General features: G+C 36.5%; 1 protein-coding gene and 2 pseudogenes across 1 annotated transcript; all 3 read right to left on the bottom strand.

Annotated features, from left to right (window-relative positions):
- Positions 1-24,502: 24,502 nt before the first annotated feature.
- Znf300 (zinc finger protein 300) lies at positions 24,503-34,549 on the bottom strand. The gene is made up of 6 exons (XM_027949347.2): positions 34,425-34,549; positions 33,678-33,803; positions 33,074-33,232; positions 28,340-28,466; positions 27,975-28,101; positions 24,503-26,821 (listed from the first exon to the last, which is right to left on the bottom strand). The coding sequence occupies exons 3-6, from the start codon at positions 33,083-33,085 to the stop codon at positions 25,276-25,278; spliced, it is 1,812 nt and encodes a 603-aa protein (XP_027805148.2). The 5' UTR covers positions 33,086-33,232; positions 33,678-33,803; positions 34,425-34,549; the 3' UTR covers positions 24,503-25,275.
- A 9,701-nt stretch (positions 34,550-44,250) lies between these two features.
- Positions 44,251-46,763, bottom strand: LOC139705906 (zinc finger protein 300-like; annotated as a pseudogene).
- Positions 46,764-49,432: 2,669 nt separating this feature from the next.
- Positions 49,433-58,798, bottom strand: LOC139705763 (zinc finger protein 300-like; annotated as a pseudogene).
- Between the last annotated feature and the right edge of the window lie 13,291 nt (positions 58,799-72,089).

The raw sequence follows: 72,089 nt of genomic DNA, 5'->3' as shown, positions 1-72,089 counted from the left end.
TCAAGAAGAGGTGGGGGGAGTTTGTGTGTTTTTCTCTTGCCTCTTTCTTTCTCTGGTCCCAACTCCCTTCCCCTACCCTGGTCCAGGTTAAGGGTTGGGTGACTCTGTGCTTATTTTCTACTCTGATAATCAATCTTCAAGTCTCTTCAGGTCTCAGACTTTGTAATATTGGTTCTTAGAGCATTTATTTTGTCATCCACCTCTCAGATCATTTGTTCTTTTGTTACCTCCTTTCTGTGTTGTGGGTAAATCAGGAATCACTGCCCAGCTCTGTTCCACCATCTTCCTAGTCTCCTCTGTTGCTTTCTGAAGATAAACATGTGTCTTGAAGTAGTAAGTATTCCTCAAGGATCTCCTAATTAGCAGTTGGGAAAACTGTTCTTAAAAGAGAGTATTTCAGAAAGTCTGAATTAGTTAATTGAATTTCCTTCCTTTTCAAAATGCTTCTCTTGCTTTTGCCTTCTAATTGTCTTATTCCATGTTTTTTAAAATTTTTATTTATTCTTTTAGTTATACATAACAGTAGAATCCATTTTATATATTTATACAAGCACGCAAATTCTAATTAACATCCCAGTCCTGTGGACATTCACGATGGTGAGATCTACTATGATGTATGCATGTATGTACTGCCACAGCCCGGCTGGCTGGGCAAAATAGCTGGGGGGTGACGAATAACTTGTGTACGTTGATACAGCAGGAGTGGAAGCCATTTATTGTAGGATAAGAGCAGTATTTATACATTCCACACAGCTTATCTAATTAACATAAACTCGATACAGCACTGAACCAATAAGAAATCTCCACACTTAATGGCTCGCTGGCGTTACTTCACAAACCACTCCTTCTGGCATTTTGCCAGGCGCCATTCAGACTTGTTTATAGACTCTAACATTTTCCAGGCGCCATCCTGACTTGTTTACAGACTCTAACAATGTACATAGGAAACAAATTGCACATTAATTCCACTATTTTTTCCTATTCCTATCCCTTTTCCCTTTCCTTCATTCCCCTTTGTTTAATCCACTGAACATCTATTCTTCCCAGCCTCCCCTTATTGTGAGTAAGCATCCATATATCAGAGAAAATATCAACATTTGGTTTTTTGGGATTGGTTTATTTTACTTAGCATGATAATCTCTAAATGTGCAGTTGTGGAGTTTCATCGGTCATGTATTCCTATGGGAACATAGGAAACTTATGTCTTATTCATTCTACTGTCTTTCCCATTTCTATCCTTCTCCCTTCTCTTCATTGCCCTTTGTCCAATCCACTGAACTTTTATCCTTTCCCTCTTCCTCTTGTGTGTTAGCATCTGCATATCAAAGAAAATATCTGACTTTTGTTTTTTTGGTATCAGCTTATTTTGCTTAGCATGATACCCTCCATTTCCATCCATTCACTGGCAAATGACATCATACCATTCTTCTTTAAGGCTGAGTAACATTTTATTGTGTATATATGCCACATTTTCTTTATCCATTCATCTGTTGAAGGACACCTATGTTGGTTCCATAGTTTAAGCTATTGTGAATTGAGCTGTTTAAACATTGATGTGGCTATGTCACTATAGTATGCTGATTTTAAATCCTTTGGGTATATACCATGGAGTAGGATAATTGAGTCAAATGGTGGTTCCATGCCAAACCTCCTGAGGAATCTCCATACTAATATCCAGAGTGGTTCACCAATTTGCAGTCTCACCAACAATGTGTGAGTGTACCTTTCCCCCTTACCAACATTTATTATTGCTTGTGTTCTTGATAATTGCTGTTCTGACTGGAGTGAGAGAAAATCTTAGAGTAGTTTTGATATGCATTTCTCAAATTGCTAGAGATGGTGAACATTTTTTTCATATACTTGTTGAACTATCATATTTCTTCCTTTGTGAATTGTTGAGTTCCTTAGCCATTTATTGATTGAGTTATTTGTTTTTTTAGTGGTAAATTTTTTTTAAGTTTTTTATATATCCTGGAGATTAATGCTTTATCTAAGGTGCATGTGGGAAAGTGTTGGGAGTTGCCACAGAGGAACTGAGCACCCCCTAGCTTTGAGCGATGAAAATGTGGAGACGGGCTTCCCTGAAGGGAAAGCAGGTGGATCCCCATCTCCAATCAGCAGAGGAGAAACACTTTGGGAGTGGGTGTTAACCAATGGGAGTGGGCTACCCCTTGTAATATTACTCCTCTGCCTTATATGGATAGAATGTTCTTTGGAACACCCTCCTTCAATAAAACCAGGATTTGAGGCATGCTCTTTCTCTTTCCAACAGATCCCTAAGGTGGAGAGCCATAACAGAACCCAAAGAAAAAGGTATTTTCTGTTTGTGTGTAATTATTTTGTGCCAACCCAAATTCACTTGGAGTGACCCTGATTGATTTAGTTGTGTGTTGTGGCAGGAAAGATTTTCTCCCATTCTGTAGACTCTCTCTTTATGCTCTTGATTGTTCCTTTGCTTAGAAAACAGTTATTAGTTTGAATTCATCCCTTTTATTAATTTTTGATTTTATTTCTTGCCCTTTAGGAGTCTTGTTAAGGAAGTCAGTTCCTAAGCCAACATAGTGAAGATCTGGGACTACTTTTCTTCTATTAGGCACAGAGTCTCTGTTCTAGTGTTTAAGTCTTTGAGTTAAGTTAAAATTTAAGTTGAAATTCAACTTCACTTTGAGTTGAATTTCATGCAGGGTGAGAGATAGGGGTTTAACTTTATTTTGTTACATATAGATTTCCAGTTTTCCTAGCACTATTTGTTGAAGAGGCTATATTTTCTCTAATGTATGTTTTTGGTGCCTTTTTCTAGCTTCAGTTAATTGTATTTGTGTGGGTTTTTCTCTGTGTCTTCTATTCTGTACCATTGTTCTCCGTTTCTGTTTTGGTGCCAATACCATGCCATTTTTGTTAAGGTGGCTCTGTAATATAGCTTAAGGCCTGGTATTATGATGCCTCCTGCTTCATTCTTCTTGCTAAGGATTGCTTTGATTATATGGGTGTCTTATTTTTCCAAGTGAATTTTATGATTGCCTTTTCTAGTTCTATGAATAATGTCATTGGGATCTTAATAGAATTGCATTAAGTCTGCATAGTGCTTTTGGAGGTATGGCCATTTTGACAATATTAATACTGCCTAGCCAAGAACATGGGACATCTTTCCATCTTCTAAGATCTTCTTCAATTTCTTTTTGTAGTGTTCTGTAGTTTTATTGTAGAGGTCTTTTTTGAGATCTCTTTTGTTAGATTGATTTCCAAGTATTTTATTTTTTGAGGCAATTGTGAGTGGGGTAGTTTTTCTAATTTCTCTTTTAGTGGATTCATCACTAATGTATAGAAACATGCTTGATTTATGGATGTTGATTTTATATCTTGCTACTTTAATGAATTCATTTATAAGTTCTAGAAGTTTTCTGGTGGAATTTTTTTGAATATTCTAAATATAAAATCATGTAATCAGCAAATAGTGATGGTTTGAGTTCTTTTCCTATTTGTATCCCTTTAATTTCTTTCATTTATCTAATTGTTCTGGCTGAAGTTTCAAGAGTGACGTTGAATAGAAGTGGTGAAAGGGGGCATCCTTGTCTTTTTCCAGGTTTTAGAGGGAATGCTTTCAATTTTTCTCCACTTAAAATGATGTTGGCCTTGGGTTTAGCATACATAGCTTTTACAATTTGAGGTATGTTCCTCTATTCCTAGTTTTTCTAGTGTTTTGAACTTGAAGAAGTGCTATCTTTTGTCAAATGCTTTTTCTGCATCTATTGAGATGATCATGGTATTTTTTCTATTATTGTGATAAATTATGTTTATTGATTTCTGCATATTGAACCAATTCTGTGTCCCTGGGATAAGCACCACTTGATTGTCATACACTATCTTTTTAATATGTTTTTGTATGTGATTTGCCAGAATTTTTTAAAACTAACTTATTTATTTATTTATTGTGTTGAGGATCAAACCCAGTGCCTCACACATGCTAGGCAAGAGTTCTACCACTTAGCCACAACCCCATCCCTGTGAACGTCTAGAGCGTTTGGGTCCCTGGGTAAGGGTCACGAAATAACTGGGACACAGGGGATGCAGAGCCAAGGCAGCAATCGCAACTGCATGCTGAAGTTTATTTGCAAGTTTCTTTTATACACTTCTTCTAACAAAGCAAGCAATTCTTCAATAACACTTTACCCACATTGTCCAAATATCATGCCTCAGCGGATACATAGAGCTAGATTCAAATTGTTCCTGTTTGTTTGATAAGTACCCTCCTAAAGTTCTTTGTAGACATTATCTACTCCTCTGAGGATACATTTGTTTCTTCAGAATGTACTGTTCCCAGGATAAGTATGCAGGAAGCTTCTTCCTCTTGGCCAAACCATGCAGAACTTGTGACTTGCGATAAGGGGAAGAGAACTTTTCCTCCTCCTAGCTGAGGTTTGCCTCAGCTGACCTAAATCACAGCCACAGCTCTTGCAAAAAGTCAGGCCTGAGGGAGCTAAACTCTGCACACTTAAACCCCAACACATCCCAATTTGCCAGAATTTTAATAAGAATTTTTGCATATATGCTCATCAGGGATATTGGCCTGAAGTTTTCTTTCCTTGATGTGTCTTTGTCTGGTATTGGTCTCAGAGTTACTAGCCTTAAAATGAGTTTGCAAGGCTTTCCTCTTTTCCATTTCATGCAATAATTTAAAGAATATTGATGTTAATTGTACTTTGAAGGTCTTGTAGAATTTGGTTGAGAATTCATCTGGTCCTTGGCTTTTTTTTTTATTGGTAGGCTTTTGATGCCATATTCTATTTCATTGCTTGAAATTGGTCTGTTTAAATTGTGTATGTCTTCCTGATTCAGTTTGGGTAGGTCATATATCTCTAGAAATTTGTCAATATATTCAAGATTTCTCTTTTATTAGAGTATAAATTTTCAAAATAGTTTGATTATCTTCTGTATTTCAGTAGTGTCCATTATGATATTTCTTTTTTCATCATGTATTTGAGTAATTTGAGTTTTCCTTCTGTTTCTCATAATTAGCATGGCTAAGAATTTATCAATTTTATTTATTTATTAAAAAACACAACTTTTTGTTTTGTCATTTTCTTGGAATTGTTTCTTTTGTTTCAATTTCATTGATTTTAGGTCTGATTTTAATTATTTCTGTCTTCTACTGCATTTGGTGTTGATTTGGTCTTCTTTTTTTAGTGTTTGAGCTGTAATGTTAGTTACTTTTTGACTTTCTATTTTTTAGTGAATGAGCTCAATGCAATAAACTTTCTTCTTCACACTACCTTCATAGTGTTCCAGAGATTTTGATATATTGTATTGGTGTTTTCATTTACCACTAAGAAGTTTATTATTTTATCCTTGATTTCTTTTGCTATCCATTCATTATTCAATACTGTATTATATAGTCTCCAGGTGTTAGAGTACCATCTATTTTTCCTTTGATTTCTAATTTCATTCCATTATGATTTGGTAGAATGCGGGGTATTTTATCTCTATTTTTTTTTTTTTTTTGTATTTGTGAAGAGTTGCTTTTTGGCAGAAGATATGGATTATTTTAGGTAACAATCTGTGTGCTTCTGTAAAGAAAGTGTATTTGCTCATTGATGGATGAAATATTCTATATATGTCTGTTAAGTCTAAATTATTGATTGTATTATTTAGTTCTATAGTTTTTTTTGTTTGTTTAGTTTTTGTTTGAAAGACCTATTCAGTTGTGAGAGGTGTGTTAGAGTCAACCAGTATTATTGTACTGTGGTCTATTTGATTCTTAAAATTGAGAAGGGTTTGTTTAATGTACACAGATGCTCCATTGTTTGAAGCACATATATATTTAAAATTGTTATGTCTTTCTGATGTATAATTTTCTTAAGCAGAATGAAATGACTTTATTTATCCCTTCTGATTAGCTTTTGCTTGAAGTCTACTTTATCTGATATGAGGATGGAAACACCTGCTTGTTTTTGTGATCCATGTAAGTGATATGTTTTTTTCCATTCTTTCAAATTTAGTCTGCAGATTTCTTTGCCTATGAGGTGAGTCTCTTGGAGATAGCATATTATTGGTCTTATTACTGGTCTTATTTTTAAATTTTCCAGTCTATGTCTTTTGATTGCCATTAGCATTCAAGCTTATTATTGAGATGTGATTTGTATTTTGATAATTTTGGTTTATTTCTGGCTTTTAATTTGATTTAGTTTCTCCTTTGATTTACTATTCCCTTAGTGTAGTTACTCCCTTTGCTGATTTTCATTTTTTGTTTAGAATGTTCTTTAATACAGGCTTTCTACTTGTGATTTCTTTTAACTTTTGTTTATTGTTTAAGGTTTTTATTTCATCTTCAAATCTGAAGCTTAATTTTGCTGGATATAAAATTCTCAGTTGACATGCATTTTATTTCAGAGCTTGGTAGATGTTATTCCAGGACCTCCTAGTTTTGAGTGACTGGGTTGAGAAATCAGCTGAGAACTAAACTGGTTTTCTTTAAATATAATCTGATATTTTTCTCTTATAGTCTTTAAAATTCTATGCTTATTCTATCTGTTAGGCATTTTATTATAATGTGCCTTGGTGTGTGTTTGTTGTAATTTTGTACCTCTGGAGTTTTATAAGCCTTTTTTATTTGATTTTTAATTTCATTCTTTAGGCTTGGGAAATTTTCTGATATTATTTAATGGAAAAGATTGTGTATTCCTTTGGTTTGTATCTCTGGGCCTTCATCTGTCCCAATAAACCTAAATTTTGTCTTTTCATGTTCTGTTCATGGTCTTACCATCTTCTCTGTGTGTTCAACTTTATTTTCAAGATTATATATTTTGTCTTCTTTGCCTGAGGTTCTGTCTTCCAAGTGGTTTAATATATTAGTGATACTTTCCATTGAATTTTTAATTTGGTTTATTGATTCCCTTATTTTGAGGGTTTCTTTTTGATCTCTTTTCTGAATCTCTCTTTGTTGAAGTGATCTTTTAGCTCCTGAAATTTATCTCTGATTTTACTTCTTACATCATTCTTTACATCTAAATGTCTTCTCTGACATTTCTTTTACTGTGTTTTCAATGGATTCTATTATTGGAGTATCTTAGTTTGTTTGGGGTGTTTTGTTCCCTTTTTTTCCATGTTGTTTGTGTGCCTTCTCATCTAGCAATGTACATATAAAGTGTACAGTTTCTATCTCATAGACTTATTGTGTCCCTGAATGTTTCCAGTACCTCACCTTTAAGATGGAGACCAATATTAAAAGCACCCAATGCAAACAATATGTAGCCTTCAACCAAATAGCTCCTTCTAAAATGTCTACAGATTTGTTGCAATAAATAGAAATTATGAGTTTATTCATTGTCTATGATATAAATAGTAGGTTTGCAAAAGGGTTCAGTATTTGAAATGGTGGACAAAGAGAGAACAGAAAACAGAATGTGATATTTTTAAGGAAGGAGGAGAAAAGATAGAAGTAAAAAATTATAGGAAGAGGAAAAGAAGAATTAATAGAGGTTGGCTGTCAGTAGGAGAAAAGAGAGAGAGAATCCCAGGAAAAGATAAGTGAGAAAAAAATTTATATATAGCAAAAATTAAAAAGAAAAAGAAAAAGTCAAAATAAAAGAATATACAAAAAACTGTAATGTATTAACAGACATCCTAATCCTTAATAAACTTATGCATAAAAATACTTGGTTTCAAAAATTGTAGAGAAGTGAGAGAGAGAAAAAAAAAACAAGGAAAAAAAAAAGAGGAGCTCAATGAAAAATCAAACAATTGTTTTCATTGGCATTCAAAAGTTTCTCAGCTTCCCTTCTCATCTGGGGTTGTCTGGAGTTTGATGGTAGCTCCACCCTCAGGTCAGTAAGTGGAAGTGTTAGTCTTGGAGAACTCCTGGAGGTGGGGCATAGTCAGGTGGGGCAGTTTCTTCACTGTGTGCCAATTCTCTGGAGATTTTCTGTCTGTGCACTTCTAAGGCCCCATAATTGCAAGTCCACATTGAAAGACTGTACCCCAGGAATCTCCTTTGGGTTCCACTCTTGTGATAGAGGAGCCTGTTTTTAGCCTTTTACTTTGCCTGAGGACCCCGCAATTCCTGGTCTCTAATTAGTCTCTAAACTCAAATCTCTCCTGCCCCAGCCCTTTAAAATTCCTGCTCACACACTTCTCTCCCAGGCAGTCCTGAGGGCCGAGCACCAGGACCTGTGCTGCTGGTCATGAGAGCTGTTCTGTATCTGGCACATCAAGACCAAGTGCTAAGACCTGAGGGCCAGCTGCATAGCTGCAAGTTAGGGGCTGAGTTGGGAGCTATGGAGGGGTTGGGAGACTGGGGACTGGAAAGCCAGAGGGCCCCATTGGGTGCTGGGTTGATGCTGGACCTGGTGGGATGAGGGGATCGGTGGATGCCAGATGGGGGAGGGAGTTGGGGACCAGGCTGGTGCTGGGTCCCAGGTAGTGCTGGGTGGAGTGGGCCCCTGGAACCCAGAGGGTGCTAGACTGAGCTGAGAGCAAGATACCATCACTCCCTCTTTCAAACTTCTGATTCATTGTAGCCAGCCCAGTCAGTACCCACTTCTGACTTTCCATAGGATTGTTAGGCTCAGACTGGCCTACAGAGTCCTAGCTGCAAACTGATAGATCTGGGTTTCAGTTACCCTACAGTAGCTCTGCCATACTCCAATCCCAAGATCCTGCTGCCTTAATCTTGAACCATGGAGCCACCAGGAATACAGCTTTCTCTTACTTGGCCATCTATTTATCTCTCTCTTCTTATAAAGCTATTGGGATTCAATGATGATGAATCCACCCTATTGACCTTATGTAATTCTGATCACCTCCCCAAAGCTTCATCTCTAAATACCATAGTCAGATTAGTAGCACATGATAGAGATGAAATCTCAATACATGAACTCTTTGGAGACATTCAAATCATATCCAAATCATAGCACCTTGACATGCTTTTTTGAAATGTTTGTGTTATTGAAATAATCTATTGATAAAATTTACTGAGTCATTCCTCATAATACCTGTCCTGGGTTCATGCTAGACAACTAATATTTATGCAGACACATAGGAATAAGGTCCAATATGGACAGGAAAGTGAGTCTACCATCCAGGTCCCTGGAAGCTTTCTTTGCTCCTCAGGATTGTGGCCACAGTTGCCACCAATGTTGCTTCTGCTTCTGCTGTGGGTCTCCCCCAACCTCAGTGCCCCTGCATACAGACACGTGTCACTAGGCCATTTGCTTAGGGTCTGTGCTACTTGTCTTGCTCACTGGTGTGTTTAATGTTATTTAACCTAGTTCTTTTTCCTTGCATCTCCTGTTAACTAATTGTGAGATCCGGAGAACTGATTTTCTTTTATATATATATATATATATATTTTAGTTGTTGATGGATCTTTATTATTTATTTATTTATATGTGTTGCTGAGGATTGAACCCAGTGCCTCACACATGCTAGGCAAGCGCTCTACCACTGAGCCACAACCCCAGCCCAGAGAACTGATTTTCTAAAGAGAATATTACATATGTTATATTCTTTAAATTTTATTATATTATGAGCAAACAAACATCTTGTAAGGATTTTAATTTTGGTCAGTGGTTGGTATCAGTCACCCATAATTTGTGGCTTCAGTCAGCCACAACCCTTTATCATAAATCTGTGGGTTACCTGACTTCACTGGAATCATTCTATATATGGTATGAAGCAGTTATTTGAAGACTTAACTGATTTGGAATGTCTAGGATGACTCACTGGAGGTTCAACTGATTTGGAATGTCCAAGACGTGAGAGTTAGTCCTTGCTATGGGCAGGGATTTTGTGTAGGGCTGTTATTTGGAGCACTTTGGTTCTCCTCTGTGTGTCATTTCCAAGGGTATGATTCAGCCTTCCTAAAAGTACTGAAGCTTCAGGATAATCATAGTTCTTCTGTGGTGGCTGCATCCTAGAAGTGCAAAATTAGAAGCTGTCAGGCCCTTTAATACTTGGGGCAGGAACTAGCACAAAATTTCTTCTACAGCTTTCCACTGTTTAACTAAGCCACAGAGCCAGCTCGGATTCAGGAGGAGGAAACAGATAAGGGGCACAACAAAAATTGTTCATCAGTGTCATTGTTGTAAGAGATAACCATAGACTCCCATTCTTTTTCCAAACAGGTAAGTTCATAGTAGTTATCCTATTTCTGTTCCTTCACTGAATGTTGGGTGTGCAGGCAGATAACTTGTAATTTTTTAATTCACAGGTTTCTAGATTAAGAAAAAGTACATTTAAAACTTATGTAGAAACTAGTCTGAGGTCCTGGACTCCAATCATTATACCAAGATAATAGAAATTTTGGCTCTTACAGAGTGGGTGAGAATATTTTATATGCTAAAGGAAGGGGATGGGGAGATTATTTGTGAACCTCCAGAAATGTGGATTGTGTAGATTAAATTATTTTCCAAAAATAGTTTCTATACTTTCATACCATGACCCTCGAATATGTGTGAATTAATTATTGCTGTATAGCAAATAACCACAAACTATGGATAAGAAGTTCAAGTATAAGTCATCTAATTCCTTTGTTTGGATGATTCTCAAAGGCTATAATGAAGGTGACACCTGGGGTTAGGGTCTAATTTGAATGTTCAACTGGAAAAGGATCTGCTTCCTAAGCCTTTTGAGATTATTGACAGAATTAATTTTCTTGAATATTTTTCCCATTTGTCAGCTGAAGCCATGCTCAGTTCCCAGAGATGTGGCACCCTTTCCATGGTGCAGATCTTCAGTGCTGTAGAATGCTTCATCAGAATCAGCAAGGAAGAGGATCTAAAAGTAAGAGAAGATATAGTCTTATATAATAAAGTTACAGAAGTTGCCATAGGACATTGGTCAGAAATAGATCTATCCATGCTCAAGGGAACTGCGTAAGTGGGGACTATCAAGAGGTGGGATAATTGAGAACTGTCATAAAGTCTGCCACAATAGGCTCCTCACTAAGGGACCTTGTACCCTATACATTTCAAACCTGACCATAAGATTTATTTGAGCCAATGGAATGTGGTAGAAAGTGATATGAATTGCTTTTAAGGATCTTTTAAGAATTGTCACCTGTAAAAGCCAGGCAGGTGGTGGGTACTTGTAGTCCCAACACTTGGGAGCCTGGGGCAATGGGATCACAAGTCAACACTGGCCTGAGCAATGCAGTGAGATCCTGTCTCTTATAAAAAAAATTAGGGTGTTGGGGGTGTATCTCAGTGCCAGAGTGTATGCCTGAGGCTCTGGGTTTGATTCCTGGCACATCTGTTTGCCCTCTGCCTAGCTTATCTCTTTAATTCTCTTTTTAACCTTCCATAGCATCTATGTGGATCATGAGAATTCTCCTGTAACCTGCATGAGTGCAGTCAAGAACCCAGAGTCCCTCAAGGAGTCTGAAAGGCAAAGTTGCATCTGAACATCAGGATAGAAATACTGACCAATTAGAATGCTGTACAAGTTAAGCATGAACTGCATGCAGAATGTTGAGCCATACCAGCTGAAAATAAGGAAATGTTACTTATATAAACTTCTGGCTTCAGTTTTCTCCTAACCTTTGTGAAATGGAGAAGAAAATAATGCTCTGTTATTTTCTATCTGTTATGCGGTCAAATTCTACTCTAGACAGTTGTGACTAATGGGCAGGTCTCTCCTCTCAGAAACTCAAGCCTTCCTTCCTGCTGTGCACTGAACCCCAAGCAACAGGATAACAATTGAAAGGGCATGTTCAAAACATGCAAATTGCTAAGTAAGTGCTTGCTCTTCAACACATCCAAATATGTAGATTTGGACTGTTAATCCAGCCTGCCATGATATTTTTACACAGCACAGTTTGGTATTTAAAGAATATAACTCTGGATTTAGAACTTCTGGGTTGAATCCCAATTGTTTACTGGCAGCATGACCTTGCTAAATAACATGAATCCTATGTCCCCTGTTTTCCTCATATGTAATATTGGGATAATACTTACAGGATTGTTGTGAAGATTAAATGAATTAATACAAAAGGCATAGAAGTATGCCTAGAAAAATTAAAATCCCTCAAAATATTGTTAGAATCTTCCAAAATGGTTATCTTGGAGCACAACAGGAGAGGTGATCAAAGGGAATGACTGGAAGCTCACTTCTTCTAGGGAAGATTCTATGTCCTGGGGAAAAAAATCTGATTTTTTGCATCTTACAAATTTTAGAGTCTATTATTGTATGAAAATTAGTCATGATATATCCTAAACATATTTTCAATTTCTATAATTTCTATGTCTGAATAATAATTCTTAAGAACAATTTTAAAACACAGTGCCTAGGAATTACTGAAAATTCCTGGGACATCTTTAGATCTTTAGATCTCCAAAAGGCTCTGGGCATGGCAGGGTCAAAGCTTATACCTCCAAGGAGGAAATAATGATAAATTTGCATGCATATATGTATGTGCATGTATATATGATGCGCTAAAAAGTTGTAAGTAGAAAATGGAAAAATTCGAGAAAGAGGGATCTAAGGGACTTAAAGGGTGGTAGGATCTGCTGGGGTGATGAGGGTCAGGGCTTTAGTTTTAATTTCCTCTTTTTGTCCCTTCCTCCTATACTCAAGAAGTCTGTTTCTTAGCTATGTGGTGTGGGTCTGGAACTCTAGAACGGAGTGGGTATTCTCTGTGCAAATCTGCCTGAAGCAGCAGTAAGCTTCAGATAATGGAGACCTTTGGCTGATTGCTTCTGCATTTCAGTGAGCCCTGGGACATTGATTCCACCTTTTATCTTTTGTGTGGAATTGGAGTCATCTTTCTGTCTTGTTACTGCATTCACTGGTGAACGTATTTCTCAGTAGCTGGAAAAAAAAGAGAAACATTGATCAGGTAAGGGAACCCTCAGTTCAGTTTTTTTTATTCCCTTTATTCTAAAGTAATTATTAGAATAGAGAGATAGCAGGAAGGAGAATTCCTCAGGAGAGATCAGGACACCCTCTAGGAGAATGAGTTGTTAGGGAAAAAGATAGGGCGGGGACAAAGGTTTTTATTCAAAGTTCACAGATCATCTGCTTAGTTGTGGTAAGAAGATCCAGAGTAAAATCTCAGAGAACTCAGAAAACCTAAGGAGAGTTTGCCTTCAATGCTCAGCAGCTGCCTTACCATCATAGATGTCTCTGGGACAAGCCTCTCCTTATTAGGTTTAACCTGGAGAGCAATGCTGAGCCTCTGAAAGCCCATTCCTGGTATAGAATTAAACAGAGTGGAACATACATATTCCTGATGATATGGGATTCTAGGTCCTTTACAGTAGAGGGACTACCATTTGAATAACAGTTGAGGACTGTAAACAGTAAACCGTTCTTTGAGTATACAAAGAATTGGTAGGAAATATATCAACTTTAAAAGTGAATAATGGAAGAAATATAACCCAAATCAACATAGAATGTCACATTATTAATACTGGATGTCTGCTGCTTGCTTAGATTGGAGAGAGTGAGAAATGGGTTCCACCTCTCATTTTTTTTTCCTTTCAGTGGCAGGAAGAGAAACAAAGCGAGAGCTTTCAAAGATTTCACTATTCAATCCAGGGCTCTCCCAGAGATAATCATATGTTTCTCTTTATAAGGTCTCAGTTACAGAATTGCTGAGGGTATCAGTTCCTAAAGTTAATCCTCAAAAAACCCGGCCCTTTGAGGGGAGGCCTTCAGGAAGTAAACCAGAAATGGGGACACTTCTCATTCTCAAGGGAATTCTTCAATCCTGATGGAGATGGGCAGTGGCTCTTGCCAGTGAGGTGGTGGTGTGAGATTTAGTAGAAGCATAGGTTATCGTGGAGGCAAATTGTGGGTCTTGACTTTGTACAAGTTAACTTCCCTAATTTTCAGACTCATCCTTTGAAAGAGCATCATCTGGCTTGCTACCCTCTGTTGTGATAATCTACTGTGCATGGAATCCTTTTCTAATGAAACAGCCTTATACATATGTTAGCCTTACTATTGTCATTAACTTTCTGATAGTAAGTGCTAATTCCTGGGAGGTTCTCAGGGACAAATTACGAAATGGTCTTTTCCTAGTTGAACATTCTACAGAGACTCCTGAAAGATCCCTGTTACTTTCTTCAACCCATTCGTTATTTCCCTAATAAGAGCTTTCCTGAAAAGCATCAAAATGGCCCTAGACCAACTTTCTCTTCAGAAATGATGATTTAATCTCTACAAATTCCCCTCATATCACACTTCCAGGCTTGCTCCTTGGAATTCCAGGATCTCATAGCAGCCTAGGGGATGGCATGAAAAGGAGACCCACAGGGGGGAGTGAATTATGAAAGGAAGCCTGGAGTGGAGGGATAATTGGAGTATCATGAAGTCAGGAAGGTGTAGAAATGTACATTGTCAGACCTCAAGGCAAAACCATCCCCACTCTCTCCTGGATGCCCTTTTTACCTTGTCTTTTATAGGCACCTACACAAGCTCTCTTGAGGGTAGCTTTCCAGAGCAGTTAGAACAAGATCCATTTCCAAGGATCTTATGTGGTGCTGAGGATCGAACCCGGGCCGCATGCATGCCAGGCGAGCGCGCTACCGCTTGAGCCACATCCCCAGCCTCTCCAAGGATCTTGAGCAAAACTATGGAAGCAGACATTCTGTTGTAGGAGGATCTGGGGAAAATGCTGTTCTCATTCTCATCTTTGGGTTTCACTGAGTTGTGATTCACTCTGGTCTCCAATCACCTACTAGAATGAACCATCTTACTTTTCTTGTTTTCACTGTCCATTCTGGGTGCCTTTCTTCCATCAGAACTGCATTCAACATTGTTCGTGTGCCCTGTCACACTACCTCCTGATTTTTCCTCCTATACCCCTAAAGACTACTCAATTACTGTATCTTATTCCTCAACTAGTCCTCTTTTCTCTTTGGGCTTTAACTCCTCACTTGGTCCTACATATTCACAGTACACTTTTCCTCTTTGGGTATGCATATTGCAAAGGCAGACTTCATGGATGGGGCCTCATATCTCCTTGAAGAAAACCCTTAAGGGAGGATATCAGAAGAAAAATTCAGTATCTGGCCTGCGTAGCTCACTTCCCGAATCCTTTTCTCTGTGTTAAGAAGGATGGATGGACATAGTCATTGTCCTAAATTTCTTCTCATACCTCATGGTCTCAGGATAAAGAGGAGAGTAAACAGGATAAGAATCTATCGCCAATTTAAGAGAGAAAGGACCATAAAACCTCAGGTGACCTGAGCTAAAGTATGTCAGATAGGGAATGCAAGATTGGAGATCTTCTACCTAAAAAAGATTCTTCTTCTTAGGGGAGACTGTCAGAAGAGAACCCTGTAAATAAGTCACCCTAGTTCCTACTATAGGACCTGCCAAAGAGCACTTAAGAAATAGAAGTGTTTGTTGCAGTGCCTTCATCCATTATAAAGAGTGAAGAGGCAAAAAGATCATGGCACGAAACCAAGACTGCTGCTGTGCAGAGCTCAGATCCCCTAGAAATCAGACTTGCCTCATTGGACAAAGGGGACATTGAAACTCAGAAGAACAAGCCCAGTCATTGGCCAGATCTTCCAGGAGAAAACCAGTTTAGGTATGAAATCAATGTAAAGAAAGCAAGTCCACCTGAGGAGAAGCTTAAGACTAAGACAAATTTCAACAATACATTTTCCCGTGATTACCAGGTTTGCTACATTCTTGAGGAAATGAAAGGGCTGCAGATGACATCTTGACACCTTCAAGTATACTCTTAAGCTTCTGAACAGTCTAAACAGTACTAGACAAGTAACAGAATAATTAAACCTATGAAAAATAAAGGTTCCAGGATGAGATACTATGACTGAAGCAACCCAACTTCATTTTCTTCAGGGAGGTTTCTTCTGGGTACAGTCCTCCTTCACTCCGGCAAACCCAGCAAAATTCTCACATTAACATTCTTCTGAAGAAGATGGGTTTGGTTTCAAATAATAAGCAGTTTTGTTCTTCTCAAATATATTTTCTCCACTAAAAGGAGAATGATGTCTTTGTTGTATTTGGGGGGAAGTTTAGAGTACCCCAAGCACTGGGGCTTAGAGGGAAAAAGGTAAGTTTGTTTCTAGAGCTGGCTTTGACTTCTTGTGGATGAGGATTAAGGAAAGCAAGTTTGCTCCACTTTCTGAGGAAATCCTATTTAAATTGGTCATTAGAATGCTGTTCTTATAGAAACAAAACCCCCATAAATTTAAAACTGATTAAAGAATATACCCCTGGAACTGGATTCTTAGTCTTTCCCCTGTTTCATCATAGTTTTGAAGTGTACACCACCCTAGGCTTGAATAGCTGGAGTAGAGTTACACAGGCATCATAGGGACAAAATTTCCCACTGAGACAAGAAACTTCACATATCTCAACAATTGATAATGGAGTTTGAACATCTTGGGGTCTTTAGTACAGAAAAGTAAAGAGCAATTCTCGATGACCACAAATTTTGGTAGAGAATAACTTCCATCTCTTCCCACGATCCCCTGACATTTTTTATGGTAGCTGGAAGAATGAGCACTGCTACTGAATTTGTAGCTTTTCCTTAAAGAAAATGTAAAAGTCAGTCACAACTGTTCCTTCCTCTATGACAAGCTCTGGATTAGGAGGAGACAAAGAACCCTTGGCTGTGTTTTAGTGGGTAGGGGACAACAGGCTGACAGAAGGGTTAGGGTCTTAGAAAACCTGAGTTGAACATATTTTTATTAGGCTAGAAAAGAATTTTCCATGTATCTTTTAATTTGCTCTCAGTTCTCCCTCCAGCCAGTTCAGAGCTGAGGCATAAAAGTTGATCCATATTGGGTTACCTTTTCCCATCCAGCAAAAGATAACATCCCTCTGAAAGCACCTGGGAATAAGAGTGTTTTCCAAAAAGCTGTGGATATGAGTGTTAGAAAAAGTGGCTTCTGTCCATTGGACATAGAGCTGGATGACCTTCAAGGTGGCAGATGTTTGGGAGCTATACTGAGGTAGACCATCAAATGGATGTGGCAAGACTAAAATATGTAAGCACGAGTTAAGGAGCTACTGTGTCTATGGGGTTCAATGATCTTGAAATAAAATTTGAACTCAATTCTCCTTGATGAGTGTGTACTATGGGAAAGGGAACCCCTCTCTCACTGTGCCTGATTTAATGACATTTTTTCAGGGCAAAGGGATTGCACCATTTTTCATGATGTGATGGTTCAAGTACAGCCACTTAGCATCTACAGGAAAATGAGGTCAAGAGTTGGGAAAGGATGGGGACTGAGAGGGAAAGGAGGAAAGTCAGTGAGAAAGGGAAAGAGTAACCCAGCTAGTGGGAAGGAAGGAAAGAGAATGTTTCCATTATCTGTAAACATGGTACTCTCTACCTGCCCCACCCAAACTAACTTGTTTCAGACTCTACAGGGTGTGCCTCAGAATACACAGTTTCTATATTATAGAAGGTCACACACAGCAGCCCTCCCTGAGTGTTCTGCTTTCACAGAGATGGTATGTCCACACAAAGGGAGCTGTGGCACAGTATTTTCAGTTTTTGATGTACTGATTCCAACTCTGCAGAGATATGTGACATGGTCAGAGAAAACTTTATGCTGCCTAGTATAGATGCCTTCTCTGAATTTCAGTAGGACTGAAGCCCATGGTCCACATGAATTTCTCTTGGATTTTCGTACTGTGAAACCATTCCACAGGTCAATAATAGACCTGATACTTGTACAAAGTTGGGCACTCAAAGGCTCCTGAGTTGAAAGCCCTCAAGGAATCTGTGGTAATGGATTTGGAACATGTTCTTACTGGGGCTGGCTGAGTCCCCCTCACTGTGTTGGCTCTGTTGGTCTGGACTCCTCACCACCAGAGTTCCTTTCTTGCCATTCCAGGAATGCCAGAGTAGGTGACCTACTCTTATCAAGCTTCCATTAGCTTTCAGAATGGTCATCACTGGCATCCCAGTGACTACATCTGGACCAGGATGTCTTTCCTTCCCATGGTGGCCTTTGTGAATTGTGCCTGGGGAAGCCATGTTCACCTCTGCTCAATTCTCATTTGTGTCAAACTCCTTCCCAGATTCCCCTTCCTTAAAGATGTTGAGGACAGAAGCACTATTCTTAGATGACAATGGTCACAAATGGCTCCTGGAATAAAACCACTGTTGAGAGGAGGGCTAGAGGTGTGTTCTCCTGGTCCTCCTCACTGAGGTCTTCCATCCTGAAAAGACACTTCTGTCCACTGGCTATGAGTTTCTGGCTTGAGGGCAGGACAGTGGAATGAGTTGGTCTAGCCAACTCAGGTTCTTTTTTATAGGTCCTATGGCCATTGAGGACATTGTCCACAGGTTGAGCAGAAGATTGAGGGACAGTCTAAAAGGCCAAATGAGTGACCTCAGGTGATCCTCAAGGTCCTGGAGAGCATCAATTTTTGATGGCCATGATGAACACATGAAAGAAAGAAAACCCATGTAACCATAACCAGACTTTATAAGAACATGAATATATTTGAAACTGGGACAAAATTCACAGAAGAACAGAAAGGAGGATAGGGAGGAGAAGAGACAGGGAGGAAATAGGGGCCTTGCAAACCTATTCTAATATCAGCAAGGACTCCAGAATAACAACACATGGTTCAGTCTGTGGCTTATTGGCCAAATGAAAAATGTTAGGGGAAAAAAAGGAAAAATACAACTACCACTTCTATAGAAAAAGTTTTATACTATAAGAAAAAATGTTTTTAAAAAGCACACAGGAGTTATCACCAAAGTAAAACTTGACTACATGTGTTTGGTTTTTGCTACCCATATTCTTTTGGAATTTCTAGTTCTCCCAATTACATGAGGTGTAAGAGTATGGTATTTTCCAAAATAAATGAAAACAGTGAAATTTAAATACAAAAACAATGGAATGAAGTCAAGGTATACTGTCACACAAATCCCTTCTTCCTAAATTAAAAAGCACACTTATTGAGTTAAAGACAAGCATATTTTTTGAATACCCATGTGAGAATTCCGATAAATTCATTATTCGCAACATTCACCATATTTAAACTTTATATTTCTCAAGCTGGAGTCAACAGAAAGCTTAATAGCCAAAGAAGACAACTTTTGAAAATAAAATCCTCAATAGTTTGTTTTAAATAAACATCTTGAAATTCTCAACTGTCTTCTGGGGACAGTGGATGACAAGGGTTTTTGAAAAGACTTTCACACTGGAAATTTTTATTTTCACACAACTTTGTTACCCTAGAAACCAAATCAAATATATAGCTAAACAAAACAAGGCAAAACAAAAAACTCCTAGGCATTTACAAGATATTTTCTCTCCATCCCAGAGCCTTATCCTTCTCTCAAGGATAGAGTGGGCAAACATGTTATAGTTATTGCTTGGGACTCTAAGAAAGTGAGTGCATAATTTTTTCTTTGGAAATCAAGTGTCTTTGGACAAGTCTTCTGGTCTCCACTGACACAAGCTTTCCATGATGCTAGTGGTCCTGAAAACCTGCACACAATGAAACTATTTCCAAAGAATTGTATGAGCAGCCACTCACAGGGGAAGCCCTGCATGGCAAAGAGGGAAGCTCAGGCAGCTGCTCAGTGTGAGGACAAGGAGGGGCACAGATCTGACAAATGTTCTTCTCTGCCCTCAACACTCCCAACTAAAACAATCTCATACCTCATCCCCAGAAACAAGATCCATACTATGGTATCGCAGCTGTGGTATCAGCTTCATACTCCTGGGCCAATGACTCTTATGTGTGTAAATCACATCATTAAATAGTTCATGCTTATTGGGACTTACACTGTGATGGACCAAATAAGTGCTCATTATAGTCACAACACTGTGATAAATGACTTATCATAATGAAAGAGTAAAAAGATTGCTCACAATTACAGGTGTCACATCAACATTATGGTTTACACTGACCATTTACTGGAAGCCAGACATTGTGGTGAGAGCTATGCAGGTATTAATTTGGTCTTACAACAATTCCACAAGTAGGTGGTATTACTATCCCCTTTCCAGAGATGAAATGACTTCACAGAGAGGGGGAGGAGCCTGTCCAAGGTCATATAGGCTTGAAGTCAGTAGCATCTGATGAGAGGTTAAAAAACCTGTAGGGCTGTGGCTTCACTCTGCCACCTATGAAGTGCTTTGAATGATTACCTCATTATTTTTAGAATTTCAGGAGTGATGTGAATAATCATTGAGTGGGGATTCTCTCTTTCACTTTGCACTTTTGCATAGTTCTAGCTTTTGAGTCTTTAAATTTCATTTGCTCTTACTTTTTTGTTGATTTGAAATAGCAAACATTTTTTAACAACCTTTCCTTATTATAAGAGGCAAGAGAGTAAAAAGAGTAAGTCACTGCCTCTATGATTCAGCTTCCTGATCTGTAAAATGACAGTAATAATACGTTGTGGGGAGACATATGTAAAGAACTTGAAAAGGGTTCTCTGTGTTTGTTATTGTTATGAATTTTTCACCACCATTATCATCTTCAGTAGTGAATGATCCTCCCTTTCTTCCCCTTTCCTTCTGTTCCTTTTCCATTTTCTTCTTTCTTCCCCATTATTCTTCCATCTTTTAATTAAAATTTTTTTACCATAGTTTGGATCTAATGTGTCCCCCCAAAAACCCCTGTGTTAAAGGCTTGTTTCCCAGCCCATAGTCCTCCTGGGAGGTAATAGTCAAGTTAACTTGGCTATGCTTGGGGGTAAACATGACCACATAGAGCTGCAATAAGAAAACAAATATGATGCCTAAAATATGAAAGCTTCAAATTAGGAATCAACACAGGGAAATAAGCCAAAGATTCACTTGCAAAGATGACTTAAAGACAGGATATTGGGGTTGGAAAGAAGAGGAAGTTGAGCTTTCACAGAACATCTGATCTATATGCTACACTTCTTTGAACTTACATATTTGTGTTTGAGCTTGTTAATGTTATCATTTTCAACTTGGTTGAATTTCTATAGTCATTCAACATATGATTTAATTTTTTAAATTTGTTTTTGTTTACTGTTACCCTAATATTGACAATCTGAGTTTGGTTAGGTATAAGATAAAATAACTATATATTTGCTAATGTGAGTGGGAATCATTTTGTGTGATACCAAAGTGATACTTGCAAAGAATCAAAGATTTTTTTAAAATTATGAATAGGAGAGATCAAAATAACCTCATAATTTATGATATATGGTCAGAGTCCTCAACCTGTCCTTTGAAGGTGGCCTATATGCAATGATATCCCTTCAGTTGTGAACACCCAAATACCTTTCAAATACCTTTGCCCACCAAGAGTAGCAGTGTTCCATGGAGAAATGATTGATTCTGTGTCTGATAGAAAGGCTATGAAGGACAAATCCAGAGTATTTCAACTTCATAACAGTTTATTTTGAAAAGCAGACATAATCATAATGAACCAATTTTCAATGCTTTGTGGCTTTTGGTCTTGTGTGAAAAGACAAAGCCACCGTTTTCTTCTGGATCTTTGTAGTTTATAGCTTCATATTTATGTCCATGATCTATTTCAAATTGCATACCGCATGAGTGAAGGGTTAAACTTAAAAATAATTTATTTTGGTATATGGAAACTCTCACATAGTTGTTTTTACATTTTTCTAGAATTATTTGTTGAACAGACTACCTCTTGCCAATTAGATTGTTAAAAATCAGTTGCCATATACGTATAGCTTGTCTCTTCTTATGCCAAAAGTAGTCTTGGTTATTGTCGCTTTATAAGCTACAGGTAATATGAATCTTTCAATTTTGATCTTTGTTTTTAAAAGTTGTTCTCTCTATTCGAGGTATTTTGTATTTACATATGAATTTTTAAAACAGCTTGTCGACCTTCACAAAAATGCTTTTTTTGTGTGTGTGTGTGTGAATTTAGTATACAGAACAATTTGACAGGAATTGACATCTTAACAATACTGAACCTTTTAGTATTTAAACAGTTTGTCTCTCCATTTCTTTGGATATTTTGCAAAATCTGCTTATTAGGTCTAGTAAGACTTTTTGTAGAGTTCTTGGGATCTATGAAGAAGAATATGGTGTCTATAATTAAGGACACTTTTATCTCTTCCTTTCTAGATTGCAGGATCTGCCAACTATCTATCTTTTTGCTTTCCTTATTGTACTGGCAAAGACCACCAGTATAATGTTAATTAGAAATAGTGAAAGCAGAGCAGATACTCTTGCCTTTTTTCCAATTGGCAACAAGCATTTAGTATTATTAAATATGATATTAATTATAGATTGTCTACATAAGCCTTTTAACAGTCTGGAGAAAGCTGCCTTTTGTCCCTAGTTTGAGTTTTTACTAAACATACATGTTGAATTTTTGCCAACTATTTCCTGCTTCTATTGAAATAGTTAAATGATTACTTTGTTTCAGGCTACTGATATCATGAATTATACTCACTGATTTTGTATGTTGAACAAACCTTCATTCCTGATCTATTAGGTCATGATGTATCTACTTTCAAAATAGAGCTGGGTTTATCTGCAATATTCTTTTAAGAGTGTCCATGTCTAAGAAAAAGTTTGGTCATTAGAATTTTTTTCCGTATAATGTTTCTGACTGTTTTAGCCTCAATATAATCCTCTTCTCTTTCCTGGAAGAGACATTGTAGAATTAGTATTTCTTTTACTTAAATATTTGGTTGTACTCAAGTCTTCCTAATGTCTTTTAGTATCTTTAGACTGAGTATGTTCTCCTTCATTGCTTGTATTAGGCATTCATATTTTTCATTATTATTATGTACCTAAACTTTATTTATTTTGATGTGTATTATCATGGGATTACTAATTACATTATTTTTTGAATCAACATTTCTGTTTTGTGGGTCCCCCCAACCCCATTTCTTTATTTTGTTATCTTTTCTTATCATGTTATTTTTACTTTCTTGGAGTTTTATTCATAATTTTGTATTCTCATCTATTGAGAAAGATGCTTTGATATTTTCAGGCTTTCTTCTTACCCGATCTCTACTGTTGCTATATATTTTCCTTTATTAGAGATTTAAGTGGAATTGATTTTATAAATGATATGTGATAAATTTAAGATTTTTTTCCTTTGTTTTTACATAGATAATTGAGTCAGAAATAGTATGGAAAAGACTACTTTTCTCCTACTGCTCTAGAGTGCCATCTTTATCATAATTCAAGTGACTACGGCTAAGAGTTTTTCTAGATTCTCTTTTACCTTTGGTGTATTTGAGTACTCATATATAATACCACATTTTCTTAAATGCTATCATTTTATAGTAAGTCTTAGTCTGATAATTTTCCCAATTTGTCCTTCAAAAGTGTCTTGAATATTCTTGCCATAGACTGTTTCTATACATAATTTTAGAACCAAATTTTAAGATAAAGAAAGCCTATTGGCATTTGGTATGGAATGAATTAAATATTGTAGGAAACTAAATTGATCTAACTTCACTGAGGACTGATAAGGGACATGACAAAGCATATGTGTTAGATACACTGTCAGGAGCAACAACAACATGTGTTGATAAAGAAAGATGAAAAGCATTACATGTTATACAAAACAGAATATCAGAGTAAACTCAATGTAACTACTGGCAAAAATGAATATGTGCTATTTGCTAACTAATAGCAGATTTATAAAAATTACAGCTTTAATTCCATATAACCACAGTTTATTGGAATTTGGTATGGAATACATCAAATATTGAGAGAAACTAAACCAATCTAACTTAATTGAGAAATTTTGAGGGATATGATTAATCATATACACTAGAACTTTGCAGCCAGATGCTGGCTACCTGATAGCTACATGATATTTTTATTATTCAGTAATAAAAGTAACTAATTCTATATAAGTGGGCTGTTCCTTTGGATTTTCTTTCTCCACCTTTAACAATAAATACTTAGGGGGAAAACTAACACCCTTAACATTGAGTTTCTATACCCGTCATTTAAGCCTGTCCTTTATGGAGGTTCTCACCCAGATCAGTCCAACTTTTTCATCAGACATTTCAGCCATGGGGATCAGCTGGGCTGGAAATGTGAAGAAGGTAAGCAAAATTGTACACAGATACTGCCTAACCCAAAGACTATTTCATCTTTGCCAAAACTGCTCTCCTGCAGGTGACCTTCAGCAGGGTTGCTTGTCTAAAGCTGCTCAAGAAGGCATAAGAGTTAGGTAGCAGACATTTATGAGATATCAAGTTCTCCAGGCTAGGTAGGTACGTCTCTTCTCTTACCCCAAGATTTTTTTTTCCTGTGAACTGTCCTCAGTTCCCAGGTAAGACAATTGGGACTGTAGGGTAAGGGTGAAAAAGGAGCTAAAGAGACACAGGAATAGTTTTTATGTTCAATCACCTCCTCATATATGTTAATGTAGAAAATAAGTGTATTTTAAAATACCAATATATCATAGCAAGAACATAGCCAACAGGGTCAGAGACAGTAAAATGAACCAGTTGCAGAGGTGGGCAATCAAAAGTGGAGTGTTGAAAGTGTAGAGCAAGTTCAAATGTGAAGATGCACATTTGTCTTAGGATTCTGTTGTGTGAGAATAGAAAAAAATAAAAATTAACTGAAAATGTTTTCTACATTGTACTTTTATTTACTGATAAGAAAAACATCCAGACAAGTGAAGTAAGCTTGTCTGAATTCACATAACCTGTGAGCAGCTGAGCCAGGACCAAAACCCAAGACTGTACGGCTTCAGTACAAAAGTCTTTCACCAAACTAACTTCCCAGTTAGGGAGAGTAAAGGGGAGAACTTGTCAAAATCCAAGACTTGGGGTCCTTTCAGAAATGCAGTTCAAATTATATGTTTGAGATAGAAAATGCATAAATGTCAACATTACTGAATCAACTCAACCTACCTCTGTACTTTTATACAGGAGTTTTACATGCAGCTTTAGGGCTTAAACACATTAATATAATACAGGTTCTGGGAATTGATGTTTTGTGTTATTTTTTTTTACTCAAATGTTCTTCCATATCCTTTATAAAGAATTACTGTATGGTCATAATTATGCCAACCAGATATTAGTGATTTCAATTTCTAATTACATTATGCGGTATAATAAGGAATATGTAAATCAGTGCTATTCTGTATACATACTTTATTCTACTGATCAATGAGTTCATAACTTCAAAAAATTTTCACACCATATTAAAAATGCCTTCCCATATATAATTATGTTTGTTGAAAAAGGCATCACCATACTAGAAACATTTAATCCCTAGGAAAATTTTATCTATAAAGATGCTATAAAGATGTTGTCCCATACTCATCAAGTTAATCAGGTTCCTGGTTATTATTAAGGCTAAAGCTAATATTGAAGGCTTTTCTGTGGTAAGTTCATTAAGATTTTATGGCTGTATGAATTCTCTGATGTACAGTGAGTTGTGACTTCTGAATGAAGGCTTTCCCACATATCACACATTGATAGGGTCTTTCCCCAGTATGGATTCTCTGATGTAAAACAAGGTCTGACTTCTGGGAAAAGGCCTTTCCACATTCAGCACACATATAAGGTTTCTCCCCTGTATGAATTCTCTGATGTCCTGGGAGGTGAGACTTCTGAGAGAAGGCTTTCCCACATTCAGTGCACACATAGGGTTTTTCTCCAGTGTGAATTCTCTGATGTCCAATGAGATGTGATTTCTGACAGAAGGCTTTACCACATTCACTACACGTATAGGGTTTCTCTCCAGTATGTGTTCTCTGGTGTATGATGAGCTGTGACTTCCGGGAGAAAGTCTTCCCACATTCAGTACATTCATAGGGCTTCTCCCCAGTATGAATTAACTGATGTGTAATAAGTTCTGTCTTTCTGCTGAAGGCTTCTTCACATTGAGCACACTTGTAGGGTTTCTCACCAGTGTGAATTCTTTTATGTATAATGAGGTGGGACTTCTCACAGAAGGCTTTTCCACATTCAGTACACTCATATGGCTTCTCTCCAGTATGAGCTCTATGATGTATAATAAGTTGTGACTTTTGGGAAAATGCTTTCCCACATTCTCTACATTTATAAGGTTTCTCTCCAGTGTGAATTCTCTGATGTATAATAAGGGGCGATTTCTGGGAGAAGGCTTTCCCACATTCACTGCACTCATATGGTTTTTCCCCAGTGTGAACTCTCTGATGTATAATGAGGGATGATTTCTGAGAGAAGGCTTTCCCACATTCAGAACATTCATAAGGTTTCTCCCCAGTGTGAGTTCTCTGGTGTACAATGAGATGAAACTTTTCACTGAAGGCCTTTCCACATGCACCACAATCATATGGTTTCTTTCCAGTATGAATTCTTTGATGTACAATAAGCTGTGACTTCTTAGCAAATGCTTTTCCACATGTAATACAGACACAGGTTTTCTCCTTAGTTTCAACATTCTGATATTGGATAAGGGATTGTTTATTGCTGAAAATGTTTTCACATTGATCATCATCACAGAGTATTACCCCATTGTGAATTCTCTCAAGATCAGAATTGGACACACTGTGACTAGATAATTTTCCAAAACCCAAACTCTCATTGAGGTTTTTTCTTGAATTACCCTTATAAAAATTTGGTAGGCCAATATTTGGTTTTAAGTTCTTTTCAAATGTATTATATTTGTGGAGTTTTTGTTCTGATATATCTTGTTCTATGTACTCATCAAATACTCTTCCAAATGCATTATATTTATGACCCGATGCCTCAGTTGTTATATTGCTACTGACAAATGTGACTTGCCTGAAAAGTTTGTCTTGATTTCCCTGACAACTCTGCAGCTGGCTATCACGTTGGCAGACTTTTAATATGGAGTAAAATGATCCATCTTTTGTGACTCCTTTCAGTATCTTATTATGGAAGGAAACAGTCTTCAAAATATATGATTGGGAGTTATGAGAGTTACTCTTCCTTTCTAAAAGAAGGAAAGATAAAATCAAAAAGTCATAAAGAACAATTAAAAGAGTCAAAGTAGCAGAACAAATGGATAATCCAACAAAATTGATGAATTTAGACTATGAGTTCATGGTCTGGCATCTCAGAAAATAGTCCAGCACATAATGATTGGGTGAATAGATAAAGTATTGAAGAGAAAGTATTCATATAAAACCTAGACTTCAAGGAGATAGAAAAGAGACTTTGATCTTGACTTATTCTTCCAAGATATTCCTATTTTCCTTGCTTTCTAAATAGAAATTATTTTCACTTTTTGTATTCTTTTTCTTATCAACTATTTGTTATTTATAAATTAACCATTATTCTGCCACCACTTCAAAGAAACTAGGTCTCTTATGTATTTAAAAAACTTTAACTCTCCTCAGTTTTCCTGACTAACAACTAAAACAAACAACAGAGAAACTCAAGTACTGCTATAGATTCAGTATCAGATTCATACCAAGAATACACATGTGAATTTAACTACTCCCAATAAAATGCCTACTGTATGCATCAAGTGAAACTAGCAAAGTTCTCCCAGAAACGCCATATCTTATTAATTCTAAGGTTTTATGAACAGCTCTCTTCCACAGTTTCCCTTCATCCTCTTCCTTCAATCTCAGCACTTATGTCATTCAGAGCAATCATAGCTGCATACTCAAAAAATGCCTTTTCAAATTCTGCCACATCTCTTCAGATTCTAAATTTTTTTCTGAGCCTTAAAATATAGTAGCTGTATTTGTTGTTTAATTGTGTATTCATGTACCCAGAGGTCTTACCTCTTAAAGTACTTAAACTACTCTTATGTACTTGTAAGGGCTTTGTTTTCTATTGCCTTTATAGCTCTTTCACATCATAAAAGGCATACTTACATAATTTACACACAAATACACAAATAACCATATACATATTTATAAATATGGGGGGGGGGGATTAAAGAAGAAATAGCTTTCCACTGAAAGGCTCACAATTACTTTTAGTTATTTCTTAAATGCTTACTAAATGCCTATAATTATTGGTTGAATAAATATTAAATTCTCAGCATAGGAGCAAAGAATAGATTTCAATAAGAATAATATATAAGCCTCAGGCACCAAACAATTAAAAAACAAACAAACTGATATTGCACTTTCCTTGTCTCTCATGTGCATGATTTCCATCTGGATAGATCCAGTTTGGTATTTCTCTCTTTATGATCCATGGATCTTCTCCTTGTTCCAACTTTGAGATGACATCTGGTTTGGAAACTGGATATCCTATTAAATGGAAATCAGGAAGGAACTGGATTGACTGCACTGAAGGAAGAAGAGAAGGTACAATTTCAGGTGTTCTAAAATGAAGTTGTCTATTTAGCCCTCAACAAAGGGATGACCTCCATTTGCAAACATATGAAGGTCATGAAATTCATATGTATCAGGAACCAACTAAACACAGTAACTGATAAAGAAAGGCACTTGCTTATACAACTGGATTATACAGGGAAGCCATACTTACCCATTGAGACCAGATGGCTGAAGTTCTCCAGCATCACATCCCTATACAGGGTCCTCTGAGCAGGATCCAATTGCTGCCACTCCTCCTGGGTGAAATCCACAGCCACATCTTTGAATGATACTAACCCCTGTAATAGTACATTCCTATTCAATGTGAAACGATCATTTTCATCATTACCACTGTAGTATACAAAACTATACCCACATCATAGTTTTTGAGAGAAACAATGCAAAGCTCTATTTTTAGCAAGAAAAATCAGATCAGGAAAATGAAGAGATAAACCATAAAATGCCTATCTAATATATATGGTAATTTAATAAATGATAAAGATAGCATTCAAGTAACTGGGAGGAAAAAAGATTATTCCATGAATGTTACTGAAATGACTGGTACAGTCAATAGAATAATATTAAAGCAATATGTTATTGGTTGAAATGTTTCTCCTAAAAATAGATATGCTGAACTAACCCCTAATACCGCAGAACATGGCTTTACTTAGAAACAGAGTCCTTGTAGATATAACTAACTATATGAAGTCATTAGGGTTGGATCCTAATCCAATATATTTTATGTCTTTGTCAGAAGGAGAAATTTGAGCAGACAAGGACAAAGGGAAGATGATGCAAAGAGATGCAGAAAAAAAAAGTGGCCATGAAAAAGTAAAGGAAAGAAACCTGGAATAGATTCTTCCTTCACAGTCACATAAGGAAATAACCCTGAAGACATCTTGATTTTGGACTCAAGCCTCCAAAACTAAGGCAATAAATTTATGTTACTTAAGTCAATCAGTGTGTGGTGCTCTGATATGGCAGCCCAGGCAAACTAATTCATTATATCTTATACCTTAGAAAAGATAATAAAATAAATTGTGGTGGAAAAAAATTTAAACTCTAAGATGTCCTAGAGATCATAAAGTCAGAAAAAAGAAAAACTTTTTATTTACAAGTATAGGGCAGAGAAGTCCTTTTGAAATATCAACATTAAAAAAAAAAACCAGAAAATAAAAGAAAAACTACATTTACAGAATCATAGAAGACCAGTGCACTAGAAACTAATTAACTGACTCTCATTTTTGTGGGAAAAAGATCTTAGCTTCCTCCAAACCTAACTGCTCTTTTATAGACATGCAACAGCTAGCAATATAATGAAATATACCAATTACAATAGTAACAAAAGATAAGAAATCTCAAATAACAGGTACAACAAGAAATGTGCAGAAAACATTTATGAAGAAAACTACAACAAAGTTGCATGCCATCAAAATAAATGATTTGGGTAAGTAGAGAGCAATATAGTGTCTGGAGGGAAAACTGACTGTGACTTATGTCACCATTATTTTCACAATAGTTGTCATCTAATAGTGAAAAATAATCTAATAGTGGAATGATTTGTTATTATTTTAAGCTACTTTTCAGGAAATTTCCTAAATATTTATTTTCTAAATACTCCATTGTTATTAAGTGTTGCTTTCAGAATGAAAACAAATGAAGTATTGTTTCAAATATCAGCACTTCTCTTCTTCAAAGCCTCTGTGGTTTCCCTCCTGGCACACAGAATTAATCTCATCTCAGCCATCTCAGTTGTAAACTTTTTCTCCTCCCACATCTGGTTCCCTATGCATCGCCAAGCTGCCAAGCACTTTGCCCATGACAGTCCCATTTAGTTTCCTATTGTACATATGAGAAAACTGAGAACTGTAGTCATTAAGAAACTATTGGCCAAAGATTATACACAGAAAATATGATTGATTGATTAATTTTCAGATTTATAAGATTTACTCTGAGTCACCAGCTTGGTTCATTGCTACTCACTTCAGACTGCCTCCTTGATATGGAAAACATGGTCTTTCAAGTTCTATCACTTCAGTCCCATGCATAGGCAACCTCTCCATGCAGCACTTACCTCTTTAGTTTTTCCTCAAATCCTCAGCTTTCCTAAAATTATTTTGTACCTACTTTTACAAATGCTGCCTCCCATCCTCACCCTATTTCCTTCATAACCCAGAGGTCAATAATCTTTTAAACCTCTTTCCTGCCTCCTTACAAAGCTGTTGGCTCCTCCTCTCTGTGATGACAGCACACTGCTTCCCTGCCTGTTACAGAGCTTTTCTGTGTTAACCCATCTCTTCATGCCACTTTTCTTAGCAGTGCTCTCAGTAAAGAAGAATGCCTAAATTTTCTTGAGATATTCAACAGCTACCCAGTGCCTATGGCATAAATTGAGCGCTCGAGAAAAAATGTGCTGAAAATGAACGAAGATTATAAAATTTAAAATAACTAAAACTCATGGTCAGTTAAAAGTAGTTTTGGGGCTGGGACTGTAGCTCAGTGGTAGCGCACTTGCCTCACATGCATGGCCCTGGGTTTTATCCTCAGCACCACATAAAAATAAATAAATAAAAATAAAGATATTGTGTCCATCTCCTACTAAAAAAAAACATTTTTAAAAAAGTAGTTTTGTATAGCAGTCGGTCATACTCTTTTGATCTGAAAAGTAGTAACATGAGAAAGATAATTAATGTAGAATGTAGAGGAAATACATTCTTATAGCAAAATGTATATTATAATTCTAGCATTCTGATTGTGCTTTATTAATGATATTCAAGTGCTTAATATACTAAATAGATATATATTTTGTTAATTCTGAGAAAATATGGTATATAATCAGTGAAAATTTATACTTTTGTCATCTGTAAATAATTTTTACAGCTTGGGTGGCTGGGAGAATGGAAATGCCATTTAGAGAAGAAAAGTGACAGAGAATTGGGGCAAGTGTTAGAGGGAGAAAGGAAGGGGAGAGGCAGAAGCAATGCCTTCACTTCTGAATGGTTCAGAAGATGAAGCCCTCTTCCTGAAGGAACAAGCATTTATTCAGCTAATTAAACAGGGTAGTTGGATTTATTGGGCTAATAAAAAAATCTATTCTTATTCTTTAAAGAAGTGCTAACTAAAAGGAATATAAAACTAAAGAGAAAAATTATTTTAGATTTTCTAGAAGTTACATCCAAAAAGTTATTTTTAATAGTATATATTTATCCCTGTATACTGCCTCAAATATCATTTCAATATATAATTAGCTTTAAAAACTATTAAGTGGGTTTTCTGGAATTTTATCTTCAAATTTCAGTACATACTTAACACTTAAAGCATTTTAATTCAGACTAGCCAATTTCAAGTCTCAATACCACATGTAGCCACTAATGGCTACTATATTGAACAATAAAACTCACTGCTCCTGACATCTAGGAAGAAAAATGAACTCATCTTTTTGCAACAGAACTCAGTTGAACTTAATAATACGCAAAAAGACTACTAATGTAAAAGCTGATTTCAAGATTTGACAATCACAATGATGAGATAATAATAGCTAATGCACACAGTAGAAACCATGTCCCAAGCATGCTGCCTGCTCACTTAATTCTCACAACAACCCTATGAAGACTACCATCTCCATCGTTACAAATGAGGAAAAAGTTCCAGGCAACCAGGCCAGAAGAAATATTATGCATCTGATAAAACAACAAAGAAGAATGTTATGTACTGACATGGGCAGATAAACAAAATGTATGTGAAAATCTTATACTTCTGTCATTAAGTCGAAAACCAGGTTGTGAAACAAAATGTTCACTATAGCATCATTTTTCCAAAAGGAACATACAAGAAAATAGGAGGCATTAAGATTTGCAGGGTTAGAAATAATAACACTGAATATCTCAGGGAAAGGAGGCATTAAGTTAAATAGACTCTGTTTTTAATTTTTATTTTCTTATTTAGTTTAAAATTTTTATACCATGCAGAAGGCGAATGTTGATAAAAAAAAATAACACATATTTTTAAAAATGGAAGAGCAGAGAAGAAACAATCAAACTGGAGAGTAATCCGACAAATTCTGAAACCACAACAAAGAACACAGAGCACAGGAAGTTTTGCCCTCCAAACCTTTGCCAGTTAAATATAATTTAAGAACTTTTTTTTTTTTTTGAGAGACATAGGTATTTTGGAAGAATATTCAAAATGTATCTGTCTTAAATTATCTAGATTCTACCTCTGGATAAATTAGACTCTAGAAAGTCTTTACAATCATTTTCTCCTCTAAGGCAGGTGTTGACAAATTTTTTGGTAAAGATAACATTTGTGACATTGTAGGCTATCCAGTCTCTGTTGTAACTACTCAACCCCACAACTGCAGCTGGAAAATAGGTATGGATAATGTCAACAAATATGACTGTGCCTCAGTAAGACTTTGTTTGCAAAAAATTTGGAGAACTGGATTTGGCCAAAAAATAAAATCCAAGTGTTTGGCTAAAAAATTATCATACTTCCCATTCTAAAAAACATAATTTTAAGACACATGTACTGGTGCATTTACCAAATGAGTGTTAAACACTGTGTATCTAGAGAAAGACCCAAAATAGCCTTTTTTTTCCCCTCTCTCTCTTTTTGTCTTATACAGCAAGAAATATTTTCTTCCCATAGGAAATTGATCTGCTTTAGGAAATGCAAATCATGAAATCATATAACTTATGATGTCTACTTCTGTAAGAAGGGACAGAAAAATTGATATGAATTTAGAAAAACAGTTTTGAGCCAGATTTCTACATATTACTCAGCAACTCTTTCTAGGTCTTGATCATTATTATTTCTACCTTTACCCTAAGCTAAATTTTAAATACTTGTGTTTTTCCATTTGACTGGGTGGAAATCCAAGGTGGTAAATGTTTAAAAAGCAACTTACCTGAGACTTCATTTTCTGCTATCTTCAACAAGAACAGATGCCAGAAAAAACAAAACTGGTCATCAGAATAAAAATTTCACAGTCCAAATCCAGAATGTAGCACAGCATTCAGCATTCTAGAAAACACCACCAGGTGAAGTCAGGTGGGTAATGGTCCACCTTGTGGGAGAAGGTTGAGAAGGTTATTTGAACCTTAGAACTATCAGCAAACACCATTTGGAGAAGGAATCAACCATTAAATTTTATTTGTTTTGCCTTTAATATGATCACAAAAAACTCAAGACAAATTTTTTTCTTTTTTTAAACTTCGATTCATGTAAGGATATGTGTTCAGTTGATTTACTAAGAGTTGTTCCCCCTGGAAGCCAGCAATTCTACTTAATAATCATGGGTAGTTATCTCCTAAGGGTTCTGATATTTTTTCTAAACCTAGCAAACCCTCTTGCCAAATCAATATTGATGAACTAAAATGTTAATTTTAAGACATTTTCTGCTGAAATTTTTATTGCTGATTTTCAACAGTGCTGTTGTCTGTGTACAAAAATGGTAATAAGTTGGATCCACCGATAAAAGGAAATATTCCACAATGCAGGATGGTACAAACCTGGTAAATACATCTCAGTCCCAGGAAGAGTCATGAGTACAGGGCTAAACTGGTTCAGAGCAAGTGGGGCTTCTATGAGAGGGAGACCATTTTATATGGGGTATCCCAGGCTTTATCAAAACAGACCTGGAAGGAAACAAGACAGTTATTCATGTCCTGCAACTCAATAATATGTCTCTTGAGTAAAATATAAGATGATTTCAATGAAAGAGGGGAGCTGAAATTACACTTTCATAATAATCCTCTCTCTTTGGGTTTGTTCGCTAAATGACCATTTCTGAGGAAAGACATGAGGTTATGGGGACAATGGGAGACTGAGAAGATGTGACCAGAGCTTGACTTCTACTCAATAGCTGCCTATGACTGGAAATTTAATGTAAAGGAGAGCCTTTCTTAGTAAATCGCGGCTACTAGGTCGCCCTGACTCTATCATTGTTTCTTCCAAATTTCGGAACCCCTAGCAATCACATGCTCCATATAGACTCCCCCTTCCTTTAGTCCATAGCCCCCCACCAATCGGATTCCTAAGAGCGATCTAAGTCATTGTACCCTGTTAGCCCTCCTTCACATCATTCCTGACTCCACAGACACCCCGTCATTCCCCAATTGTTAATCAAACAGCTCATCCATCCCTGACTCAGAAATAAACCCAACACTAACGGTATGCACCTCCCACCCAGTGATTTCATAAACCTCCCATCCCAGACCCGGACTGACGCGTTCCTTCCCATTATCAATCCCACCGACTCGCTCATCACTGGACACGTTCCTCTTCTGACCCCCAGCTCGATTACTAGGTCCCGAAACGCCCATCACGGCTTAACCAGGATAGCTGTCACATCCATAGTAGCAACTCTCCCGCTTCCTGTCGGTGGGCACCTCACCGGGCTCCCGAGCCTGCGCCGTTCCGTACCAGGCGGCTTTGTTCAGCGGGCAATATGGCTGCTCTCAATTGCTCTTAGGCAAGGGAGCCGCCATTATGAAAGTCAAATTGGTTCCGTACAAACACCGGATTGGCCTGGAACCGGGCTGTACCACCACGCTAGAGAAGTGGGGGAAGAGGATGAAGAAGACTACCATAAGAACAAATGAGCTGCGCATTTTTGCAGAGAGATTTTAAGCGGACACTAGGAAGGAGTTTTATTCTTTTGTTGAAAGAGGAATAATTTAGAACGGTAAAATATTTTCTTTAGCGCATCTACACACACGTGTTTGGAGTCCTCTCCCGGGTGATACCACATTTGGGACCGAAATCTGGGGGTGGAGAAGGGATAAGTAGTCTCATCAAGACTTTAGTTATGCTAATACTAATGATAGGGAATTGTTCTAGGATAAGTGCAATTTATAGTTATATATTTATTTACCATAATAATAAAGTTTGGGGGGCAGAATGAAGGAGAAACAGGATACTTGAGAGTTAGGGAAAAAGAGGCTGAAAAACTAGGACAAGGAGAAGCAGAGAATTTGACTAACCAGCAAAGGAGAGGCAGGCTAAGAAGAGATTGGCAACTGATGAAAGAGAGAGAGAGGAGAGAGGAGAGAGGAGAGAGGAGAGAGGAGAGAGGAGAGGAGAGGAGAGGAGAGGAGAGGAGAGGAGAGAGAGAGAGAGAGAGAGAGAGAGAGAGAGAGAGAGAGAGAGAGAAGGGAGGAGGAGGAGGAAAGAGGGGAGAGAGAAGAGAGAGAGAAGAGAGATGCAGGGCAAAAAGAAAAGGTGAAGGAGATAGATATGCAGGGCAAAAAGAAATGAGAGGTGTAGGAACAGAAATGGGAAGCTAAGGGAACAGACTGTAGGAGACTGGGAGAGAGATTGCGATATAGAAGAGAGACACTACAAAATAGGGAAAGAAAATGAAGGGAAGTATTATTGAGGATTTTAACAAAATTTTTAGAAAATGTGATTAAAAAAAGAAGAAACGAAACACTTGATGCAAAAAGAAAATACTAAAATTGTTATCTTCACCTTTAGTCCTTACATAGAGCATTTATATGTTTTAGAGATTCACTGTTAGGGGACAGATAGATGAGGACGGTGGGAACATGAGATCAAAAGAATAATTTCATAACATGGACCTGCTATGCTGACCCCTGCATGCTTTCTTTTCTAAGATGCAGTCAACCTGCAGCCTTGCTTGTGTAATTGGACAGTCTATGTCACATTCCTCAGCAAGCTACCTGTTATCTGTAGGAGAAATGCAGGACCCAAATAATGTTGATAACAGGAACCCAAGTAACCCTTAAGGGGAAGACTTTTGTAACTCTTTCATAGACCAGATCATGAAATTCAGGGAGATGAGGATAATTCCTTCCAACCATAAAGCTTGTAAGACTTTATGTTTAAGAATCAGAACCAATCAGCATGAGCCAAGGTGACCTAGAGTTGTCATGACAGCAGGTACTTGAAATTCTGATGTCATCCTGCTTTGAGTCAAAAGTAGAAAGGTGGACCTGGGCAGGACTCTGGAAAATTCTCTGGGATTCCCAATAAAACTGGAGTGCAGGCAAGGCAAGGTGACTCTCCTTTCTGAGAGGATCCAATCTTTTCCTTGAAAGTGTTCCCTTTCCCTTTTCCTATCTGTTCAATAAAGTCATTGCCTGGTACTCTGAGCAACATGTCTGAAATATTTCTGACTTGGTGGCAAGAATCAGGATTTGAAGTGGGGGAGGGATCTTCGCTCTTCCTCAGTTTCCCTGAAGGCTTGAGCCCTGTAACAACTTGAATAGACATGTTTCCTGGCTTTCATATGGGCCACGATTTTTTGCATGTAATTAAATAAGGAGCAAGTTTACATTTAGCAATTGTATTTCTCATATCCAATAAAAAATCTGAACTTAGATAAGAAAGACTTTATTTAGAACAACATGGAATAGGAAAAATGCTCCAATTTCAAAATTCTAAAAGCATCTCAATATCAAACAAAAATGCTCTTATATAGGGATGAGTAAGAAGAGTTAGCAGGAACTTTGTGGGGGAGGAGGAAAGGGTGGAGGTGTGCAGGTGGCAAAACCAGGGCATTTCAGTGGGAATGGTTGTTATGGTTGTGGGATTCTGAGCATAAGCCGTTAAAGGGGAGGCAGGATGTGCAGCAGTCTAATGCTTTGGTGTGTCTTTAAATTTTCTTGTGAGCCAAAACTTAGGGGTCTGTTAGAGGAGAGAAGCCTGACTAAAATTTGGTCAAGATGGAGAAGAAGATAAGAAATGGCTGATTGTGAGCATGTGATCACTCACTTCAATTTAAACTTCCATAGTTCTATCGATAGTTACTGATTGTGTTTTGTTTAAGGCAATATATGTTTGGGAGCAGTTCTATCCAGCTGGATCTCTCCAAAGGAGGAGCCCATCTGAGTCTCTGTGACAGGTTTGCCAAACTTTGTTCCACAGTGAACCCTGAATCTCAGTCCCAAACTGTCCCAGTTATATACTGAGAACAGTTCTGTCTGTCAAAGGAGTCAAAGAGAGCACAACCAGCAATTCCCCTGAAGGCTGAGATCAGAGTTGACTTCAATTCCATTGTGGATCTTGAAACAACGTCTAAATTACCTCTGGTTCTTCTCAACTGAAGTTTCAGAGCAGGCTTGTTCACCCAGGAACCCACCTAGAGGCAAACCTATCTCATGTCCTTGAATGAATACAGGACTGAAGATTTAATTTTCTGTCATGAACACTGAAAAAAACCCTGAGTCTTAGTTTTAGACCCCTTTAAGCCACAGACAGGCAGTATGGCCAGTCCAAGGACCTACCCGGAGACCCAGAGGAAGCCTCCCTATCAATGCATCTGGTAACAGACCTGCCAAAATCTGAACTATGGAGCCTCATCCCAGAACCAGTCCCACAGATTAAGGTCTTGGAGATAGTCCAGTACATCCCCAAACCACACAGAATCCATGCCTGCAAGAGACCCCTAGTAATTATGCTGTACACTGAACATCAGCACCAACTGCAAACCCTGGATATAACCTCATCAATTGTAATCCTGAAGATAATTCTAACAGGACATGACTTCAACAAGCCAAAATCAGTCTGTAAAGACCAAAAGAGGGGTTTGTTCCTTGAAATGCACATATATCAATGCAAAGCTATACAGAAAACAAAGTATCACATAAATATTATATTACCAAAGGAAAGTAAGAGATCTCCAATGTATTATCCCAAAGAAATGAAAATATATAAGTTGCCTGAAAAAGTGTTCAAAATGATCATCTTAAGCATAATGATACATAAGAAAATAAAGAGAGATAACTAAAGGAAACTAGAAAAAAAATTTGAACAAAAGAAATTTAGTAAGCAAAATAGAAACTATAAAACAAACCAAACAGAAATCCTGGAGCTGAAGAAATCAATGATGAATTTAAAAACTCAATAAAGAGCTTCAAAAGCATACTTAATCATGCTGAAAGAAAGAATTAGTGACTTAAAATCAGGACATATGAAATTAGCCACTTAGAGGAATAAAGAGAAAAAATGTCAAAAAAGGGTGAAAAAAGTATAAGAAACTATTATAGTTTAGATATGACATGTCCCCTAAAAGATCATGTGTGAGACAATACAAGAATATTCAGAGGTTAAATGGTTGGGTTATGAGAACCTTAACCTATCAATACATTAATCAACTGATAGGGGTTAACTGGGTGGTAACTGTAGGTAATTAGGGTGTGGCTGGAGGAGGTGGTTCACTGGAGGCATGCTTTTGGAGCTTACATTTTGTCCTTGGTTAGTGGAGCTCTCTGGTTCCTAATTGCCATGTCCTGAGCTGCTTTCCTCTGTCATATTCTTCTGCCATAATGTTCTGTTTCACCTTGGGCCCAGAGCTGTGGAGTTGGCCATCTATGATTGAGACCTCTGAAACCATGAGCCAAATAAAATTTTCTACCTCCAATTGTTCTTGTTTGGTCTTTCGGTCACAGTGATGAAAAGGTTGACTAAAACAGGGACTTATGGGAAAACATACACTGTATGGATGGATGAATTATGGGAGTACCAAAGATAAGAGAAAGTATAGAAAGCTTACTTTATGAAATAGTGTCTGAAAATTGTACAAATCTTGGGAGGGATATAGATATTTAAATCCAAGAATATTAAAAGGACTTAAAGAAGGATTAATTAAAAAACAGAACCCCAACACTGAAAAACATTTAATTGAATTGTCAAAGTGAGAGACAAAAAGAGACTCTTAAAAGCAGTGAGAGATAAGAAATTTATTATACACAAAGGGTTATATATATATATATATATATATATATATATATATATATATATACTGCTGATTTACTATCAACAGAAACCTTGAAATCAAGAGGGAGATAACGTATTCAAGTGCTAAAAATAAATAAATCTGTCAACAAAGAATACTATATCCAGCAAAACTATCATTTTTTTTTAAAAAAAGGTGTTACAAAGACATTCCAAGAAAAATAAAAGCTGAGTGAGTTTATCACCAAAACAGGTTTATAAGAAATGCTTAAAGGAATTCAAGTTAAAACAAAATGGCTGGGGTTGGCTATATCTCAGTGGCAGAGTGGGTGCCTAGCATCCATGAGGCACTGGGGTCCATCTCAGCACCAATAAAAATAAATAAAGACATTCTGTCCATCTACAAGTATAAAAAATTTTTTAAAAAAGATTTGAAAAAATTATAAATAAAACATATGAATGTATAAAGCTTACTTGTAAGGAGTAATAATAAAGAGGAGACAAAGACAAGATACAGAGGCAGGGAAGGTGGCAGAGTGGCTCATTGTCCAAGCGGCCACCTTTATTTATACCAATAAGTTACATTAGGTCATTAGTAACATAACTACATTATTGTTTAGAGTATCAGTAAGGTTACTTATTGTGCAGGTACATTTTACAGTATGTAATGTTAGGAGCTTTGTGTAGCTCTCAAGAAAGTCCATTGTCTGAAGTTACTGTTAGGTGGGCAGATCCAGGAGCACCAGAGCTTGGTGAAACATTGTAGTTATCAAGCAAACAAGTTCCTTTATTCCCAGGAGTTATGTGCTTAAGATTAAGGTCGATGGCTGATAAGACTCTAGCATGGAGAGCATTACCATAGCAACCAGGCATCCTATGCATTTGCACAAAAACTTTCCCAGGCACCAAGCATGCCACAGCCATGAAGTCATCAGGGACCCCAATCCCAAACACAGAACTCCTACACTTACTGGTATACATATATAGTCATAATATGCTAATAGTCAAAAGGTTGTCTATCCTTAGGTATTAACTATAGTGTAAATATTAAAAGATGGATATATTAAAAATAACTATAGCTATATGTAATTGTTTAATAGATATTCATCATAGAGAGATACAAACTGAGATATCAATAGCATAAAATGTGACAGGCAAATGTGTAGAGTTTTTATATGCAAATGCAGTTAAAGTGTTATTTAGTTATGTTATTTATGGTTATATTTTATGTAAGCCTCACATTAGCCAGAAAGCAAAATTTCTAATAGATATACAAAATGTAAAGAAAAAGGAATCAAAGCATCCCACTATCAAAAAACAACAAACATAAAATAAATAAATAAATAAATAAACAAAATAAAAGCAAGACTGGAAGAAAGTAGCAAAATAACTATAGTCAGTAAAGAGTTAAAAAGTTGTCAATAGTAAGTGATTTTTTATCAGTAATTACCTATAAGGTTAATAAATCAGATTCTGCTATCAAAATACAGAGTGTCTAAAAGGATAAAACAAAACAAAAATCAATAATATACTGCCTGCAAGATACCCATTTTAGCCTTATGAGAACGCCCAAAGACAGAGAATGGAGGGATGGAAAGAAATTCCCAGGTAAGTATAAATACAAGACTAGTGGTGGCTATATTAATATCAGATAAAACAGACTTTGAGTAAAAAAACTAAAAAAAATTAATAATAATAATAAAAGACAAAAGAAATCATTGCATAGAGGGGTCAATTCAAAAGGAAATACCAACCACTAAGCTGTCATTTATAAATATATACAGAAAATATCAATAGATTTTAAAGGAGAGATAGATTATAACAGAATAGTAGGGGATCTTAATACTGCCATCCCAACAATTTCTAGGAATTTCTTTCCATCCCTTCATTCTCTGTCTTTGGGTGTTCTCAAATGGCTAAAATGGGTGTCTTGCAGGCAACGTATTTTTAGATTTTGTTTTGTTTTATCCTCTCAGACACTCTGTATTTGATAGCAGATTATACAGGCAGAAAATCAATAAGCAAGCATCAGCTTATATTCTTGCTGGGATTCTCCAACTGTTTTTTTTTTCATTTCAACTATATTTCAATAAATATTTAAAAATCATTATTTGCTAGTTCCATTTTCAGTCTTAATTTGCTAGTTATTTCATGTTATTTTATTTCTTGCTATTAGAATCTTTCTCAATTCAGAACTCTATGGTTTCTATCAATTGATCAAAGTTGATATTGGAAGAAAATTCTTTTATTCCAGAGGGTTAAGGTAAAAAAAGTAATGTGTCAAATATGCAGAACTTTCTTTGTGAGTGTCTTGGGTCATGGATAAATGACCTCAAGATTTTTTTTTTTTTTTTTGGTACTGGTTTCCACCCATGTCCTGTGTGGCAGTGGGAATAAGGTTCCCCTTGGTGGAATGGGCTGGCTGAGAAATAAAAGTTAAGAGAAATAAAATGGAGGAGAAAAAAAAAAACACAGTACACTGAAAGTAGTTTCAAAAGAGGGGCAGGACGGGCAAGCTGATCAGATGGATTGAGCTTCTGGATGAAGATGGAGCCTCCACTTGCTTTATTTATATTGGGAAATATCAAAGGACTTCCATAGAATATTCTTCATCAAAATAGGATAAAGGTGGGCTATCAGTTCCTAAAATGAGGGCTCTTTCTAACAGAGTGGAGGAAAAAGTCATGTGCATTGAGTGATCTATTACCACAGGAGAGCCATGGAAAATTCCCAATGCCAGGTCTAGCCCTCCCTGGCTTCCATGCTGAAAAGGTCCTCATGTATTTTATAAATGACTTCCTGCAACTGTATGTTGAACCCAGGGGTTGTTAACCACTGAGATACATCCCCAGCTGCTTTTATTTTTTGAGACAGTTTAACAAAGTTGCTTAGGGCTTCACTAAATTTGTGTCAAGATCTGTTGAAGTCTGTTTCAGATCAATTTTTCTCTTTCCCTCACTCATTTTTATGTATTTATAAAAATGAAATCCAAGTCCATCTTAGAATAAGACACAGGACAATAATGAAAAGTAGGTTATCAGGGAAAAAAAAACCAGCCTGTGAGAGCTGGCCAAAGTCTTTGAGATCACCTTGTCTAACTTCCCCAAATGACTTATGGGAAAATTGAGGCCCAGTTTGTGGTAACTTGCTTAGGATAACACAATGAGTCAAGGGATTCACATAACTCTGGTGTTCTTTCAATGATACCACAGAGCTCCTTTCCCTATCTGACAGCCCATCTGAGACTTGTTAGCCCAGCACATAGTAAGCACTTGTATCAATGGCAAATAACAATGAAGGATACTAGGGGCTTAAATAACATGCTACGAATTTGGCCTGATTTTTCTCCTGTCTTGGCTTTCTATTGGTTTTTAAGACTGGTTGGATTGACTGGTGTGTGCCATGTTGAAGCTCTGTGTTCTGGTCTCTTTGAAATGTCCTAATGCATTCTTCCCACCTCAGGGGAACTAATAGAAACACATATAGGAAACTAAGATGGGCAGTTATCAAAAAGCAATTAAGCTAATTTTATATTGTGAAATCTGGAAGAAGAAAATGAAACAAGGGAATGAGATGGAGAATGAATGGAGGATGAGAGTTGCTATTTTAACCAGGTGAGTCTGGGAAGACTTTTCCAAGGACAACTATGTTTCACATCCTGTTGACTGCTTCCTCTTACTATAATACTCTTCTTCCAAATCTTCACCTGGCTGTCTCCTTCTCAATGCTTCAATGTCTAAGCTTCCAGTGCAAATGTTATCCTCTTTAAATTTTTTTTCTTCATTTTCCTCACATAATTTCCATAACTAAGTATCAATCCCACTTCACAAAATTTCTGTATGGCCCTAACATATAATCTTATCTTCCAATGCCTCCATAAGAGTTAGATGGGATTACCCTCTATGAAGACTCTTCAGAGACCACTGAAGATATGCCTTCAGGTGTTATTTCTAAGATCCAGTTATAGTTGGTATCAGTTCCCTCAACTCACTGTTTATAATGATGCAAAGAATTTGCTTATACAGGTTTGCACATCTTTTTGAGGTGTGGTCTATTATATTCAGAGGTTCTCATGCTGGGAAAGTCTCACTTTAGAAAGTAAATATTGGGACCCTGTATGGAAGAAGTTAAGCAGGCAGGAAATATGGGAAGAAATTTATGTGCAGATACCATATTTAGACACATAGGCTTCAGTACATCCCTGACAAATGTGACTTTTTATTAGAGATGCTTACTGAAAGTTCTCATAGAAGAAGAGTTGGGCCCACAGCAAAGAATGCAATAGCATTTTAGAGAATATAAGGCAGAATTTTTATGTTCTGATATAATACTTTGTATACAAACTATTTTAAACATGTCTTCCCTACTCCCCAAAGGTTTTTCTCTGAGGCCTGCTTAATTCTCAGTGGATATAGTCCAGGTTTTATGGAGGCAATAAAACAGGGGTTCTAGAGATATAGTAAAAGGTTGCAAATTTGTATATCTTTGCAAGATAAAAAAATGAAACATAATTAATGTCACTTTAACATAGCCTGAGTTAGGCCAGCAACATAAGGACAGTGAAATTCTAGAGAAGAGGATAGGAAATCCTCTGTACAATCAGAGGCAGAGAACCTGCTATGAAAATGAAGTTTAAATGCATGAACGTAGAAATTAACAGCCTACAGCTGGAAAAGAGAAAGATAAAGGGGACATATATTATCTAAGAATATACTGTCTGTCAGGATTTCATACACAGTTGAAGAAACAGAAACTAAGGGTTAAAATAGGCTTCTTAAATTCATGCAATCTGTAAGTAACGGAACCAGGATTCAAACCTAAGAAGATCTGGATTTAGAATCAATTTTCCACAACATCAAGCTCTTGGTGAGGTAGAGTAAAAGGATGAAATGAGCAAGAAGAAGAAGTTTCAATTCCAACATCCTGGATCCATTCATAGATATGTCACCTTATAATCCTGAAATGCAAAAACATAAAAGGTCACATTTATTCAACCTAATCAACACATCTATTTTTATACATGAGGAATTTTACATCTAACTTTAGGAGTAAAGGTCAAGTTCCCTCCCTCAAGTACAGTCTCAGGATATTGACACTTTAAGTCTAAGTTATCTTCATTTTCTCTACAGGGAATGAATACATGGCAAAAGTTATGGTAGTATAACATTAACAATCCTATCACATTTGATTATGTAATAAAGCCTAATATGTATTATAACCAGGGACACAGAACTTCAAAACAGCCTGTATAAAAATTATAATATTAGGGACATGGTATTTCTTTAAAATTTTTTGTTTTTGATTGAGATATACTATGCAAACTCATCAAATCAATGAAATATCTATTATGGCTTGAACTGACACTGAAGGCTTTTGAGCCCATTCTTATGATTTCATTACTCTATGAATTCTCTTATGTACTGTGAGTTATGACTTCAGAATGAAGGCTTTTCCACAAATAGAATACCGCTAGGGTCTTTTCCCAGTATGGATTCTCTGAAGTAAATTAAGGTCTGACTTCTGGGAAAAGACCTTTCCACATGCTGCACACATAGGGTTTTTCTCCAGAGTGAATTCTCTGATGTCCAATGAGATGTGATTTCTGACAGAAGGTTTTACCACATTCACTGCATTTATACGGTTTCTCTCCAGTATGTGTTCTCTGGTGTATGATGAGATGCTACTTCAGGGAGGTATTCCCACATTTGGTACATTCAAGGGGTTTCTCTCTAGTATGAATTATCTGATGTATAATGAATTCTGACTTCCTGAGGAAGGCTTCCTCACATTGAGCATAGGATTTCTCACCAGAGTGAATTCTTTTATGTATAATGAGGTGGGACTTCTCACCAAAGTCTTTCCCACATCCAATACATTCATATGGCTTCTCTCCAGTATAAACTTTATGATGTATAATAAGTTGTGACTTCTGGGAAAAGGCTTTCTTACACTGATTACACGCATATGGTTTTTCCCCAGTGTAAATTCTCTGATGTACAATGAGGGATGATTTCTGAGAAAAGGCTTTTTCACATGCACCACAATCATATGGTTTCTCTTCAGTATGAACTCTTTAATGTATAATGACATGTGACTTCTTAGCATTCAATACATATATAGTCTTCTCCCCTATTTCAACATTCACATATTGATACCATTTTTTTAACTGCTGAGAATATTTCTGCACTAAGTACCCTTGCAGTGTTTCACTCCATCATACTCAAGAGTAGGGAGAAGTGTAGCTGGGTGTTCTCTGATATCCAAAATACTCATCAGTATTTTTTTCTGATGTAAATTCTATTACAACAGACTAAGTTCATATTAGGTTTCAAGGTTTTTCCAAGTGAATCATTTACACAGTCTTTGTCTTGAAGTATCTAGGTCTCAGAAGTCATGAAATAGTTTTCCAAATGCATTATATAAATGTTATTAATAACTGTGACTTGCCTGAGAAGTTTGTCTTGGTTTTCCCAATCTCTCTTCAGCAGGTCATCTTCTTGCCAGACTTCTAAAAGGGCATATAATGCATGATCCCCTGTGACACTTTCTAGTGTCTGCCTGTGGAAGGAAACATCTGTGAATAGATCCAGTTGAATGTATCTAGTTTGTTCTCCCTGACTGAAAGAATGAAAAGAAAAAAATAACACATACAAAATTGAAGATGTGAGGCAGTACAAATGGATTGTAGGACAGACCAGGAGCACAATGAACTGGTAGAGAGAAGGTCTATCTCAATCCCAGTAAAACACGTAAATGTTTCAAGTGAATAAATAAGAATGGATGTTATTTTCATTATGGTGGTATGAGGTAGTCACAGAATGATGCTCCTTAGAAAAGAAGTACAAAACTGAATAAAATAATATAAAAAGCTACCCAAAGCACACAAGTTGAAAAGTATTTAATTATTAAAAACATTTCTTGAGTAAGAATAGAAGATTCATGTCATTATTTCTTAGAATTTTCCCATAAACAAGCAAACAAAGACATCAACAAAGGCACACTATGGGGGGACAGAAATGTTAAACTTGAGTCCAAGTAATTTTCTCTAAAACAAAAACAACAATCATTATACGAACAAGAAGAAATGGATACCACAAAGTATTATCTTAAATACACCCCCAAATGCAAAGAGACATGAAAATGTGACCATACCCAGAAACAAAATCAGTCCATAGAAAAAAATTCAGACAGATTCATATTGGTTTTAGCAAACAGCAACTTCAAAGAAAATATTGTGAATATGAATGAAAAAATATACAAATTTCAACAAAAGAGGCAGTTAAGAAGAAATTTTGATGTAATGGAAATGTTCTGTATCATTATTGTGATGGTACTTAAACAATGCTGTGCCTTTGTCAAGATTTAAAAGATAGCAAAAATTTATTTTACGTTAACATAAGAATAAAAGAACTAAATGGAAATTTTAAAGCAGAAATAAAAATTTTGCCAGATGAATCAATATAAAGTTTCTATATTTTTCCAGGAAAAAGTCAACATTAACTTGAAATAGGTTATAGGAAATTAAAGATCATATGGAGAACACACCCTCCCCCACACACACCCCACATGGGGGTGAGGGGAGAGAAATACAGCTAAAATCTCCCCTGAAAATTAAAATGGCATGCTAAAAATATTATTTTAACACAAAAGAAGACAGCAGCAAAAGCAGAATGAAACTAAATAGCAAAATGGCAAATATAAATCAAATTGATAATTATATTAATTAGAATGCAATAATATTTCAATAAAGAGACAGAATTTTCAGACTGCATAAAAAAGTAGGAAATAAATACATGTTGTAAAAAAGAATTGTTTTAAGTTCAAGGACAAATGAAATTAAAAAAAGGATGGAGAAATATACCTTGCAAATTGTAACGTAAGAGAGTTGGTGTAGTCATGTTACTATCAAATAATATACATGTCAAGAAAATAATTAATATTATAAACAAGGAGGAATATTTCAAAACTGCAAAAGAATCAATATAGAATACATCAAAAAGATATAATAATTATAAATGCACATGTACCTACTAACAAAACCTCAAAACACCTGAAGCCAAAACTTACAAAAATGAAAGGAAAAATACACAAATAAACATTATGAGTGTAGATTTCAACACCCTTCAATATATTTATTAATGATGCATGAAGCAAGTTTAAACAAGTAAATATCAACAATCCTGGCTTAATCAATTTCTATATACATATACTCAATAACAACAAAATATACAGTTATTTTAAGGAGACATGTATCATTCACCAGAATAGACAGTAAGGTGGGCCAACATGTAGCAAAACTTTATATGGATGGAAACCATGCAGAGTGCATTTTCCAACCATAATAGAATTAAATTAGAAATAAGTCACAAAATAAATCTCACAAATTTCCCCCAATATTGGAAACTTAAACAAAATACTTATAAATAACCTTTGCATCAAAATGAGAGTTAAGAGAAAAATTAGAAAGCAACTTGAATTTAATAAAAACAAAAACAGAAAATATCAAAATTTGTGGGATTGAGCCGAAGTAACAACCAGAGGAAAAATGAGATGTGGTTAATTCTTGTAATTTTGACACGCAGGAATTTCAGTTGCCATAGCATAGTTTACAACATCAGCTTTCCCATTACATAATTCAAACTCCAACATTGTGATATGTAATTTATGAATAATGACATAAAGTACAAACTCATTGCTAGCTTTTCACTCTAGATATTACTATATAAATAACAGATACATCATGATTAGTGACCTGTCAATTTATTTCTTCCAAAGTCTATTGGTTATAATTAACTGCCTATCCATTACTCATTATGGCCACAGACAGCAAAGTGCATAGTTATATTTCCTCCTTTTCTTCCAGTGGTAAAAACCCATGGGCATTTTACAGAAATGGATACTTAAAAGATGGAATTGACAAGAAAGATAAAAATTCAGCCAAAACCCTCATTCACAAAATTGTACATGATTATAAGATAGCTGAATATGGAAATAAGACATTGCTACCATTCAAGAGGCTTTAGATATGTAGCTGGAGGAACTCAGTGAAAATGAATTTGTCAAAGTAAATGTGGATAGTAGTTGTGATGAAAAGAATAATATATTCCAGAGAAAGTAATGCCATCAAAAATATTCACATTAAGGAACTCTTGGATATATTTTACAGTATTAAAAAGGCAAAGGATAAAATGTTGGACATGGATCCATACTTATAAAGGTGTATGCCAAATTGCCAAGGCATAGAAATCATGCTGACTTTATAACATAATTTTTACAATAAGAAGATGGCTAGCACTATTCAAACTGTCCTTCACAATTTGTTTTAAAAGAAATATAACATTCAAAATGCTGCCAATATTTAAATTTCAGGGTAGTAAATAAATATTAGTTTTCATTTCATTAGTTATATATTTTCATTTCCTTAAACAATGATAACCAACAGTAAGATATAATTATAAATGCATATGTACCTACTAACAAATGGTTTTAGTTTTTATACATAAAATATATAAAATTTAGTTTTTAAATATATAAAAAAATATATATTTTTAAATATATTTTATATATTTTCATTTCCTTGAACAATGATAACCAACAGTAAGACATAATTATAAATGCACATGTTCCTACTAACAAATGTTTTTTTAATGTTTTCAAGCAAAACTCTTTAGTTTACTCCCAGTGCCTATGAAGATTACAATGTTCCAACTTTCATAGTCATTGTTATGGTCCATCATTACTATACAAAATGAGGACTACCCATATTTGAATGCTTATATTAAAAATGGTCTAAAATCAATGATCTAAACTTTGACTTAGTAAACTAGAAACATAAAAGCTAATTAAACTACAAATAAGTAGAAAAATAGGAAAAATAAAGATCAAAATGAAACCCAATGAAATAAAAAAGTGGAGAAAAATTGCGAAAAATAAAAAAAAAAACTAGTTATCTGAAAAAATTAATAAAATAGCTATTTGTATCTAGTAGTGAAGAGAAAAAAGAAAAGATATTAAATAACAATATCAGTAATGAAATACAGAATGTGTGTAAGGATTTTACAAACAGAATACCAAAAAGGGAATATTATTAAACATTTTATGCCAGTGAATTTGATAATTTGGAGAAAAATTTTAAAAGTTTCTTGAAAGATACAGATTACCAAAACTGATGTAGAAAAAGTTGATAATTTGAATCAATCCATATCAAGGAAGGAAATTTAGTAAACAAAAACCTTCCCATAAATAAAAATCTAGACCTAGACTGTTGAATTCTATCACTGCAATAAACCATGCCAAAAACCTAATAGCTTTTCTAGGTTCTGTGAGTTCTTCCTGAAAATGAGCAACTTTGTAAGCCCCATGATTGGTCAACCAGATCCAGTACTATAGTTTGGATTTTACATGTCTGCTGCATGTCCATGTGGTAAAGTCTTGGTTCCTATTGACACTACTGGGAAGTTGTGGAACCTTGAGGTGGGACCTAGTAGGAAGTCTTTAGGATACTGAGGGCATGCTCATAAAGGGGATTATGGAACCTTAATCTCTTTCTTTTTCTTTTGGTTCCCAGCCAGGAGATGAGCAGTTCCACTGCATACTGTCAGGAGCTGTGCATGGGCTGTGTGTGGAAGGTTGTGCATAGTGACCTCCTCAGGATAGGTCTGGCTTTGTGATCTCCTTGTAGCACCTTTTCAGTCAGGAATTGATCACCTGATGCAGGTGAACTTCCCCCTCAAGCTCTGCCTAAGATCCCACACAGCACCTGAGATGGGAGTGACCTGCCAAGATGTCAATCAATCTGCTGACCACAAGACATCACGAAGCAAGACTCTGCCCTTGAAACCTTATCCTCACCTTTGATGTACCTGTTACAAAATAAACCAAATGCGGGCTCCCTCTCTCTCTCCTTCTTTCCAGTGTGGAAGCAGGACCCTTAAGTTGCAGAGCTGTCTCACTCTTAATTTCAAAATTATTTCTGTGTCATGTGATTTTTCATCGTATTTCACAGCCAGCTCACTACACATAGGGGAACACAGCTGATCTTGACTCCCTTCCATCGCCATCTAGTATCTGCCCCCACTTCAACAGACCTAAAAGCAAATGAGCAACAAAGGAAAAAATAAACATGGGTTTGTTGAAATTATAAATTCTTGTGCTTCAGAGTACACTATCAAAGTGAAAAGACAATGCACAGAATGGAAGAAAGTATTTATAAATTATACATGTGATAAGGGACACATATTTTGAATACATAAAGAATTTTTATAATTCAACAATAAAAAGACAAATAACCCAATTAAAGACTAAAGAATCTGAATAGATAGTTATCTAAATAAGGAATATAAATGGCTATCAAGCACATGAAAAGATGATCAGCATCAGTGGTCATCAGGGAAATGAAAATCAAAACCATAATGTGATATCACTTCAGACACACTACTAGAATAAAAAAAGTTAAATCCTAATAAGCACAGGCAAGGGGATTGAAAAACTGGTATTCTCATATACTACTGCACTGGGAGTCTAGTATGAAATACAAAATGGACCATCCACTGTGGAAAACACCTGGCAATTCCTCAAACAATTAGATATAGAATTACTATATAATCCAGCAAATTCACTCCTAGTAACCAAAACTAAAATAAAAAAATGTTCACACTTATACATGAATGTTTGTAGTAGTATTATTCATACTAGCTAAAGGTGAAAGAACCCCAAATGTCCATAGATTAAAAAATGTGGTGTATCTACACAATGAAATATTTTGGGCCAAAAAAAGGAATAAAGTATGATACATACTATATAGTAGATGAACCTTGATAATATTTTTCTAACTGAAAGAAAGAAGTCACAATAAATCACATATTATATAATTCCATTTATATGAAATGTTCAGAATCAGTAAATCTATAAAGACATAATGTAGAACAGTGTTTGCTTAGGGGTAGTGGGAAAATCAATAAAGAGGTGATAGCCAAATGGTACAGGGTTTCTCTTTGAGATGATGAAAATTTTCTAAAATTGACTGTCATGATGGTTGAACATATCTGTGAATATACTAAAAGGTACTGAATTGTTTAAATGAGTAAATTAAATGGCATGTGAATTATATCTCAAAGCTATTTAAAATATAACAAAATTTTAGTGTATGGCTGAAGAGACATTAACTATCTACAACCATTCTGTGCATACAAACTTACACTCTACTCCTCCCCAGTAAATACCTCTCATGGAAATCAAGCAAGCCTAGCATATGTCATAAAAATATTCCTAGCTCTGAGGATTTGTACAAATCCTTCTTAGAGCTTCCCCTCTTCCTTTCTCTGCCTAACCCACACTTAAGGTATATTTTAAGGCAGGTGAGGAGGGGGGATACTCCAGTGGCAGTGTACTTACTTAGCATGCCCAAGGCCCTGGGTTGGATCCTCAGTATGGAAGTGGGGGAATATATCTTTCAAAACAGCTTTTATATCCTCTGAAAAATGCCTTCTTAAATTTTCCCCCATCTTTCTATATTTTAATTTTAATTGAACATTGAAAGAAGTAACTATATTTGCCATATAATTTTATACAGCCACGTGTCTTTAAGTATAGTCATGTTCCTGAAAAGAAATTGCTTTCTATTGTATTTGAATTTCTCTTGGAATATGGTTATTGAATGGATCAATAAGCAAAACCTTTCTGTAAATGGCTCACTATCAAAGGATGGATAGTTGAATGCCTACCACATGCTCAGCACATGAGCAGGAAAGACTAGCAGATATCAGTCTGGGTGGAGATCTAAGTCTCCAGTTAAAAATAAAAATAAAGCAACTAAGCTTTGCTACCCTTTTCTCCCTTGTGCCAGATTTTTCACCTGGATAGATCTAATTTGGCATGGCTCACTTTATGATCCATGGTTCTTCTCCTTGTTCCAATTTAGAGATGACATCTGGTTTGGAAATTAAATATCCTATTATAGAGAAAACAGATGAATTGGGTTAGCTATACTGGAGAAAGATGAGAAAGTGAAGTTATAGGAGTCCACACTAAAGTTGTCCAGAAGACAATTAACAAAGGAAAGGGGAAAGAGAAAACACAGTCACTGTTCAGAAATCCACCAGACCCTATCAGATGAGAAGGGAGAGAGACAGTGAAATGGATAACACTGTTATGCAGGGAATTCATCCTTACCCATTGAGACCATGTGACTGTAGTTCTCCAGCATCACATTCCTATACAGAGTTCTCTGAGCAGGATCCAGTTGCTGCACTCCTCCTGGGTGAAATCCACAGCCATATCTTCAAACAACACTGGACCCTGTGACAGTACACTTCTGTTCAATCTGAAGAGAGCATTCTTGTCATTTTTACTGTGGTAGGCAAAACTAATGTGCCCAGTTCTACATCATGCTTTTTTGAGAAAAGTAAAGTAAAATACTTTAAAAGAGTAAGACACAACAGGAGAACAGAGAGCAAAAGGAGACCTAATCACAAAAGGGAATTTAATAAATAATAAAGTCAACATTTCTTTCTTTTAAAAATTTTTTAGTTGTAGATGGACACAATGCCTTTATTTCATTTACTTTTTTTTTTGAGAGAGAGAGAGAAATTTTTTTAATATTTATTTTTTAGTTTTCGGTGGAAACAACATTTTTATTTTATTTTTATGTGGTGCTTAGGATCAAACCCAGGGAGTGTGCATGCCAGGCGAGTGCACTACTGCTTGAGCCACATCCCCAGCCCCTCATTTACTTTTATGTGGTGCTGAGGATCAAACTCGGTGCCCCACATGTGCGAGGCAAGTGCTCTACTTCTGAGCTATCACCTCAACCTCTCAATATTTTTTTTTTAAATTTTAAATTCTAATTTGTTATATATGACAGCAGAATGCATTATAATTTTTATTACATATATACAGCACAATTTTTCATATCTATGATTATATACATAGTATATTCACACCAATTCGTGTCTTCATATATGTACTTTGGATAGTGATGTCCATCACATTCCACCATCATTTTTGACCCCATGCCCCTCCCTTCCTCTCCCACCCCTTTGCCTATCTAGAGTTTGTCTATTCTTCCCATGTTCCTCGTCCTTACCCCACTATAAATCAGCCTCCTTACATCAGAGAAAACATTTGGCATTTGGTTTTTTGGGATTGGCTAACTTCACTTAGCATTATCTTCTCCAACTCCATCCATTTACAGGCAAATACAAAGATATTATTTTATTTTATTGCCGAGTAATATTCCATTGTGATATATATATATATATATATATATATATATATATATATATATATATCACTTTTTTATCCATTCATCTACTAAAGGACATACAGGTTGGTTCCACAGTTTAGCTATTGTGAATTGTGCTGCTATAAACATTGATGTGGCTGTGACCCTGTAGTAAGCTGTTTTTAAGTCTTTTGGGTATAGACCGAGGAGAGGGATAGCTAGGTCAAATAGTGGTTCCATTCCCAGTTTTCCAAGGAACCTCCATACTGCTTTCCATATTGGTGGCACCAATTTGTAGACTCAAAAGCAATGTATAAGTGTGCCTTTTCCCCCACATCCTCGCCAACACTTATTGTTGTTTGTATTCATAATAGCTGCCATTCTAACTGGAGTGAGATGAAATCTTAGAGTAGTTTTGGTTTGTATTTCTCTAATTGCTAGAGATGATGTAAAAGGATATAATATCAACACCCATAAATCAAAGGCATTTCTGTATATCAGTTACAAATCCTCTGAAAGGGAAATGAGGAAAACTACCCATTTATAATAGCTTCAAAAAAAACCCCACAACTTGGAAATCAAGTTAATGAAAGAGGTGAAAGATCTATACAGTGAAAACTATAGAATCCTAAATAAAGAAATCAAAGAAGACCTTAGAAGATAAAAAGATCTATCTTGCCCTTGGATAGGCAGAATTAATATTATCAAAATGACCATACTACCAAAAGCACTATACAAATTTAATCAAATTATAATCAAAATTCCAATGAAATTCCTCATAGAAATAGAAAAAGCAGTCATTAAATTCATCTGGAAAAATAAGAGACCCAGAATAGCTAAAGCAATTCTTAGCAGAAGAGTGAGGCAGGTGGCAACACTATACCAGAACTTAAACTATACTACAGAGCATTAGTAACAAAAACAGCCTGATATTGGCCCCAAAATAGACTGGTAGACCACTGGTGCAGAATAGAGGACACACAGACTAACCAACATAATTACAGTTATCTTATATTAGACAAAGGTGCCAAAAGATAGCCTCTTCAGCAAATTGTGCTGGGAAAACTGGAAATCCATATGCAACAAAATGAAATTAAACCTCTATCTCTCACCATGCATAAAAACTCAACTCAAAGTGAATCAAAGACATAGGAATTAAACTAGAGACCCTGCATTTGATAGGAGAAAAAGTAGGCCCTAATCTCCATCATGTTGGATTAGGCCCCAATTTCCTTAATGAGACTCCTATAGCACACAAGTTAAAATCAAAAATCAATAAATGAAATGAATTAAAATTAAAATTTTCTTCTCAGCAAAAGAAATAATCAGTGAGGTGAATAGAGATCTTACATCTTGGGAACATATTTTTACCCCTCACACATCAGATGGAGCACTAATCTCTAAGGTATATAAAGATCTCGAAAAACTAAGCACCAAAAAAACAAATAACTCAATCAACAAATGAGCCAACGACCTGAACAGATATTTCTCAGAAGATGATATATAATCAATCAACAAATATATGTAAAGGCAACTAACAATACTGTGAAACTAGTATTCAACTAACAATACTGGGAAAATTAGAGTTATTCAATAAAAGTTGGAACTTCACATCTTAAAAACAGTAGAATTGATAATGTCCAGATAGAGAAAAAGTATCTAAAGAGAAATGATTAACACTGGATATCCCAGGAGGAAGCAAGAAATTTAAGGCTCCCACCTTTTTATATCTACATATAAAATATATTATGTAAATATATTTTATATCTACATCTACATATATATTATGTGAATGTTTTTCTGCAAGTATATTTGGGCCATGAATAAAATAGTGAAACATCTTTATTAAAGAACAAAGAGAACTGGAGTTGGGGAATAGACTCACAAACCCTAAGGTCATATCAAAAGCTATGGAGAAAATATTCCTGCTCTTCAAGCCTTTGTCAGTGAATTCTGGTAAAGAACTGCACAGTTGAGGAAAATATTGGCTTTACAGACCAGTGGACACTCATCATTCCATCTTATTCAGGTACCACCCCTTGAAAATATTATCACCGAAAGCCTATAGTATACCAAGGAATAATGATTATGAAGAATGGTTCTAACATTAATGATAACTGCGCTCCTTAAAAGAAATATTTTAAGACACAAATTTTGAAAGTAAGGGTACATTTATGTAGAAACATGTACAAGGAAATCACCTATAAGAAGAATAAAAATGTTTTTATTTGAATACAAATGGCAGGAAATATTTTCTCATTATTGAAAATTCAGGTGGTTTCTCTTTGTGGAAAATGTTAAATGTAAATCATGTATACAATCTTCTCTACCTTTCTACTGTGATTGCTAGAAAGATTAGACAAATTGATATTGTAATTTTTACACATATACAACATAAGGACTAATAATAGGATATTACTATATTTATGTATAATTTGTAGTTAACAAGTATGTATATACAAAACATATGTTCATATATTTTGTCCTCTACTTTACTAGTGGTTTGATATGGCTTAAACCCACATACAATCTGCATATTACATATAAGCTCCTTGCAAGTCCTTACTTCTGTTCTCTCTACTTTTTCTTAATCCTGATTTTTAGTTTTCTGCACTTTTCCATTTAAATGTATGGGAACCAAGTACAAAATAAACAAGCAGCTAACCTGAGACTTGATCATTTCCTATTTCTCTTTGAACAAGGCAGAAGTCTGAAGAATCAGAACTAGAGGAGAGAATGGAGTCTCCAGTGGCCAGAGCTGACATTCACCAGTCTAGAGACAATCTCCTCCAGAAGTCAGGTGGGTAATGGGCCATCCTGTGGGAGAAGGCCATTTGAGGCTCACAGAAACATTGGGAACCACTGTGTGAAGGAGCCATCAACTCCTTCCCTGACTATAATATGAGCACATAAAATTTGGACAAGTTATATTTTTAACTGGATAAACACACAGATATGTTTCTGGTGGATTAGTGAAAACCTTAATGTTCCCCTTTGATTCAATGATTTTATTCAATTTGATGTTCTGTTTGTAGCATTCTATCTTAAAACAAAAATCATGGATATAGAGGTAACTGGAATGCGAAAATGATCAAGTGGAAGACTGAGGAATGTATTTCTATATTCCCAGCACTGATTTCTGTTACTGATTGTCCCTCAAAAATTCAAAAGTTGACCTGCAATGTGATAGTACTAGGAGGTGGAGTCTTTAAAGAGTCCACATCAGTGGGATTAATGCCCTTATAAAAAGAGACACAAGAGAGAAGACTTATCTCTCAGGAACGAGAAGATAATATGAGAAGACAGCCATCTGCAAACCAAGAAGAGTGCCCTCACTAGATATGAGATCTGCCAGCACCTGACCATGCACTTGCCAGCTTCCAGGACTATGAGAAACAAATGTTTGTTGTTTAAACTGTCTATAGTATTCTCTTATGGAAGGTCTAAGATAAGTTCTTTCATGTTTACCCCAACCCAGCAAATTCTCTTGTTGCATCACTATTCATGCATTAAAATTGTTTAAATTGTTTTTTGGTTTAGATTATTATTAATGATTTTCAACAGTACAGATGTCTATATAAGAATTAGCGATAGGTTGGAACCACTGATAAACAGGAGTATATCACAATGCAGGAAAGGTATTTAGCTGGTAAACTTTTCCCAGTCTAGGATGGGTCATGAAGATAAGGCTGAACTCAATTCAGAGTAAGTAGGGCAACCCATAATAGGGATATTGGTTCATATGTGCTATGCCAGGCTGTGTCAAAATAAAACTGGTAGGAAACAATCAAATTGTCATGCCTGTGTTTGGTTACCCAAACCTGCATCAAGGAAACAGCATGTTCAATAAGTATTTGCTAAACAGAAGGTAGAACGATTTCAATAAACTTAGGAAAAAGAAGAACTGAAATCACAAAAATTTTCCCTGACATTTGAGAACTGGCCTGGAACACACAACTCTTCTATCCAACATAAACACTCACCAAGAACATCAATATCAGATAAGGTCACTTTGTGACCATGATAGATCAAAACAAGACCACTCTGAAATCATGTTTGAATACAGAATATGTGAAGAAGACCAGGTACCCCCACCCAAAAGACCCTTGCATTAATTAAGGTTCCCTTCTTGTCAGAAAGATTTTTAGGAAGGGTGTCAACAGGATATCAGCAAAAATTTTTGCAGACAGCATTGTGGTTTGTAACTTTCTTTCTTGTAAATGCAAGGTTTGGGGACAAAATGCATGAAACCTCTGTCTAGCCTAAGAATATGAGACAAAGAGTAACTGTTCCCACCCACTTCCACGTAACCACCTGAATATAAACCTAAAAGAATTTCCAGACCTGAGGTCCAGAGATTTTTAGGAGTCAGCCCCTCTGGAAGGCTGCAGCCTAAATAAACCAGCTTCCTGCTAATTCCTCAGGTGTCCAACTTCATCTGTCCTATATCATGTCAACACCTTTTAATCCATAAAATCCGAAAAATCCTGCTCTCCTGTGGACTGCTACTGCTTTAGCTATTTAGCTATCCAATCTGGTGATTTTTCCCTTTAGATAAGATTTATTAAAATGTAACTTCCCGGGGCTGGGGATGTGGCTCAAGCGGTAGCGCGCTCGCCTGGCATGCGTGGGGCCAGGGTCCAGCCTCAGCACCACATACAAAGATGTTGTGTCCGCCGAAAACTAAAAAATAAACATTAAAAATTTATCTCTCTCTCTCTTTAAAAAAAAAGTAATATTATAAAAAAAAATAAATAAAATCTAGATTTCTGGGCTGGGGATGTGGCTCAAGTGGTAGCGCGCTCGCCTGGCATGCCTGCGGCCCGGGTTCGATCCTCAGCACCACATACAAACAAAGATGTGTCTGCCAAAAACTAACAATAAATATTAAAATTCTCTCTCTCTCTCTCTCTTTAAAAAAAAAAAAAAAAAAAAAAAAGTAACTTCCCAGTCATTGAATTACATTTCCTGACTGCATCCAAACCAAAGCAAGGCCCACTTCCTTGATTCCTGCCTCAAATTACCTGTCACAAACCCAAGTTCTACAGAAGTTCTAAGCTAACCATTCTCCGTGGTTCCTCACTTCAGGAACATTAAATCTAACTTATTCAACTACAGGGCATTCCCGGTGTTTTTTGGCTATAGGAAATGGACAATCTTATTCCTTTATATTCATTTGGTCTTATGTTTGCAGAACGTTTTCTTCTATAAGAACACAAGTGATGGCCAGGAGATGGTCTGAAAAAACTTCTGAAAAGGGTCTTCAACTTAAGGGTGGTCTGTGCCCCGCAGAAATTGTGAAGTGAAGCCTTTCCTAGGAAACTGGGACTGAATGTTGTAAGCCCCTGTCCCCATTAATAATTCCTACAAATCAATGGATCACCAAATCCAGAAATCGCGAACCCCACAGGGCACATCCATACCCCATTCCCATCATAGCACTAGCCACACAGGTCTACAAATCAGTAGCCACAGAGACTCCACCCCCAACCCGCAGATTATAACGCTCTCCTTATTAAGGGCAGCTGCAAGTCCCCAGTTCCCGTCCCAGAGACTTCTAGTCCCTGACCTCATCGTTCTCCAATCTGACCCTCACGAATTCCTACCCCAATCCCAAACTGCCCAATGACTCAACCCATAAATTCCTCTTCTAACCCGAAGCTGGATTATCAGACTCCGAAACGCCCATCAAGGCTTAACCAGGCCGCCTGTCACACACATAGTACTCTTCCGCTTCCTGTCCGTGAGCACCACCCGGGCTACCGAGCCTGCGCGGTTGCTTAACCTGCGGGTTTGTTCAGGAGACAATATGGCTGCTCCCAGGCTCTCGTTCGCAAGGGATGCGCCATCTTGAAAGTCAGGTAGGTTCCGTACAAGCGAGGGATTTGCCCAATTCCTCACCAGGGAGTGGACTGTACCATCGCGGCAGTGCGCACTTTTGAAGAGAGCTTTTTTTTTGGGGGGGGGGGGCGGGGAGAAGTGGGAGGTGAGCGTGGAGAAGGGTCTGTAGTGATATTGTCTTTATTGGGAGAATGCACGTGATTTAAAGAGGAAGAATTGGTAATGTTACGATATTTTAGCGCTTCCACACAAACGTATTTGTAAATGGTACAGCCCTACAGGAGTCAATTCCTCTGTGGGAGCCGCCAAGTGATAGAGAGAGGGAATGGTATAATAATAAAATTTAATGATGTTTTAATTAAAAGAAATACTCCAAGGCGGGGGGGGGGGGGCTTAAAATACAGTAATAAGTTGCAAGGAGGACTGAGAAAAAGGAGGAAAATTGAAAGGGAAGAGGAGACTGAGGCCCAAAGTTAACGAGAAAGTGAGGGACTGAGAGACTGGGAACAAGAAGACTGAAGACAAAGGAACTGGGAATTGGAGACTAAGGAACCACGCATCACCCATTGGACGGAGGCCTGGGAACAGTGAAGGAGAGGGGAGATGGGAGGGGGGGATGGGGGAGGACCCAGGCGGAATGGAAGGGTGAAACTGCAGTAGGGTGGCCAACAATCCGGGTTGGCCTGAAACTGTCCCAGGGTTTGTGATGAAAATCCTGCATCCCAGGAAATACCTTCCTGAGACTTCGAAAGTCCGAGTTTTCAGGGATGGGGAGAAAAGTTGGAGGGAAAGTACAAAACCCATAAGGTGGATCAAAAGTAGAGCCGAAGCACGATTTTACTGTCAAGTGGATTAGGCATTAGACAGGAGGATTAGGATAGGTTTTGTGCCTTTGCTAGTCACTATTACATCTCTCCTACCCTTGATGTTGGCGGTCACAAATTGGGATTTATGATAATGGTTGTGTTACTCCAGAGTATTGCGATTTATGTAACAAGTGCCTTGCAACGATAAACATTAACAATCAGGTTTTGTTTATGGATTAACTGTTGTGCTGTGTAATCATTATAGTGTTAATTTAGTTTTTTTCACATTAAGAATATTCTGACTGTGTTTCTTAGAGTTCAGATAATAAAAATGTGTACCATTTTAATACTGTTAAAACCTTAGACAAATTAAACAGAATTTAGTTAATGAGAAAAGAAAAATTCACGAACTGGGTGACACAGAGGAATAACGCCAGCCATACAGCTCTGCTCTATAACCTGCAGGGAATATTTATAGCCCCCCCAAAGAGGGGCTGTTCAGACGTCAGGACCCTGGGTTACAGTTGTTTTTGCCTTATTGGGAGATGGTTTGGAATTTTTGCAGCCAGTGATTGGTTGGAAGCTCAGCTGCCATGATTGACTGAGTTGGTTACTTGATACCAAAACATCAAGTTATTTTGCAGTTTGTTTGCGTATTAGTTAGGTTATTGCTTTCCAGTCTGGAGTATTATCAGGTGGGATGTTTAAGAGGTCATTAGGTTATGAAAGCTGTGCCTTCATGAACATGTTAATGCATTGTTGTGATGGTGTGTCAGTTATTGTGGAGTAGGCTCCTGATAAAAGGATGAGTTCAGTCCCTTTTTTCTCTGTTCACTTCACATGCTCTCTTTCCCGTCTGCCTTCCATCATGCAGCAAAAAGATGGTGTGGCCAGATGCTGATATCATGCTCTTAGACTTTCCAGCCTTCAAAATTGTAATTTAAATAAACTTCTGTTGCAGACAGACTACCCAATTATAGCAACACAAAACTGAATAAGACAACCATATGTGAATGGGTTTATTTCTGGTCTCTATTCTGTTCCATTTTCTTATGTGTTTTTTAATGCCAATATCACACTGTTTTTATTATTGTAGTTCTTTAGTATATTTAGAAATCAAGTAACATGATGCCCTCAACTTTGTTCTTCTTAAATTTATGTTTGCTTTTCAGAGTCCTCTGTGGTTACATATAGGTTTTAGTGTTGATCGGAGTATTAGTCATTGGAGTTGATATGGATTTCATTCAATGTGAAAATCACTTTGTGTAGCATGGATATTCTAACAAAAGTTCTTCCATTCAGTGAACATGGAATTTCTTTTTATTTATTGTGTCTTCAGTTTCTTTCACCGGTGTTCTATAGTTTTTCTTGTGTGAGTCTTTCATCTCCTGGTTAAACTTATTCTTAATACCTCAGTTCTTTGTAGCCATTATAAATGGTGGTTACACCATTTTGCAATAGATAAACTTTGGAACCAACCTAGATGCCCTTCAATAGATGAATGGATAAAAAAAAATTACTTAGCCTTAAAGAATGGAATTATGGCGTTTACAGGTAAATCCATGGAGTTGGAGAATATCATGCTAAATGAAGTAAGCCAAACCCAAAAAAACAAAGACCAAATGTTTTCTCTGATAAGTGGATGCTGATCCATAATGGGGGTGAGAGGGAAGAATGGAGGAATTTTGGATTGAGCAGAGGGGAGAGGTGTGTATGTGTGTGTGGGGGGGAACATGATAGAATGAGATGGACATTATTACCTTATGTATGGGTATGATTGCATGAATAGTGTGATTCTACATCATGTACAACCAGAGAAATGAAAAATGATGTTCTTTTTGTGTAAAAAATAAAAAAAATAGTGTTCTTTTCTTGGTTTCTTTTTTGGATAGTTTATTAGTAATTTTTATATAATAATACAAAAACACAACTTAATTGTCTAAAACAATAATCACTTAGAATTATCATTATTTTCGTTGTTATTTATGTGACTATGAGTTGGCTATGAGCCAGGTGACACCCGTTTGTCTTAATTATGTGTCAGCAGCCTGCTTGGAAGTCCCTCTGTAGTCTGGCCTAGATGGAGAAGGCTCTCAGGGTCAGCTGTAGTATATGCCTCCAATCCTTCTCATCGAGTCAGTGGGATAGCCTGAGCATATTTTCATGGTGCACAAAAATGGAAGCCCAGCCATAAACATACATTGGAAAAAAGATAGTCTCTTTATCATATGATGCTGGGAAAACTGGAAATCCATATGTAGCAAAAAGAAATTAACCCCTATCTCTCAAGCCTGCACAAAACTCCACTCAATGTGGATTAAGGACCTAGGCATTAGAACAGAGACCCTGTACCTACTAGAAGAAAAAGTAGGCCCAACTCTCCATCATGTTGGCTTAGGAACTGACTTCCTCAATAAGATTTCTACAGCACAAGAAGTAAAATCAAGAATCAATAAATGGGATGGTATCACTAAAAATCTTCTCCACAGCAAAGAAAACAATCAAGGGTATGAATAGAGAGGCTATAGAATGGTAGAAAATCTTTTCCACTGGCAATTCAGATAGAGCATCAATTTCCAGGATATAAAGAACTCAAATAACCCAATCAACAAATGCACAAAGGAACTGAACAGGCACTTCACAGAAGAAGAAATATGATCAGTCAACAGCCATATGAAAAACGTTCAACATCTCTAGCAATTAAATGCAAATTAAAACTCACTAAGATTTCATCTGACTCTAGTCAGAATGGCAGTTATCAAGAATGCAAGTAACAGTAAATGTTGGCAAGTATGGTACACTCATACATTGTTGGTGATACTCCAAATTGGTGCAACCACTCTAGAAAACAGTATGGAGTTCCTCAAATCAGGATTCTCACTCTTTGGCATACACTCAAAGGACTTAAAATCAGCATTCTATGGTGATGTGGCCACATCAATGTTTATAGTAGCTCAATTCACAATAGCTAAGTTACGGAACCAAAGATGAATGGATAAAGAGAATGTGGTACATATACCAAATGGAATGTTATTCAGCCATAATTAAAAATGAAGTTATGACATTTGCTGGTAAATGGATGGAATTGGAGAATATTATACTAAATGAAATAAGCCAGCCCCCAAAACTGTAGGTCAAATGTCCTCTTTGATATGTGGCTGCTAATACACAGTAAGGGTTGGGTGAAGGAAGAAGTTTATTGCATTAGACAAAGGGGAATGAAGGAAAGGGGATACGAATAGAAAAGACAGTAGAACAAATAAGACATAACTTTCCTATGTTCATATATGAATACATAACCAGTTTAACTCCACATCATGTGCAACCACAAGAATGGGAAGTTATAATACATGTAGGTATACTATGTCAAAGTACACTCTACTGTCATGTATATCTAAAAAGAACAAATAAAAAAATGGATAAAAATAAAAGGAAAACAAAGTGGAAGCCCATAAATCTTATGGAGCCCTAGAACTGGCAACCCTTTAATTTCAGTCTCTGAACAATGCAAACAATATGGCTGATTGTCAGGAGCTGCCACATAGGAACTGAGCACCCCCTAGCTTTGAGTGATGGAAATATGTGCCACAGTCTGGCTGGGCACAAAATCACGAGCCACCACACAGCTTGTAGATTCAAACAGCAACTCTTTATTCCCGAACTCACACCAGCCGTCTACAATCACGTTCTGGCGAAATCCACGTTCTCTGCCCAAATTCACGTTCTCTGCCCAAATCCACCTCCACTGGGCTTCTATCTCCAAAATATACTGTCTGAATCCCGTGAGAACTCAAGGGGAACTCAGGCAGCAGGATACGCCCTATTCCCAGGAGGAATAATCTTAAACCTTAAACCTGGAACCTAAACTGGGAACGCCCTAAACACGATTATCTTAAAACCGGGAACACCCTAATCTGCCTTGGTCCTTGAGCAAGGTCACCTACATTCAATGTTGCTGCAACATGTCAGCAACATGGGGTACGCTGGCAAGGAAATTGTCATACCTACTTGGCTAATGGCTCCCAGCAAATATGGAGACTGGCTTCCCTGACTAGGAAGCAGGTGTGTGGAGACAGGTGCATGGAGTACTGCATACATGGCATACATTAAGGGCGTCTGAGTGACAGGCCACTCCCATCATGCTAGGCATGTGAGGGGCAGGGCACTTACCCCATAGGCACAGCCTTGGGCGTCAGGCCATGTGCTGCAATCCCTGCACTTGCTCCATGGCCCACTCCTTGACTGGTTGCTGTGAGGATGGTTAGCAAAAATTGCATTGGTGGCTGCCTGTAATATGCTTAGCTACTGCCTGAGTATATATACATGGTAACTGCGCAATAAAATCAGGCCTGCTTCCTGCTTGGTCTCCCAGTGGTCTTGATTAGTGACTCTGAGGCCACACTCTCCTCTACCATGTTCCGTAGACCTCCTCACTGGATGAGAGAGAGCCCACGCACAGGTAGATCCCCATCTCCACTCAGCAGAGGAGTAAAGCTTTGGGAGTGGGTGTTACCCAATGGGGGTGGGCTGCACCTTGTAACATTACCCCTCTGCCTTATATGGATGAAATATTATTTCAAAGATTCTTCCTCCCCATTAAAACCAGGGTGCCAGGCATGCTCTTTCTCTTTCCAAAGAACCCCTAAGGTACAGAACCGTCCTGGATTTTGAAAAGGTAATTCTGTGTGCTTGCGTGTTTTCTTCGCCATTTTCTTAAGTTATTGAAGTAGTCAAATTTTGTGAACCCAGCATAGCTTACCAGCTCACATAGATGGCAATAACTGATCTCAGAGTCAGAGTTGAAATTTGCTATGGAAAAGAAATTGGGGTAGAAAAATTTATAAAATGAGCATATTGCATTTACCATCACACAAAGTAAAAAGGTCTCAAGATTCATTAATATTCTTTAGAAGCCAATTTTAAAAGGCAATCACTGACTAAAGATGGGATAATTTTAGCATAAAAATTCATAACTGCAATGGATTGAAATCCACAGAATTTTTAAATACATGAATGTATAAATTCACCAGAAAAAGAACCAATTAATTATCACTGCAGGATTACAGGAAGTTTGTTCATTATTTTAAAAATAAGGAAAAAAAGCATTAGCCTATTTTTTTTCTATATAAACAACACTATAGAAAACAAAAGAATAGCAAAGGACAAACTCCTTTTTATAAGAATAATGAGCAATTAAGTTAGAATGTTACTATTTTGGAAGCACTAATGAACAGATGCATCTAGTCATTTATTATAAATAGCTTCCAGCACAATAAAGAGAGAGTGTGTCTTCTGCTGGAATAACTTAACAGAACATACAACTTCATCTTTCCCAAGTTATCAAACCTGTATTTGTTCAAACCTTAACATACAATTAATAATTTACATAAAGTTTAGGAGCAAAGGAAAACATCAAACATCAGGAATGCAGTAACTGACAAATTCTAAACCATGGGAAATTATTGGAAAATTAGTCTGGTGTCTTCAGTAATTTCAAAAAGTAGAAAACAATGACAGAGAGTCCATGGGTTAAAAGAAACTTAAAAGATATACCCAGTGTTCACATGGTGTTTCTTATTGAATCATGGTACAAAGAAACAAGGTGTAACTAGCATTTTTGAGAGAACTGAAAAAATTGAACATGAACCAGATATTATTTACTATTAAGAAATCATTGATAATTTTAACATATTTTTATGTTAGTCTTCATTATTATGGGTTTATCATGACATGCATATAGTTGAAATAATATGATGGATGGGATTTTCTTCAAAATAATATAAGCAGAATTAAGTTTTTGTGGAAACATAGCCTCATTTTGACAACTTTGAGTGCTGAATGATGAATGATGTTAACATTGAGTCTTATTGTACCAATCTACTTTTGTATATCTATTAAATTATTCAAAATTTAAAGATAAGAATATAAGAAATGCTTTATTTAAGAAGTTTAGTAAATCATGCAATTCTGCCTTTTGCCATGTAAAGGACATGGAATAATACAGTCCTTTCAAGTTTATATTGTTAATATATTTCTTTTCTCATGTATTACATAAATTAAAAAATAAATCTTTTCCTGACACAGAAACAAAATATAAGATTGTATTATTTCTGAATAGAGGGTTTGATAACAAATAACAAGTTATATTTGCCTGTAAATGAATTAAGATATGATGTTGTAATTTATCAATCTTGTTAGAAAAGTCATTACTTCACAATCTAAAATGCTCTCTATTATCTGGAAAAGTTTTAAGGATAAAGTGATGTTTTGTTTAGAGGTTGTTAGTTTGTATTATTTTATATTGTACCATTTCTATATAAATTAATATTACATTCATACCAACTATCTCCATGTAGTGTACTGATAGTACTATATTAATGAGATAATCCTTGTGTATGTTTGGGATAGTCCTCAGATTTGATTTGTAATTATGGTATCTCAGATACTTAAAATATATCATAATAGAATTTCTAAGTTACCTTCTATAGAAATGTTTGGTATCAGGTCTTAAAAGCATATTCCCTTGTGACAATGTATCTATGTAAACATAATTTTTCAAATTCATTAAATTTGCATGACTTATTCTCCATACAAATCATTTATTTAGTAAGCCTGGATGCTACAAGCCATCCATGGGCTTTGTGTGTGAGCTATGCACATTTGAACCACATGAGGGGACTGGTCTGGTGTTGTATGCTAATTGGGCCATGCAATGCAAGTGTGCCTTCCTTTTGCTCTGCTTGTGATCCCACACAGCACCCTAGATGGGTGTGACTAGCCAAGATGTCAGTCAATCTGCTGACCGCAAGATATAATCAAGCAAGACTCCACTCTTCAAAATCCTACCCCTAGCCTTATCTGGGTGGAATATTCTATCAAATATCTTCTCCCCAGTAAATGGGGGGGGGGGGTGTTTCAGGTGTGCTTGCTCTCTTGCTTCTTGCCTCCCTTGCTCCCCTTGCCCTCCAGTGTGGGAGCCATCCCTGACCCCTGAAAAAGGTATTTATGTGTTTGTGTAGTCTTTTAGTTGCCAGCCTAATTCATGCAGAATGACCCTGAATCTGTTTCATGTGTGGAATATGAACAACACCTGGACATCATGTTGAAAGTTTCTCACATTCAGAACTTTGGTGGATTTTCTTCAGTATGAAATATCTGATTTAGAGAGGGTTGTGAGTTGTGGGTAGTCACCTTCTATGCCATTTCATATATATATATATATATATATATATATATATATATATATATATATATATATATTATGTCTAATGATGGCTAAATTTGGCCAAGGTATTCACATTTCATTATATATATTGATATTTCAACAGTATGAATTATTAGATGTATAATAAGATGTGATTTATTGGTAAAGAATTTGTCACATTCAGTAAATTCATATTTAAGAACAGTATGAATTCTCCATAGACCACAAGTTGTGATTTCTGGATGAAGGTTTTCCCATTTTCCGTCATGAGTTTATTCTCATGTATGAATCTTTGCAAGTTTTTAAAGTTCTGAGTTATGTCTGATATTTTGTCCATATTCATTGCATTAAAAATCTGTGAAGTTCTGACTTCTGGATGCAAACTTTTACACATTCATTGCATTTGTAGAAGATTTTGCCTGTATGAATTCTCTTTTGTCATGTTGGAATAGAGTAAGACTGAAAACATTTTTATGTTGTTTATGAAAATAGGGTTTATCTTAAGTATAAATTCTCTGATATATGATGTTGGTCTTCTTCCTAAGTATTTTTTTCACTATCAGGGCATTTATAGATGTTTTTTCCTATGTGTGTTTTTTGATGTGTAATGAGGTGCTGTCCTAATAAATGCTATGACACATGTAGTACATGTACGTTGTTACTCTCCTGGATAAATTCTCTGATGTACAATAGAACATGACTTTTGGGCAAAAGTTTTTCCATATTAATTGCATTTCTAGGTGTGTTGGTCAACTTTGTGTTGCTGTAACAAAAATACCCAACAAGATCAGGGGAAGAAAAATGGCTCTTTTTTTTTTTTTGGTTGATGGTTTCAGAATTTCAGTTCATAGTTAGGTGACTCCATTGCTCTGGGTCCAAGGCAGGGCAGAGCATTATTGCAGAAGGGCAGTGTTGGGAAAAAATTACTAATAGCAGAGTTAGGAAGCATAGAGGGAGGTGGAGAAGGGGATATAGGGAAGATAAACCCTTCCAAGTTACACCCCAAGTGAGTCACCTCTTCCAGTTATGCCCCACCTGCCTATAGTCATCATCTAGTCAGTTATTTCAAACTAGTATGGACTGATTAGGTTATGGCTCTCATAATCTAATAATTACACCTCTGAGTATTCCTGCATTGACAGAGGAGTTTTTCTGGGACACTTTTTGGGGGACATTTAATGCCCATAATGCCCTTATAAAAGACATTCTGGAAAGCTATGTGAAGGAATGGAGCTATGACCTTCTTCTGTACAAGGACAAAGAGTGAAGCCAGTCATCTGCTAGCCATCTGTGAACCAGAGGATATGTTCTCATCAGACCGAGCAGCATCTTGATCTTGGACTTTCTAGCTTCCAGAACTGAGTGAAGTAAATTTCTATTGTTTATAAGCCAAACAATCTACAGTGTTCTGTTATACCAGCCCAAATGAACTAAGACAGAAGAGACCCACTTAAATTCCCTGTGAATATGCATAAGAAATGTGAAAGCAAGAAAAATGTTGAACTATCAAAGGACATAATGTAGTTCTGGAAATAATGGAAAGACATAACTCATTTTGTCATAGGAAATCTCAATGTTTTAAAGATTATTATTCTTCCCTAAACCAGAAATATATTAACAAAGAAAAATATTAACAATGAGTTAAAACATATTGCTTCCAAAGTCCATGCTTAACACTAATGTGGGAGAATGCCAAGAAACCTATGAAAAAGTAGTGCAATGAATCAACATTAACTCTACCAGATGTTAAAATGTTTTACAAACCAACAGTAATTTAAAATAATATCACACTGGCACATGCCCAAGGGGACCCTCTCTGAAATAATTAGCCATCAAATCAGTTCTTTCTTCATCAGCTAAGACATTTCCTAAGGGCCCAGTCAGATCCCAGATTCTTGGGAAATAGTTTAAAGTCCTCTATATATCACCATGACACACACAGATTTACACAGCAATATCTTTTTCATCTATTGAAAGTCAATACTGAGGGCATTCAGTCAACTCAATGTGGTCTTACAGCCATACAGATTCATTCACCTTTGCCAGATTATATCTGCAAAGTAAAATGAAGAGAAATTGAAAAAAAAAAACTAAAGTAAGAGAAGGACAGATGCCAAAGTTTTCCGAACAAGTCAATAGTATACTCTGTGCCTTTGACCATTGTATATATTAAAGATATGACATTGAACAGACCATACAATTCCACACAATTCTGTCCTCTTGAGGTTACATGGGAATGGTCATTGGTGAGCAGACAATAAAAACACATAAATAAGTTCATAGTAACATATGTAGTGATTAGTGCTAAGTAGAAATAAATTTAATTAGGGTGATGAACAAGACACTGAAATTCAATAAAAATACTGAAGAATGTAAGGGAATAAATTATGTGGATATCTGAGGGAAAGAACATTCTAGGTCAAGGGAACTGTTAAAATCTTGAGGCAGGGCTGGGGATGTTGCTCAAGTGGTAGCTCGCTCACCTGGCATGCGTGCGGCCCGGGTTCGGTCCTCAGCACCACATACAAACAAAGTTGTTGTGTCTGCTGAAAACTAAAAAATAAATATTAAAAAATTCTCTCTCTCTCTCTCTCTCTCTCTCTCTCTCTCTCAAGAACCTTTCTTTAAAAAAAATCTTGAAGCAGAAAGATGCATGTTTGAGAAACAACAAGGAAGCCAGTATGGTTGTGAAGAATGAGCAAGGAGGAGAGTCACAAAAAAAGAACAGCATGATGAGGCAAGCAATCATTGACTTCAATTACTCCCTGAGACACCCCCAATCAACACCTGGAGCCAGAAAACTCCACAGTGGAAGGGACAATCATCCATCTGGATACCCTGATCATAGACCACCATGGGACTCATAAAAACGATTCCAATCACAAGGGCCCACTAAGTGTGTGAAAACTGATTTTAGAAATACCCAATTATGGGGAACATCAAATACTTAATCACAAACATAACTCCACAATTATCGTATTCAACATGACTTCCCAAATTAATAATCTCACAGGCCCCAGAAACTGCTCCTACAGACAATCTCATTACAGACTCCTAATACTGGCACATTGGCCTTAAACATCCCCATGCGAGAACCACACATACATACCAGCCCAGTTATGCCCCCACAGAACCCTTCATCCCTGACTCTAGAACTCTCACCCATAACCAAATCAAGCATCCCCTGATGCTTCCTACAGACTCTCAGTATCAACACCATAGAATCCACATGGTTCACCTCATAACTCATGATTGCTATCCACAGCATATCCCACTGCAGCCACCACGAGTTTCTCTACAAACCTCATCACTGTCTCCATGCTCCTCACTATCACCACCTCCTTTGAAGCCTCAACCTGTGACCCTAAGTCACTAACCCTTATAGAAATAGGAACACACTCTATTATCTTCTGCCCATAGATTTTCTTTCCAGTGACCTGGACTGTTCTTCCTTTTATTCACATCGTATGTTTTTCAATACAATTGGATATCTGGTAAAGCTCATTCCTAAGTATTTTGAGGTTTATACTACTACTATGAAAGAAGTAATTTCAACTACTCTTATTTGTTGATGTTATAAAAAATGTTATTGATTTAAAAAATGTATTAGCTTTCATAATTAACTAGCAATATTTTCCCAAGGTTAAACAGCTGAACTGTACACAAAAGTATACAAACAAAAAAGCAGAAATAAAAAATTGCTCTATCTGCACTCTCAACCCCAGAAATTCCCCTCAAAAGTAATCATGTTCTCAAGTTTTTCCAGAAAATTTTACAATTTTCCAGAATTATACTTTATGAAATGGATCATTCTATATACTTGTGCAGCTTACTTCTTCCATGTATTTTTTTTTCTTATTAAACTTTTGTTTTAATGGGTCTCAAAATTCTGTGACAGATTTTTGGTAAAGTTGTTTCCACTAAAAAGTAATGATTTTAAAAACTAATAACTTAAAACTGCCATACATGAAAAACAAATGGTTCACAAAACATTCTCTTTTCCTTCTGAAATTTTTATGATGCATTGTTATCATTAACCAGTCTTTTACTATTAAACTTAAATTGCCAATTGAGACAAATAGTTCTGAGACTGGGGTGTCAGGCATTAGGGGTAATATTCACTTAGACTTCTGAGCTTTCTTTCTTTCTTTTTTTATTTATGTATGACAGCAGAATGCATTACAATTCTTATTACACATATAGAGCACAATTTTTCATACCTCTGGTTGTATACAAAGTATATTCACACCAGTTTGTGTCTCCACACATGTACTTTGAATAATAATGGTCATCACGTTCCACCATCATTTCTCACCCTATGCCCCCTCCCTTCCCCTCCAACCCCTCTGCCCTATCTAGAGTTTGTCTATTCCTCCCATGCTCCCTCTCCCTATCTCACTATGAATCAGCCTCTTTATATCAAAGAAAACATTTGGCATTTGGTTTTTTGGGATTGGCTAACTTCACTTAGCATTATCTTCTCCAACTCCATCCATTTACCTGCAAATGCCATGATTTTATTCTCTTTTATTGCTGAGTAATATTCCATTGTGTATATATGCCACATTTTTTTATCCATTCATCTATTGAAAGGCATCTAGGTTGGTTCCACAGTTTAGCTATTCTGAATTGTTGCTATAAACATTGAGGTGGCTGTGTCCCTGGAGTATGATGTTTTTTAAGTCTTTTGGGTATAGACTGAGGAGGGGGATAGCTGGGTGAAATGGTGGTTCTACTCCCAATTTTCCAAGAAATCTTCATACTGCGTTCCATATTGGCTGCACCAATTTGCAGTCCCACCAGCAATGTATGAGTGCACCTTTTCCCCCACATCCTCACCAACACCTATTGTTATTTGTTGTCAAAATAGCTGCCATTCTGACTGGAGTAAGATGAAATCTTAGAGCAGTTTTGAGTTGCATTTGACTAATTGCTAGCAATGATGAACATTTTTTCATATATTTGTTGATTGATTGTATATCATCATCTGAGAAGTATCTATTCAGGTCCTTGGCCCATTTATTTTTTGGGTTATTTGATTTTTTGGTGTTTAATTTTTTTGAGTTTTTTATATACCCTATTATACACTCTATTATATATATGTATATTTATATACCCTATTAAATATATTTTATATACTCTAATATATATA

This window comes from Marmota flaviventris, chromosome 5 (genome assembly GCF_047511675.1).
Source record: "Marmota flaviventris isolate mMarFla1 chromosome 5, mMarFla1.hap1, whole genome shotgun sequence".
In the NCBI taxonomy this organism is placed as follows: Eukaryota; Metazoa; Chordata; class Mammalia; order Rodentia; family Sciuridae; genus Marmota; species Marmota flaviventris.
The sequence above is the reverse complement of the archived record's forward strand: the minus strand, read 5'-3'. Positions and strand labels throughout refer to the sequence as shown.

Excerpts from the sequence above, each read along its gene's own strand:
- Znf300 (XM_027949347.2), bottom strand. Across the intron at positions 28,102-28,339 it reads CAGCCATCTGGTCTCAATGG|GATATCCAGTTTCCAAACCA; the intron begins GTAAGTATGGCT and ends TCCATTTAATAG. Across the intron at positions 26,822-27,974 it reads GCACATGAGAGACAAGGAAA|GAAGAGTAACTCTCATAACT; the intron begins GTGCAATATCAG and ends TCTTTTAGAAAG.